The sequence below is a fragment of the Durio zibethinus genome, chromosome 4, assembly GCF_047325235.1.
Source record: "Durio zibethinus cultivar Kanyao isolate XHJ-2024 chromosome 4, ASM4732523v1, whole genome shotgun sequence".
Classification (NCBI taxonomy): domain Eukaryota; kingdom Viridiplantae; phylum Streptophyta; class Magnoliopsida; order Malvales; family Malvaceae; genus Durio; species Durio zibethinus.
In genome coordinates this window covers 13,836,976-13,900,361 of record NC_143165.1, presented here as the reverse complement: position 1 = coordinate 13,900,361, position 63,386 = coordinate 13,836,976, and the positions used below count along the sequence as shown (strand labels likewise).

At 30.5% G+C, this 63,386-nt stretch overlaps 4 pseudogenes across 2 annotated transcripts; 1 reads left to right on the top strand and 3 right to left on the bottom strand.

Moving 5' to 3' along the window:
- The first annotated feature begins 27,154 nt into the window (after positions 1-27,154).
- LOC149519217 (putative ubiquitin-conjugating enzyme E2 26) lies at positions 27,155-30,803 on the top strand (annotated as a pseudogene).
- A 1,499-nt stretch (positions 30,804-32,302) lies between these two features.
- Positions 32,303-43,582, bottom strand: LOC149519216 (disease resistance protein RPV1-like; annotated as a pseudogene). Its single transcript, XR_016341882.1, has 5 exons — positions 42,819-43,582; positions 39,790-40,892; positions 39,388-39,428; positions 37,852-38,230; positions 32,303-33,058 (listed from the first exon to the last, which is right to left on the bottom strand). The product of XR_016341882.1 is annotated as a disease resistance protein RPV1-like (transcript).
- A 1,128-nt stretch (positions 43,583-44,710) lies between these two features.
- LOC111288379 (disease resistance protein RPV1-like) lies at positions 44,711-49,959 on the bottom strand (annotated as a pseudogene). Its single transcript, XR_016341881.1, has 5 exons — positions 49,179-49,959; positions 47,304-48,403; positions 46,462-46,503; positions 45,457-45,998; positions 44,711-45,375 (listed from the first exon to the last, which is right to left on the bottom strand). The product of XR_016341881.1 is annotated as a disease resistance protein RPV1-like (transcript).
- A 6,996-nt stretch (positions 49,960-56,955) lies between these two features.
- On the bottom strand, positions 56,956-57,864 carry LOC111288307 (acidic endochitinase-like; annotated as a pseudogene).
- Positions 57,865-63,386: the final 5,522 nt, after the last annotated feature.

Genomic DNA, 63,386 nt, shown 5'->3' with positions numbered 1-63,386 from the left:
TATTTCTCCTAAGAAGTTTTCATGGATCCCGTAGAACTATAAATTGCTCATCCTCAGTCAGTGTGCCATGTGAGCTGTATGATGAAGTACATGTTTGGTCGAAAGAAGCTCAATAAAAGAATGGAGATTGTTTGCCTACCGATTATGTGTATGAATTACCCGAGAAAGTGCATTTAGATCTCACACAGAATGATTTAAAAGAGTTAGCTGCTGTCTGGGGTTAGTTAAGTGAAGAAAGAAAAGAAAGCTTTTGCAAAAAGTATGGGCAGATTGCATCCCTCATTTTAGTAGTGATCGATGAACAGCTGGTCAAGGCAGCTATACAATTTTGAGATCCATTCTATAGATGCTTTACTTTTAATCAGAAAGATTTGGTGCCCACTATCAAGGAGTATTCGATTTTGCTCGGGATAGAACTATAATGTCCAGATAAAGTATTTACCCGAAAGCCAAAATCAAGTTATCGTAAAAAGTTAGCCAAGCTTATGGGTGTTAAAGTAGAAACCATCAATTCCTTTGTGAAGTTTAAAGGTGAACATCTCAGCATTCGTTGGGATTTTCTTTGAAACTTCATTTAGGAGCATTTAAATGATGATCAAGGTATGGCTGTGTTTGCTTTAGCATTGTATAGCATGGTAATTTGTCCGAAGACTTTAGGTTACATTAAGATAACTGTGGTAGATTTTTTTGAGCAAATTGAAACTCAAGCAATTAATCTCGCTCCAGTAGTCCTAGCCAAAACCATCAGGTCATTGAATTTCTGTCGAAGAAATAGAAAAGGATAATTCATAGGATATGCATCTCTATTATATGTATGGCTTAGAAGTCATTTCAAGTGTGGGAATAGTGCATTTTCGAAAGCATATCTTCAAAATAAGGCATCAATTGAAGAGTTTTGTAAAAGTCAATGGTCAACATTGAAGACTAAAGAAGAGTGAGTCTTTTTCTTGCGAAGGCTTACTGGAGATGAAATTGAATGGATGGCACCTTAGATGCCTCGAGTGCCTTTGTTGTATCATAGAGAAAATGAGTCATGGATACCGTTGCTAGGATTATAGGGTATTGTAAGTTATGCTCCATTGATGGTACTTAGGCAATTTGGTGCAAAGCAATTTGTTCCGACCACTCATGGTTTGGCCCTAATAGAATTCATTTACAGAGAATCAAATCCACCAAGAACCTCAGAGCAGTTGATTCAAGCATAGAAGAGAACACAAAGAATGAGGTTAGGGCCTCTCATCGATAAAGTCACTTTTGATTACCAGATTTGGAAAGCAAAGCGGCCTAGAGACATAGTACCCCTCCTAATGACAGCTCATATCAATTGGTTAATCTTTCGAAAGAGGTGCAATTATCAGAAGTTGAGCTTATCAAGAAAGAATTAGAAGCTGAAAAAGAAAAAATAAGAAGAAAAAATTTGAGACTTCGTGAGAAAGTAGGGCAATTGAAATATGAAGCAAAGATACAAAAGAACAGATTAGAAAAAGTTATAAAAGAACGGGATCTGGCTAATAGTTATTTGAAAGATCTATACCAAGAAAATAGGAGGTTACGAGTTCAATTCAAAACTAGAAAAGTCACCAAGTCTTACCTTAGTCAACAACATGAAATGGATGAGCTCCAAAAGAGAATGAACTAATGGAAGAGCAAAGCTCAAGAAAAGCAAGAAGAGACCACCAAAATTTCTCAAGAATGTTAGAATTGGAAGGGATTATACTCTATAACCTTAGCAAGATTGGTGGAATGCTAAAATGAAAAGAAAAAGTTGAAAGTCATGCTCACAAAAAAGAGAAGAAAGCACTTCGAAGTATTGAATGAAAAAGAATCACTTCACCAGGTGATCCAAGGGTTAGAGATACAACTACAAGATCACAAGAGCCATATTTCAGCAATAATAGATGAGTGACATAAAAGGGAAAAAGATTGGATCTTCACATATGATTCAGAAAGGGATGCTCACATGAGATGGATTGCAAAAAGCTTAGGGAGGCAACAGTACATAGAACACTTGACTAATCAAGTTTGCAAGGCAGTGAAGAAAGCATGGGAGATGGTTGAAAAGGTAAAAACATTAAGAAGAGAAGTCAATCTCATAAGGGAATATAGACAGCACCTAGTGAACTTTTTAGATGAGACGAATGACCATTATGAACAAGTTAAATGCTTTTATGGATATAACTCTAGGATGGTAAATCTCATGTAATAAAAGTTGTATGGAATCAATAAAATTTTCTAATGTTGAAATTCATCCAAGAGCAAATATCTCCCACTTGCATTCATGCATCATGTACATCACTTTTCATAAAATAAGTAAAAAATAAAATTTTCAACACATAGCATTCTAATTTTTTTTCTTTTTTTCTTCTTTTTCAAAATAAAAAAAAAATTTGTGGTAATAAAGGTTCAAGAATAGTTCACCTATAAAAAATTGTAACCCAACCTACTCATCATTCATACAATACCAAGACTCAGACAAGAATCATGGAGAAAGAATAGGCCAGTTGATTTGATAGAATTGAGAAAGCTTAAGAAAAACTAAGAAGGGATCTCAGTACAATACTGGATATGCTCAGAAAACTTTACAAGGGAAAAGCAATGGAAGAAAATCTTAGCTTTCAAGAGCAATCACCAGATATGGTAGATCCTGTTTACCCTTCAAGGTTTAAGCCACGACCGACCCAACCTTCTCAAGGAACTAGAGTGTCAATTCTTACTCCCAATGGATATCCCAATCCTTATCTAGGAATGACATCCACACCTACTCCAAGACAATTTCAAAATTTTTTTAATCCTGTCATGATGGAAAAACCACCTGAGCCAATTTAGTTTCTAATTTGGATGATCCCAAGGAAAGAGAAAAGTTAAGGATACAGACACCTGAGAAAGTGAAAGATACCAGTGCCCTAGAAAAGATGAAGTTATTGGAAAAAAGGCTTAGGGTTGTAGAGGGAATAAATTTTTATGGCTCCACAGATACGGCTGACCTTTGTTTAGTTTCAAATGTGGTCATTCTGCCTAAATTTAAGGTCCCTGAATTTGAAAAATATGATGGCATAAAATGCTCGATGACCCATATCACCATGTATTGTCGAAAGATGACAGCATATGCTCATGATAAGAAGTTTTTAATGCACATATTTCAAGATAGTCTTATGAGTTTTACAGCTAGATGGTATGTTCAATTAGATAGGACTCATATTCATTCTTGGCAAGAGCTTACAAAGGCATTCCTTACACAATATCAGCATGTCACAGATCTGGTTCCAGACCGTCTATCTCTACAAAGTATGGAAAAGAAAGCAACTGAAAACTTCAAGGAGTATGCACAAAGATGGAGAGACATGGCTGCACAAGTTTAACCTCTTCTCACTAAGAAAAAAATAACTGTTTTATTTGTGAACACTATGAAAGCACCATACTATAAGAGATTGATAGGCAATGCAACCAAGAACTTTATGGAGATGGTGATATCAGGTGAGATCATTAAAAATGCCATAAAGAATGGTAAGCTCGATGCAGGAGAGACAAGTGGAGTAAGAAAAGGTGAAGCTCCTAAAAAGAAAGAGAATGAAGCTCAAGCAGTGAACTATATGGGGCAACAATTCAAAGGTTTCACACCTTATCCTACACTAGTCTACCAAACCCATTACCCTTCCATAAATCATGTTACATCCATCCCTCATTCATATCAACCATACCAGTCATTACCACAACCAGCTTATCCATCCCGTTTTCAGCCATCCTTTCAGACACCCACTTACAATCGTCCTGCTGCACCTACTAGACCAAAATGGAGACCTAGTCCTAATAGTGATTTGAGAAATACCAAAAAAAATCACTTTCGATCCCATTCCCATGACATACACAGATTTGTATCCTCGACTTATTGAGAAACATCTACTTCTTCCTATTATTGTTGAACCCTTGAAACCTCCGTTTCCTAAATGGTATGACCCCAATGCACATTGTGATTATCACTATAGGAATCCAGGTCATTTCATTGAGAACTGTATTGCTTTGAAGCATAAAGTGCAAGGATTAATTAGTGAAGGGGTATTAAACTTTGATACCAACCAACAAGGGACTCCAAATATTAATGGAAACTTCTACCAAATCATACCAGACCATCAATAAAATACTTTAATTGATGGGCAAATAAGTCACGTGAAGGAAAAAATAAATAAAGTTAAGACTCTGATGGTTAAGGTATTCGAAGTCTTGATCAAAACTAACATGTTGAAGCCAATAGAACCTCAGAATTACTCTGAAATGATTAACTCAACTAAAAGCTACAATTATCACAAAGGTGTTCTAGGGCATTCTATCGAGAATTATCACCAATTCCATCAAGAGGTCCAAAAATTGATGGATATTGGTCGAATAGAGTTTTATCAAGAGAGAGAAGAGGTGATGAAAGCTGAAGTGTCTACCATTAATTCAAAGAATAAGTTTATGCGTAGACTAGTAACTATCTATTATGATGAGAAGCCAACATCGAAGCTAAAAAAGTTCATCTTTCGATCAGTGGTGACAATAAAAGTTCCTGGCCTTTTTTCATATCAGAATGATAAAGTAGTACCTTAAAAATATGATTATGATGTCGTAGTCAACCTAGATACTGCCAACATAACGGGTGTAGGAGGCATAACTCGAAGTGAAAGGTGTTATACCCCAGAGGCTTTAGAAAAAACTAGAAAGAAGAAAGCCAAAGTAGAAGAAAAAAATGAAAGTTAAAGTGGTCTTGAGTCAGAGTGGTCTTGAAGCAGCCTCAAAAAAAGAATGTCAGAAGCCAGTATATGAGAGTAAAGCATATGAATTTCTAAAGTTAATAAAACATAGCGAGTATAGCGTGGTAGAACAGCTTAACAAGATATCAACTAAAATTTCGCTATTGTCATTATTGCTCAGTTCAGAGTCACATCGTAATGCTTTACTTAAGGTGCTAAATCAAGCATATGTGTCTCACAATGCTTTTGTTGAATATGTGAAATAGCTTGTTAGCAATCTAATAATTTTAAATTATATCTCTTTTAGTGATAAAGAGATTCTTTCTGAAGGTAGAGAAAGTACCAAGGCTATTCACATTATCGTAAAATGTAAAGGTCATATACTGGCTAAAGATTTGATTGATAATGGCTCATCTATCAATGTTATACCTGTGACTACTCTGACAAAACTCCCTGTTGATGGATCTTAAATGAAACCTAGTTATATGATAGTGAGAGCCTTTGATAGAACCAGAAAAAAGATGCTGAAAGATATTAAAGTGCCATACAGATTGGCCCATGCATTTTTAAAGTGAAATTTTAAGTTATAGATATCTCTCCTTCATATAGTTATTTATTGGGTAGGCCATGGATCATATGGTAGGTGCTGTTCCATCCTCATTCCATTAAAAAGTTAAATTCATTATTGAAAGAAAGCTAACATATGTGGCAGAAGAAGAAGATTTATTGGTAACTCAATCGATAGACACTCCTTATATGAAATCAACAGATGAAGCTCTGTAATGCTTTTATAGATCTTTCGAGATTGCTAATGCAACATATATAGCTGAAGGATCTAAATTGTATTTGCCTTACTTGTCTACGACAACTAAAATGGTAGTAAACAGCTTACCAAGATAGGATGGCATTCTGAAGTCAGACTTGAAAAGAACCTACAATGAATCACGAAGCTATTAGCCATATATAAAAAGAGAGAGAGATTTAGCTTGGGATATAAACCAACAAGAGGGGACAGAATAAGAATGGTGAATGAGAAAAGAGATAAGAAGATAGCTAATCTTAGGTGATATAAGCCAAAGTTAGAGCTTATGGTTATTCCATACCTCTATGATTTTTTTCACTCAGAAGGATATATTTATTTAGATTTATCAGAAACCCTAAGTGCAGGATTCATGGAAGAATTTTCAGAGCTGACCATTCAAATGGTGGATGATGAAGAAAAGAAAAGTCGAAGTGAAGAGCTGTTCATGTACCCTTGTCCTTTAGATTTTGAGCTGAATAATTGGAAAGTTGTAGAGCTACCTATTATCTTTAAAACTTTGAAAAAGTAATGTACTGTGAAACTTTAAATCCCTAATTACTTTCTACAAGTATTAAGAGATCTTTTGTGGTGTGTTTATGTTTGTCGTTTTAATAAAAGACTTAGAAGATGCATCCGTATTTCTTCTATTATTTTACCCTTTGCAGGGCCCCAAACAATGAACACGAAGATAATTATGGCAATAATCTCGAATTTGATTTTGAAAACTTAATTCATGTTGATGAACTTGATAATGAGAAAGATTCAAATAACTACACACTGCCTCTTGATTTGTTAAAATTAATAGAATATGAAGATAAGCCAATTGAACCCCACTAAAAAATTATCGAATTAATGAATTTGAGAGATGGTGAAAACAGAAAAGAGGTTAAAGTTGGTATATCTTTTTCACCAGCTGAAAGACAGAAGCTAGAAGAGCTGCTCCGAAAATATATAGATGTATTCACGTGAACTTACCAGGATATGCTAGGACTCAGCACTGATATTGTAAAGCACAAGTTACCTTTAAAACCAAGATGTAAGCTGATGCAGCAAAGCTAAGGTGCATGAAACCAGAGATGCTATTGAAAATTAAAGAGGAAGTGAAGAAGAAATTTGATGCTAGATTTTTAGAGGTGGTAAAATATTCTAAATGGGTAGCCAATATAGTGCCAGTTCCTAAGAAGGATGAAAAAGTGAGAATGTGTGTCGATTATAGAGATCTGAATAGGGTAAGCCCTAAAGATAACTTTTCTCTACCTCACATCGATACTTTAGTGGATAATACTGCTAGGCATTCTATGTTTTCCTTTATGGATGGCTTCTAAGGCTATAATCAGATCAAGATGGCTAGAGATGATATGAAAAAAACTACATTTGTGATCATGTGAGGGACATTCTATTACAAAGTCATACCTATTGGGTTAAAAAATACTGGTGTAACTTATCAAAAAGCAATAATGACTCTCTTTCATGACATGATGCATAAAGAAATAGAGGTATATGTGGATGATATGATTGTGAAATCTCGTGAAGGAAAAGATCATGTAGTCAATCTCAAAAAGTTGTTTGATAGGTTGAGAAGATTTCAGCTGAAGTTGAATCCTACTAAATGTACATTTGGTGTTAAATCAAGAAAACTATTGGGCTTTGTGGTCAATGAAAGAGGAATCAAAGTGGACCCAGATAAGATACAAGCCATCCAAAACTTATCTCCTTTTTGTACCCTAAAAAAAATGCGAGGTTTCCTAGGGAGATTAAACTATATTGCTCGTTTCATATCTCAACTCACCTACAAGTGCGATCCTATTTTCAAGCTTCTCAGAAAACATGATCCAAGAGAATGGAATGATGAATGCCAAGAAGCTTTTGATAAGATTAAAGAATACTTGTCAAATCCATTTGTGTTAGTGCCGTCAATCCCTAAAAAACCTTTGATCTTGTACTTAACAGTGCATAAAAATTCAATGAGATGTGTGCTGAGGCAAAAAGATGAAACTGATAAGAAAGAATGAACAATTTACTACTTGAGTAAGAAATTCACTTATTAGAGTCTAAGTATTCACCATTAGAGAAGATGTGTTGCGCATTGGCTTGGACAGCTCGAAGGCTTTGACAATATATGTTTTATCACACTACTTGACTTATAGCAAAGCTGGACCTATTAAGTATATCTTCGAAAAGCCCTCATTGATAGGAAGAATAGCACAGTGGCAAGTTATGCTTTCAAAATATGATATCATTTATGTGACTTAAAAAGCTATAAAAAAAGTGTCATAGCCGAGTTCCTTACTGATCGTGCTACCAAAAATTATGAACTAATAAACTTGGAGTTCCTTGATGAAGATGTGATGGCCATTGAAGAAAATGAACCTGTTGAAGAGTCTTGGAGAATGTATTTTGATGGAGCTACTAATGCTTTAGATCATGGTATTAGGATAATTTTAATATCTTCTGATGGGCATTATTATCCCATTATAGCCAGGTTAAATTTTAATTATACAAATAATGTGGTTGAGTATGAGGCCTGTGTTATGGGTTTGCAAGCAGCAATTGAAAAGAAAATAAAAGTATTAGATGTGTTTAGAGATTCGGCTCTAGTCATCTATCAGTTACGAGGAGAATGGGAAACCAGAGATTTCAAGTTAATATGGTACCATAAGTACACCTATCAGTTGGTCAAACAATTCGAAGAAATCCAATTTGATTATTTGCCTAGAAAAAAAATCAAATTGCTGATGCACTGGCTATTCTAGCTGCAATGATTAAAATATATGCAAATACTGAAATTCAACCCATCAAGCTGGATGTGAAGGATGAACCAGCACATTGTTCAGGTGTTGAAAAAAAATTGATGGAAAGCCATGGTATCATGACATCATGCAATATATTAAAAGCCAGTAATACCCAAAACATGTAACAAAAAATGATAAGAGAACTATTAAAAGGTTGGCTATGAGTTTCTTTCTTGATTGAGATGTTCTCTATAAAAGGGGTTAAGATCAAGTACCCTTAAGGTATGTGAATGTAGCTGAAACAATGAATATTATTAAAGAAGTGCATAATGGAGTTTGTGGGGCACATGCAAATGGTCATATGATAGCTAGACAAATTATGAAGGTTAGATACTATTGGTTGACAATGAAGAGTGATTGTATTGATTATGCCAAAAAATACCATAAGTGTTAAATCTATGCTGACAAGATCCATACCCCTCCAACAGCATTGTATGTTTTAGCTCCTTCATGGCCATTCTCTATGTGAGGTATGGATGTCATCGATCCCATCACTCTAAAAGCTTCAAATGGACATAGATTCATTTTTGTGATGATTGATTACTTCACAAAATGGGTAGAAACTGCATCATACGCTAGTGTGAACTGATCTGTAGTATGCAATTCATAAAAAAAGAGATAATATGCAGATATAGGCTTTCAGAGATGATTATTTTTTATAATGCCAAAAATTTGAACAGCAAGATGATGAATGAAGTTTGCACTCAGTTCAAGATTCATTATCGTAATTCGACACCATATCGTCCAAAGATGAATGGGGCAGTAGAGGTTGTAAATAAGATTATCAAAAGAATCCTGAAAAAAATGACTGATACTTATAAAGATTGGCATGAGAAGTTGTATTTTGCTTTGCATGCTTATAGAACATCAGTCTAAACATCTACTAGGGCCACTCCGTTCTCTTTAGTATATGAAATGAAAGTTGTACTACCGGTCGAAGTAGAAATTCCCTTATTAAGCATCCTGATTGAGGTAGAATTAGAGGAAGCAGAATGGGTTTGAAATTCCTACAAGCAATTGAACCTTATTGAAAAAAAAAGACTTACAGCACTTTGTCATGGTCAATTATATCAAAAAGAGGATGATGAGAGCACATGACAAGAAAATCCTTCCCCGTTGCTTTAGGGAAAAAAATTTAGTGCTAAAAAAGATCCTTTTCAAATCAACATGATAATCGAAGAAAATGGACACCAAATTGGGAAGGCCCGTATGTGATGAAAAAGGCCTTTTCTGGTGGAGCATTGATTTTGGCAGAGATGGACGGAAGTGATTTACCTACTCCGATAAACTCAGATGCTGTGAAGAAATATTTTGCTTGAAAAAAAAAGAAAAAAAATAAATAAAATAAAAAAATAATGACTCATCTAAGTTGAAAACCTGAAAAAGGTGGCTTGGATGAGAAGAAGAAGCATCATTCCACAATACAGGGGCAAATGTAGTTTGATGAACTCTGAAGGATCAAGGAAGTCATCTAATTTAGTTTTAGATAAAGAATCTAGGAATATTTTGTTCATGATTATCTTATGATTATTATTTAAGCAAATTTGTTTCAACTCAAATACTTTGCCATGTGCTTGCTACCAGTCTAATAAAATATGCTATCTTTCTTTTGGAAATAACACCTATCCATTCCTGTATTCTCATTTTTTGTCCACCATACGAATAGAAGAAATGTGTGATTGCATTTTATTAGTCTTGGACTTAAAATGATGAAAAGAAAAAAAAACATGAAAGATCTTCGCATTACTTTTTAAAAGTTGACAAAGGCAAATGAAAAAGGATGAGAAAAGCATGACAAGATATTGATCTTGTAGACTTTTGAAGAAGAAAAATATTATGGTTAGATGTTAAGAACATATTGGTCATATAAGAATTCTGATAAAATAAGCCAAAAAGTGAGAGATTTCGAGAACTTTTTTACTACAATGAATAATTTTGATTACAATACATGTATTGCATTTAAAGCACTCAGTACATGCATCCATGAGCAGTTTTAATAAGGACAGAGACTTTCTATTTCCTAATGAAAAATAACATCAAACAAAAGATTTCAAAAGAGAGAAATTTGCTTATTCAAAGATGAGAACTTGATTTGAAAAACAGATAAGATTTTAAAGTTGTTGAGCCTTTGCTGAGAGGAGCTTTTCAAGATGAATTTTTAAAGTTGTTGAGCCTTTGCTGAGAAGAGCTTTTCAAGATGGATTTTGAAGTTGTTGAGCCTCTGCTGAGAGGAGCCCTTTTCAAGATAGATTTTAAAGTTATTGAGCCTCTGTTGAGAGGAGCTTTTCTAAAAGAGATTTTAAAATTATGGAATCTCTGTTGCGATGAGCCTTTTTCAAGATGAAAGTTTTAAAGTTGTTGAGCCTATGCTAAGAGGAGTTTTTCCAAAAGATGAGAATTTTTAAAGTTGTTGAGCCTCTACTGAAATGAGCCCCTTTTAAGATAGATTTTAAAGTTGTTGAGCCTCTGTTGAGATGAGCTTTTCCAAAAGAGATTTAAAGTTGTGGAGCTTCTGCTAAGAGAAGCCCTTTCCAAGATGAAATTTTTAAAGTTATTAAGCCTTTGCTGAGAGAAGTCTTTTTTAAATTTTAAATTTTCAAAAGTTGTCGAGCCTCAAGTGAAAGGAGCATTTTCGATTAAAAAAAACTTTTTGAGTAGTCTATGTTCAAAAAACAAAGAGAAAAAAAAGAAAAGAAAAATCCATTTGGATTCCGGACAAAATTGTTATCTTTGTCTTTGCCATATTACTGATTATCAGCTATGTGCAAAGAAAGGTAGTTGTGGACATCAAATTTGTGCAAACAAAAAAATACAAAATACAAAATATAAAAAATAATACGAAATACCAAAAAAATAAAAAAAGAACAAAAAAAAATTAAGGATGGTAGTGGTGCCTTCCCCGGCACCATTGCCACCATACCCTACCACCCATCATTCACCATGCCTTACCCCTCACCTCTCTGATCACCTAATCCTACCACTGTCAGATGTTGCCAAAAAAAAATAAAAGAGGCATAGGGGTCGTGCTTTCACCCCTATGCCTAGCCCTATGCCATTCCCTTAGGCACAGGGCACTACTAGAGCTCTATAAATAAAGCTCCTGGTCGATCAAAAATAGAGAAAGAAAAGCTACAAAAAAATGAAAGAGATTCTGCAAAAAAAAACCCAAAAAAAAAATCAACAATCCTCCCTGTAGGGAGGAACCCAATGCCGAAAACCCCTGCACAAAGAAGGTAAAAAAAGTCAATTTAAAAAAAAAAAGGAGTTAGAATACAAAAAAAAAGTTTCATCGAAACTTTGAAAGCAAATCTAGGGAAGTGGGGACTCTTTTTGACGAAAAGGAGGCTGGATCTGTGATTAGGGTGTTGAGTAGAACATTTTAGGTGATTTTGGTTTTTTTCGATCACCGGCGACGGTGACGGTAACAGATCGGCACTTGTGTTTGACTGAAAAAAAAAAAGAAAAGGTTTTTTTTTCTGGAGAGGGAAGGAAATGATCGAAAAAAAAAAATTTTGGGCTTTTATATAAGCTGTCAATAGCCAAAGCGACGTCGTTTCAATAAACGTCCAAAACAATGTTGTTTTAAGCACCTAGGATCCGCGCGTCAACCCGCGACCCAATACGGGATTCACTCACCCGACCCACCACCCACTTCTCTATCAGCCTCTAATTGGTCTGACTGAACTGAAATCGAATCGTTGAACCCAAACCGAACTGGTACCAAACCGCTGAACCAACCAGACCGTGCCTAGACCAAGTTGAACTGCACCCGAACCACTGAACCGAATCACACGTAGATCGGATCGTTTACCAATCCGGTTTAGGTAAAAAAAAAATTTTAGATTTTTTTAAATATTATTTTTGTTATTTTAATTATTATTCTTAATATTTATTCATGTAAAAAATGTTTAAATTTACCAAAATAAAATTTTATTATTTTATAATATTAAATATTAAAAAATAAATAGTAAAATATATGATAAAACTTTTTTATAATTTTATTAACTTTAAAATAAATCTTTTAAAATAATAAAGACTAATAAAAAATGTAGGAAAAGGAAATTTTTAATCCGACGATGAGATTTAAAAGTATTCTGAGTAGTGATGCCTACGAAATCTCTAGGTGAGAAGATTTTTTTTAAAATACTATCAGTGCATTGGAGTATTTATAAAAAAATTTTCAATACAATAAAAGTTTTCCTTTTTTTAAAGTAATAAATAAAAATTGATTAATATATTAAAAATATAAGTAATAAAAATGAGAAGAAAAGAAATTTTATCTGATGATGGGATTCTAAAAGTATTCCAAGTATAGATGCTTTAAGAAATCTCAAAGTGAGAAAATTTTTTGTAAAATATTACCAATGTATTAGAATATTTATAGAAAATCTTTAATATAATAAAATTCCTTTTTCTTCAAAATTTTAATTAAAAATAAATATTAATAAAATAATTAATAAAATTTCTATCAAAGGAGAATAAAATATGTGCATCAACATAGTAACATTCCGCATTGCATGCACAACATAATTTTTTACGAAAAGTAAATTCGAACCTTCAAGGATGAAATTTCTTAGGTATTCCGAGAAGAGATGCCTAAGAAATCTCTATGTGAGAAAAAGTTCTTCTTATGTTACAAACATATTGGAACATTTTAAGAATTTTTTCAATAAAAAGGTTTTAATTTATTTTTATCAAGAATAAAATTTTTTTTCTAATAAATAAAAAATCAAGAATTATTTTTTAAAAAACACCGAAAATGGGACTATTTTTCATCAAAATCAAAGGATAACACGTAGTTAATTGATACCATTTTTAAACGGGCGATGTGGGGGTGCTAATCCTTCCCCACACGTAATCTACTCTTAAACCCAGACTGTTACGCAGACTCTAAAATTATCCTTTTAATAAATTTTAATTAATTTTAAGATTTTATTAAAATGATATGTTTTAATGGGTGGCCAATTGCACCTAACCAAAAAAAGATTGGTGGCGACTCCGTTATTTTTTATTTTGTTTTCAAATTCATCGAGTGGACACAAAACCATTACGACAATGGTGTATTGGGTCAAGATCTGCTATGATGCTCTTTCCACGAAGAAAGAAGCATAAATTGCTATGGGTAAAAATTGATTCAGTGATGACTAAGAGAGACAAATTGCTATGTTTTTTACTAATGCATCTTGACAAAATTGACCAAATTTGATAAGATCATGGCAGCAATGCTATTTAACTTGATTGGATCAAACATCAAGAGCCACTTGATCTCCACTTGCCATAATAACCAAAACTCCAAAACTAGTAGCATAACATTGAAACTTGCCATTTGCTTGATTTTTTTTTCTTCTTTTGTTTGGGAGAATACTTTTATACTGCAGCATGAGTTAAGTTGCCACTGAAGTTTTCAATCTAGGGTAAACACAAGGAAGGTGAGTTTAAGATGCATTTATTAACAGTTTTTTAAACTCATTATCATTAAATTTCCATTTGAGTTATATTAATTGGCTTAAAAATTCACATGAAAGTACAAAAACTAGCTAGTAGAGCATAGGATAGGTAATGAGGCATGGCAAATGAACAAGTTTATTGCTTCACTGAGAAAAAAGACGAGGAACTTGTTGGAAATTTGGAAGGAAAGCCTTGGAAGCATAGTAAGCAATTTTTTTGGTCTTTGGTGGTTAGCCTCGTTTTGATTATATTATTATAGAATTGATTTTGGATAGGTAAGGCCACTCCCCCTTCCGCTTCACAGTGGGGCAGGGAACACGTATGATGGGAAGACAATCGCATCTATGGTGGTGATAGTCATTGAAGCTTGCTTTTTACCTAAAACATTACTGGTCATGACATGAACTCGATGACAAACCATGTAAGTAGTAGTTTTTTTGTTTTTTTAATAAATGATGAGTAAGAGAGACAAGTTGTTTTCTGTTTTGTGGTGTCCATCAAGTCCTATTTTGAACAATAAAATTGTGGGAGAATCTATCAATTGATATGTAGATTTCAAGATGTTGCGTAGTTTGCCATGTTATAATCATTTGTTTTTTTATTTTTTATTAGTGGAGGTCATTAGCTTTTTTTTTTTATTATTTTCAAAAGGTGCAAGAACCACTTTTTTTAGGAGGGATCCACACGTTAAATTTTTTAAAAATGTTTTTTGTAGGGTCTATTACTTTTTAAATTTTTTTTTTAAAGGTGTGAGTTTTTTTTTGGTTAATTTTTGGATGGAACTCATTTATTTTTTTGAATTTTTATAGTTTTATTATATTTTATAATTTTTTAAAAAGAAATTAAAAAATTAAAAAAAAAAATTTTTGTGAGAACCATTTATGTCAAATATCAAGATGGGAGGATGAGGAGCTTGACTTTAGTAATGGTGTGGGTTACCACTTGTGTTGAGGAAGAAGGCAAAGATAGTGTGAATGAAAATTAGAATAGACTAGAAGACATAGGAGGTGTGGTGATGAGTGGGGGAGGTCTGGCCGGCCAATTTTAGAGAAATAGAGAGTTAGAGTGAACAGGAAATTGAGGTGCATTTTGAAACAAAAGTGAGAGAGGTTTGGTGGGTTTTGATTCAACCAAACCAAAAATAGAATTTTTATTTATTTGTTCTTTTTAACTTAAAATTATTTATCAATTAAATTTATGATATTTTATTATAATCGATCAAACTCTAAATTTTTTTATTTAAAATTAATTAAATTTTTAAATATTTATTTTTATTCAATTAAATTTTTAAATATTATTTCCACTTAATTAAATCTTTAAATGGATAAAAACAGTTAATTATTTTTTTTCTAATAAAGACTCAATTGATAAAAATAAATATTTAAGAACTTAATTGATTAAAAAAATAAAAACTTAAATAATTATTGAATTTTAATTCAAGGATATTTTTTACCTTTTGCCTACTTATTAACTTAAAGCAATGTTAACGTGTAATGTGGGGTTTTATAAATATCATACTATAATAAAAATATAAATTCCAAAATATTAAAGGTAGGTGATTAAAATGCTTTAAATAAATTTTATAAAAGATATTTTTAGTAAATCTTTAATTTTAAAAATAATGAAAATAATTTATTAAAATATCTTTAATAAAGTTGTTCATAAATTTAACTTAAATGATATTTTGATAATTAGACCACATAAAATGGACATCGAAACTTGCTTTTTATTTTTGAACTGAAACAAAAATAAGAACTTTAAGGACTTTGAAAATGCTTTTTATTTTTTATTTTTCTTCAAAGGAATCTATATATAATAGTGATGATATTTTGGGTCATTGATGTGCCATGAAGCTCTTTTCAGGAAGATTCGAAGAAGAGGAGGGGAATTGATTGCTGTGTTTACCATTGTTTATGAAGGAAGATAGCTATTGCTCAAAGTTGATGCTGACAACGACCAAAAGAGTCTAGTTTTCAAAGGAAATACGAAAAACAAACATTTCTTGACAATTTCCCTTGACATTAATTCCTAACCCTTTTTTTTTTAACAAGTCTCTATGTGAATTGCTATGGGTAAAATTGATTCAGTGATGACTAAGGGAGACAAGTTTTTTTTTTTCTTTTTCTGTTTTCAAACATTGTTGTTTTGCTTTATTTTTGTGGTGTCTATTAAATCCCATTTTGAACAATATAATAAAATTGTGGCAGGAGAGTAGCATATGAATTTTGGAGCTTTTGGCCCTTGAGACTGAAAACGGTGGAAGCTTCAAAGTATTGTTACCAAACGCTCTGGAACTGAATTACTAATACTATAATTTATTATTTTTTATTCATATTGATAGAATAATCATCATTCTTCCCAAAGAGAAGTACTTGGTGAGGCATTGCCAACTAAAGAGCACTTATTTCATGTTTGAGCACTCTTTGATGAAATCACAGCTATATCATTACTTTTGAATTTAGAATTTTGGAGAGTGCATTTTACTAATGCATCATGGCAAAATTGACCAAATTTGATAAGTTCATGGCAGCAATGATAGGTAACAAATCTTGAATGCAATGTCATCTGGCTTCACAATTATTTACTTTGATTGGATCATACATCAAGAGCCACTTCTCCACTTGCCATAATAACCAAAACCCCAAAACTAGTAGCATAACATTGAAACTTGCCATTTGCTTGATTATTTTTTTCCTTGTTTTGGTTGGGAGAATACTTTTATATTAAAGCATGAGTTAAGTTGCCATTAAAGTTTTCAATTTAGGGTAATCACAAGGGAAGTAACTTTAACATGCGTTTATTAACAATTCTTTAAACTCATTATCATTAAATTTCCCTTTGAGTTATATTATTCCCTCCATCCCTATTTGTTTATCTTGCATTGACTTTTACGGAATTTAAGAAAAATACTTTGATTTTAATGTATTTGATATTAAAATTAAAATTTTTTTATAAAATTAAAATTCCATAATTTTTAATGTCAAAAAATGAAAAAAAATCAAAAAAATAATTTTAAAATATTAAAAAACAAGAATTTTATATGTTAGAAAAAGATAAGACATAATTTTGGGACATCCCAACAAAAAAATGGACAAAAAAAATGAGACAAAGGGAGTAAAATTTTTTTGGCCAGTTTGAGTTATATTAATTGGCTTAAAAATTCGCATGAAAGTCTACGAACTAGCTAATAGAGCATAGGATAGGTAATGCAGCATGGCAAATGAACAAGTTTATTGCTTCACTGAGGAAAAGATGAGGAACTTCTTGGAAATTTGGAAGGAAAGCCTTGGAAGCATAGTAAGCAATTTTTTTGGTCTTAGGTGGTTAACCTCGTTTTGATTATATTATTATAGTATTGATTTGGATGGATAAGGCCACTTCCACTTGCGATTCAAAATGGGGCAGGCAACACGCACGATGGGAAGACAATAGGATCTATGATGGGGACAGTCATTGAAGCTTGCATTTTACATAAAACATTACTGGCCATGACAGACGGAGAGTTCATGTCCATGACAGACCATGTGGTAGTTTTACATAAATAAGTGATGAGTAAGAGAGAAAATTCTTTTCTGTTTTGTGATGTCTATCAAGTCCCATTTTGAATAATAAAATTGTGAAACGAGAATCTATTTATTGCTATGTAAATTTCAAGATGTTGCACTTTTTTTTAGTGGAGATCAGTAGCCTTTTTTCTTTTTTTTTTTCAAAAGGTGTGAGACCCACTTTTTTTTTTTAAAAAAAAAGTGAAATCCAAACATTAAATTTTTTTAAATGTATTTTATAGGGTTCATTACTTTTTATTTTTAAAATTTTTTTTTAAAGGTTTGAGGTTTTTGTATCGTTATTTTTATGGGTGCAACTCACATTTTTTTTCTTTTCGAATTTTTATAAATTTATTATACTTTATAAGTTTTTTAAAAAGAAATCAAACATATTTTTTAAAAAAGATTTTTTCTTTTTTATGAAGCCCATTTATACCAAATGTCAAGATAGGAGGAACAGTTTGGGTTTATTAATAGTGTGGGTAGCCACTTGGGTTGAGGAAGAAGGCAAAGATAGTGTGAGTGGAACTTAGAAGAGATTAGGGAACATAAGAAGTGTGCTGATGAGTGAGAGAGGCCTCGCCATTGATGGATTTTTAAAGAAAGAGAGAGTTAGAGTGAACGATAAACAGACATGAATTTTGAGAGACGTAAGTGGGAAAGGTTTGATAGGTTTTGGTTCAACTGAACCAATAGTAGAATTTTTATTTATTTGTTCTTTTTTATTTTAAAATTTAGGTGAGAGTTTTGAAAGCTTTTGGGAACTGTTCACGTGTGCCACCTAAAACTTAAAATTATATTTTGCTTTCTTTTTTTCTTATTTCAGTGAAAATTTGAGAGGGAAAAGCAAATGATTGATTAGAATTTTAATATTTTAAAATTTTTTTGGATAGTTTAGTTGAAAGTTTGAGAGAAAATGTGAGTTGTTAATTAGTGAATTTATTGTTTTGTATTTTTATGCATGTAATCATGAATAATCATTTTAAAATAATTAGTAATTTTTTTATATAATTTCTATAATGTTGATGTTATTATTAATTGAATTTTTTTATGAGTTGATAAATATTAATTGCTAATTATTATATTATTTTAGTTTAATTAGTTATTTTAATTATTTCACTTATATTTGATTTGATTGTATAAAGTATATTTATCCATGCTCAAAAAGTTAGGTTTTAATCATCTTCCCTTAATAATTATACATTATAAAAAAAATAATTAAAATGTTCATCACTATTTTTCTAATTAAATTAAATTATTATGTTAATTTCATATAAGATATTTTTTCATTATATGTATTTATAGTATGTATGTCAATGAATTTTATAGATATTTTAATGAAAACTATTTTAAATATTCATATTAATTCAAAATTTAACTACGAAATGTGAATAAAGTATTTTGATTTATAAATAAAAAAATTAGAATATAATAAATTATTTTAAAAAATCATAAAATAAGAGTTTTTATAATTATAATTATAACTATTATATTTTAAAATAAGTTGTGCAAAATTAAGTAATTCTATTTTTTTTTTAGTGAGATAAGTGGAGTTAAGACTTAAGGAAAATAATATACAAAAGCCACGTAAATAGGTAGAATTCGGAGCTACCGCTTTAAATTTCTTATTAATTTTTTGAAAATCTTTCTTTTAACCAACGAAATATAAAAAATATATTAATAAAACTCTACTTACATATCTAATAAAAAGATAAAATAATCAATCATAAGATTAGATTTGTTTATGGGTAAGACATCCATCAAGTTGACAAATTGTCAACTCTTCTTCTAGTAATTCTTCTTTTCTTTTTTTATATTTTTTGAGTGCAAAGGGTCGGGTAGGAAGGAGGATCGAAATCTAGACCTCAATGTCCGCTTTTAGCACTCCTTGGTCACTAGGCCAGGAGGCTAGGGACAGTAATTCTTCTTTTCTTATTTTTCTTTGTTTTAGACAAAAATTTATTTGTCCATTATTAAAATTAAGGTTGAGGTAATAGTGATTTGAGTGGTGGTTACAGGAAACATTGCTTTTGGAGTGGGGTTGAGGGCCTTGCTGGATGTGGGGTATTTTCATTTTGTATTTATATAGGCTTCTTTGCAATGAATTACTTTGCTCTTATCCACTTGTTTTATAAAATCTGCAACAAAAAGAGAAAAAGCAGTTTTCCTAGCAAACCTCACGTAAAACTTTTCTAGCAAAATTTATTTCATTCTTATAATTAATGAGAAGAAATATATTATATTACATAAAATAATTTTTTCATTTCATCATACAGGAACTAATTTTTTTCATTATAAATATGATTAAAAATTGGCAACAAATTTTTTATCTCATAAAATATTAAAATTTTGATTAAGCAATGATATTGTAAAGTCGTTGGAAATATAACTAAATATCACAACAAATTTGTTTGTTATTACGAATACAATAGGAATTTACAATGATAAAAATTATTGTTACGTAAAATATTTTTAAAAATTAATAAAGTATCGATTATGAAAAATCATTGCTAATGTTATACCATATTACAACAATAATTTTTTATCGTTACAAATATTAAAAAAATTTCCTTAACAATTATTTTTTCATTTTAGAAAATATTAAAAAAATAAATTAAACAACAACATTGAAAAATTATTGCAAATAAAATAAGTTTTCATAACAATTTTTTTACCATTACGAATATAATAGGAATTCACAACGATCAAATTTATCATTGTATAAAATTTTTAAGAAATAAATTAAGTAACGACAATGAAAAATTGTTGCAAATAAAATATGTTTTCTCAACAATAATTTTTTATCATTATAAATATAATAAAATTTTTTGTAACAATATTTTTGTTGTTGTATAAAATTTTTTAAAAATAAATTAAGTAATGACATTATAAATAAAATAAGTTTTCACAGCAATAATTTTTTATCATTAGAAAGATGATAAAAATTTTTGTAATAACTTTTTCATTGTCATAACAGTTTTGGGACCGTCAGAGGTAAAAGAGTTTTAAAATCGAGAAAAATAAAAGGGGAGTCGCCACCAATCTTTGTTAGGATGTGATTGGCTACCCAAAAATTTATCTTTTTAATAAAACTATAAAAGTGAGTTTAAAGTTTATCAGAAAGATAAATTTCGATATACGAAAAACTAGGTTGGGTCCGAGAGTCGGTTACGTGTGGGGAAGGATTAGCACCCCCATAATGCCCATAAATTGGTATCATTTAATTATGCGCTATTTTCGGTGTTGGATAAAAATAGTTTCAATTTGAATTTAACACTAATTCTCTTCATTTGGAAAAATAAAATTTTGCTAAAGCTCTTTATTTATGAATATTGAGAAAATCTTAAAGTTATAGAATTATTTTAAATTTTTTCAACATCTAGGCAGAATTTTAAAATAACTCTTTTCGTTTAAGATTTAATATGATAATCCTTAAAATGAAATAACAATCTTTATAGAAGATAATTTTTAGTGACTCTCCAACATCTAAGCAGAGTACCAAGAATTATTTCCTTCGGACTATTATTTCTATTTTATTTTATAATATCACAAATTTTTTAAAAAAAGTATTATTCTTTTTTATTATAAAATATTTTATATTCAAACAATAAATTAAAGAGAGAATAATGCATACAATTATCGATGATAACACGCTAACGTATGTATGCTAATGAATGTCATGTAAAATGAAATGCAATTTAAAAGTTAGGTTCTTAAGTATAATGAGACCACCCCGACTCTCTAATATCTAGGCAGAGCTTAGGTGCGACTATTTATATTTAAGATCCCAATTTACTATTATACTTTTTATTTGTTAATCTTATTATTAATGCGAATTAAGAATTCAAGTGAAAAAACTTAACGAAATAAAGTTTCCTAAATACCCCATCATCTAGGCGGCATTCGAGAACAAATTACTTCAAATGAGATTTTCACATGTGTCCTTAAAATTTTCATAATGTTTTGAGTAAGGGCTTGAGTAAAGGTTTTAAAGGTTAAAGTTTCAAGATTTTGAAGATTCAGATTTTAGGGTTTTGGATTTTAGGGGTTTTGAATTTTGGGGTCTGGATTTAAAGGTTGAAATTTTAGGGTTTTGAATTTTATGGGGTTTGGATTTAAGGGTTTAAAGGTTTTAGGGTTTCGGATTTTAAGAGGTTTAGATTTAAGGGATTTTGGATTTTAGGAGTTTTAGAATCCTAGGGTTTTGGTTTTAAAAATTGAGGTTTCGTTTTTAAGAAAATGCGAACATCTCTAAAAATCTCCAACATCTAGGTGGATTTTTGAAGCAAGTTCGATTTTAGTGATTTTTGAAACTTAATCAATAATTTGTCATATATTTATTTTTTTATGAAAATTTATTAATAATAATTCTCCAACATTTAGGCAAAATTATTTTTAGGAAAATGTTTTTATTCCCTCCAACATCTAGGCATGAAAAATAATAAAAATTATTTTTTTGAGCATTTTTAATATATATTTTTAATTATTATCTTACTTATTTTTATTTTTATTATTATTAAAACAATTAAATATTTATTCTAATAAATTTAAGAATTTATCATGCATCAATATAAAAAAAATACTTAAAATAATAAAAATAATAATATATAAAAAATTAGAAAATTCAAAAAAAAATTTTTTTTACCTAAACCGGACCGGTCAACAGTCCGATCAACGCTGGTCTAAATCGGTCTGACCGGTTTGACGGTTCAATCAGCGGTTCGGGTAGTCCAGTGGTTCAGACCGGTTCGATCGGTTCACTAGCGGTTCGTCTGGATCGGTTCAAGGCTGACTGAAACGGGTTAGTGGGTCGGTTTGCATGGATCTCGGGTTAGATTCGGGTTCACGCGCGGATCCTCCTTGGCTAAAACGACGTCATTTTGGGTCTTTCCCTAAACGACGTCATTTTGAGTCTCAGCCCTCTATATAAGATCAATTTTTGTTTCATTCATTCTGCCCTTTTTTTGCCCAAAAAAAAAAATTGTAGAGCTCTTAAGGGAGCTCTGTGGCCTATTCGGCGTTTGACTTTCGACGTCTGTGCTGCCGTGCCGACCATTGGTGGGCCGTCGCCGGTGGTCGAAAAACATAAAACTTTCTTAAATGTTCACCTTATCGTGATCTTTTCAGATCTGGTGCCCGTTTTACCATAAATTGCCCTGATCGACATAGATTAGAGCTCAAAGCTTTCAGTCTTCTCTTTTTTTTTTTTTTTGTAAAACCAAAACTGATGTTATTTTTTGTTGCAAGTACCTTTTTTGGTGTTGGGTTCCTCCCTACGGGGAGGACTGTTTGTCTTTGTTTTTTTGTTTCTATTTTTCTATTTGTTTTTTTTTTGTGGTTGGTATGAGTTCTATTTGGGGTTGTTGAAGGGAGAGGTTTAGCTTAGTGTTTGGGCTCGAAACGAGAGGGTGCTGAGGGCAGTATGTCTGGAGGTTTCGAAGATCTACTCGTAGGTTTTTGAGAGCGGGTGTCCGATGGAGAGTCTGAAGGGGAAGAGGCTGAGGGTTTTAAAGAGCTTCAAATAGGGGGATAGATGGTGGTTATAGGCGTGGTAGGGTGGCTATCCAGTTTGGTGGCTGGACAGGGGGCTGGATAGGGGTGGCACCGGCACCATACCAACCCTCTGGTTTTTGTCTCTTTTTCCCTTTTTTTATTATTATATATATATTTTTTAAATATAATTTATTATTATTATTATTAAAATTATTAATATTAAACTGAAATAAAACAATATACCCAGATAAAATCGGTGTCTACATTCATCATTGTATAAAATATTAAAAAAAATTAGGCAACAACATCAAAAAATTATTGCAAATAAAATAATTTTTGCAACAATAATTTTCAATCATTACAAATATGATAAAAATTTTCATAAAATTTTTTTTCGTCATTGTATAAAATATTAAAAAATAAATTAAGCAACGACATTGAAAAATTATTGCAAATAAAATAAGTTTTCCCAACATTAAATTTTTATCATTATAAATATGATAAAAGTTTTCATAATAACAATTTTTGTTATTGTATAAAATATTAAAAACTAACTTAAGTAACAACATTGAAAAATGGTTGCACATAAAATAAGTTTTTACAACAACTTATTATTATCGTTACAAATACAATAAAATTTTTTGGAACAACTTTTTGTCATTGTATAAAATATTAAATAATAACTTAAGTAATGATTTTGAAATATTGTTACAAATAAAAAAATGTTTTCACAGCAACTTTTTGTTGTCGCTACAAATACAATAAAATTTTTCATAACAAATTTTTTTGTCATTATATAAAATATTAAAAAATAACCTAACTAACGACAATGAAAATCGTTACAAATAAAAAATGTCTTTGCAACAATCTTTTGTTGTCGTTACAATAGTAGAGGAATTCACAACGATAAAAGTTATCATTGTATACAATATTAAAAAATTCAATTAAGCAACTACTATAAATAGCATGTTTCAATATTTCGGAATGATATTTTCACTCATTATAAAATAGAGTGTCTAAATATCCATTTTCTTGTAATTTCTTTTGTCAATTTTATTTTTCTTTATCAAAAAAGAGAGATGATATATATATATATATATATATTAAAAAGAAGATGTTATTATCTTTCTCATTTTAGGATTCTTCTAGGAGAATTTCTTTTCAAGATTGATTTGAAATTTCGTAGATGCTTGAAACATGATTTGGTAAACTAAAGTTAGGAAAATCTTAAAGAAAAAGTTTCAACCATAACAGTTTAAAATTTTATTTTAAATGTTTTAAGTTTGAATTATGAATTTAACGAGATAAAATTTATAAAATGAGAAAAAATTATCTTCTTTGTATGATTTTATATCACATGCATAATAGTAAATATATTTTAATAAATTTTACTTTTTCAAAGTATTTTTTGTATTTATATCCAAATGCACTTAGGCATAAATACATTAAATAGTGACCATCCAAATGTTAGGCATCTCCCTTTGAAAGATTGATGGGGAATTTCTCTAGTTTGGTTCGTATACTTAAAAAATATAAATTCATTTATTCTTGATTGATCAAAAGCTTGGTGAAAGCAATTGAAAAAGGTAAAAAAAAAAAAGTTTTACTTAAAAATTAATTAATTTTACATTAAATTGAAAACTCAACTAAGTTTGAATATATTAAATTATTATTTTAAATATACATCGATGGATTGAATTAAAAAAATTGACATTTCTTTACTTAATAATTAATTAATTTTCAAAATATCCTTTAATAAGACATTTATCAACATTATTTGTCCAGTTTAAAAATTCTATGCCTGATTTAGTTTGATATCTAATGTTATTTAATTGACTTTTATGATTAATTTTGACCTAATATGATATCATGTTTTTCCCTTTAAGAAAGAATAATTCATTTTTTTCCCGAATGAGGGAAGCTTAATTTGAGTTTATTTCTATTTGTTGCAAAAATAAATGGAAGAAAATGTGAATACAATCAAAGACGAAAGAAAGAGCTTGAATGAAAACTCCAATTTCTCTTCATAGTTTTCTTTTGAGGTGGATTGCTAATACTTGCAAGCAAAAGCCTTCTTGGTGGTGGTGCTGGTTTTTTTTTTCGTATAGCAATTGCTTTTTCGATTAGCCAACTTTATTTTGAAATCTCTTTTGTTGACAAACAGAGCATAGCCTTACATACATGTTTTCAAGCTTTTTGTCCACAAGTAGCATAGAGAAAATCATGGTTGTCCTCTGCACTACTGTCTTTTCCTTTTCTTTCTTCACCTTACATGCCTATGTCAATTTTTCTATAGGATTGTATAAAAAATAAATCCATTTTAAATTTTGATGAATAATATCTTGGTTTGCAATCTATTTATATTTTTGGTCAAAAATAAAAGTTTATCTATGTGTACGCCGATATAATCATGTGATTTGTTGATAAAATGTTAGATTCTTTAGTTCTAGAAACCAAAAATCAATATCTGACAACCAAATTTAAAAATGGTTTACATTAGTATATATAAAATTGAAAAATAATTAATCAATTACAAAATGAAGTGAAATTTAATTTAAACTATATATGAAAAATAAATTAAAAAATTGTCAAAATTAGGTTCTTGGTACAGATAAGTAACCCATCAACAAAATAGGCAATGGTGTGATGGCTATGGTAAAGGAAAACTTGCCAACAATGAAGTGGTAAAATTGAGGGTTCACTTTCCTTCACCCTTTGAAAGGTAACTTGCACATTAAAGCATATATTTTATGACAATGATTGGTCTTTAATAAATGGAAGAAGAACACATAACAAAACCAAAAGACCAAACCAGCTCACGTTGATATGATCTTCAGAACTTTATTATTGGTTTGAAACAAAACTCGAGTTAGCTTTCCTAAATCTCTGTTTTTTTTTTTTTGGTTACACATGATTTTTTTTAAGTTTTATGTTTTTTTTCAAGAAATTTTATTTTAATACAAAAGATGTCGTAAGACAGGATAAGAGATTGCAATTGTAGGAATTTAAATTTTAAACTTATTGGATGTTATGTTGACAAAAAAATCTACTTAATGCTATTTTTTAAAGATATTTATATGAATCAATTAGGCTAAGCTTTGTATTCAAAGTAATTTTATTTTAAAAATAAATTAAACTCCCTAATCTAGACTTAATAATTCATATATTTGTATCATATAAAATACTAACAAAATCATGTATTCGAATTGTGTTTTACAAAAAATTACGTGCCACAATTTTTGTCAACACAAAAATATAAATAAATATATTTTTTGATTTTATTAAACTCATATATGATTTTGATTAAAATTTTATATTATATCATTTTTGTATTTTTTATTTGTTTCATTTTCATATAATATCGTATTTTAGATTGTTGACCTACCCAACTGCTCCTTCCATCTCCTAATTATCTATTAGGCCATTGATAATTGTTCAATTTTATTGAGCCAAAATCTAATCTTAGTTTTCTTTTTGGAGAATTCAGCCCAAAAGATATTAAGTCTAGGTCTATTATCCCTTTTGTAGGCCCAAAGACTGCCACAGCCCACTGGTCTACCATTGCTTAAAAGGTTTTTATTTTTTATTGTTTTATTTTTTCATTCTTATTTATGCAGAACATATTTTCTTTCGACTTAAAAAGAATTCTTTTTATGCATTGAAAAATGACAACAGAAAAGATATCAATTATTTTTGAGATATTTGTATTTGAATTCATTTAATATTTATAATATTTGAATTTATTTAAATTTAATATCACTGTCCAAATCTAAATTAATTTAAATAAATATTATCTTTTTAAATATTTGAATTTATTAAAATATTCATTTATTTAAATTTTTTCTTTAAATATAAAATAAACAAAATTTTAATTTAAAATTCAAATTCATTCTTAATTAATAATAAATAAATTTTATTTTTTAAGATCTCAAACCTTTATAAGCATAAAATTTTTATATTTTATATATGTAAATAAATAACGAATTCATATATAGATTTAGATATTTATTACCATTTATTAAGAGTTAAAACGAATTTGGATATTGGATATCAAAGGATATTATTTATATCTAAATCCGGATAATAAATTTTTTATTTAAATTCATTAATTATATATTTATAACTATATGAATTTGATATAAATGAAAAATTATTTAAATTTAATATAAATAAATAAAATAATGATACACATCTATTTGTTTATTATCCACTCCCATTAAAACTATCATTAAGAAGTAAAGAAAAGATTTGACCTCTTTTGGGGTTCTTTGATGACATTTCTTAAATTCTCACTGTCCAATCAGGGAACCAGTGTTTTCTTCTTCTTCTTCGAATTATAGTTCCTTCATGGACCCCGAAGTGATCGAGATTCCTCGCTCTTTTAAGTCAAAACAAAAACAGATCATCCCCCAGAAAACTCATTTCTTTTCTTTTTCAAAAATTTCCTCCCTCCTCCTTTTGTTCATTTAACTTCATTTTTATAGAAATATCATTTCTTTGAATGTTGAGTTCTAATAAATAAAGTGATCGCTTTGGCTATTACTTTTGTTATTGGAATTTGATTGATCGTTCCATTTTGGAGTTGTATTGATTTTATTTTTGCTTGGATAATTATTAGTATTGCTTTATTACGGCTTAAAGGACTTAAATTTGATTTTCATATTGAAAACTTTGGAGTTCACTTATCTCTGTGGGTTGGGACTTGTTGTTGGCGTAAAGTTGCCAATTTTATTCTATATTTAGGTTTTTTTTTTTTTTTCACTTTGAAATTTGGTTGTTGAAATTTGGTCTTTGAACTAATAATAGAAGGGAGTAGTTGTTGGGGCAACTGTGATGACTGTTATGTTCCTTCTGCCCTTATTTGTTAGGGGACAATTGCTTGGAGGTGCCCTAATGAACAGTTTGCGAAAATGGGTCCTTCTTTGGCCCCTGAAGGGGTTTAAAACAACCATACTATTTGTCCATGCAGTTGGCGTGCTTGGTAAAGAAGTCGGTGATTAATGAGCATGTGTTATCACTTGAACTCATATTTATCCATGAACCAAAACCCACTTTCAGATACTATTTTTCCATGCAATAGGCGTGCCTTGTTAAAAATAGAGACAAACATGGTTTTAGCAAAGCCTCACATTCTTTAAATGATTCTTTATCAAGTTTTGTTTTGTTAACTGGTTTCCTATATCACTCTTTTTGCTCTGAGAAAAATCATCCTTATCTCATGCGTTACTAGGAAATTTATGTTTCATGTATTGGCAGGTTGTTATTCATGAAGTAATTGATGTTGATAAAGATGAAGATTTGACTGATATAATGGTCCTTCACGAGAGAGTTGATGTAAGGGACAAAGGGAAGTCTGTTAAAAGTAGCTCTGGTGTTTATGGTACTGTTCAATCTGAGGTATCTGAGAGATTAGAGTGTTTTTGTAGTGATTTCTGTTTATTGTGCCTAGGCATCAAATTTAATGCACATTTGGCCCGATAATTTGGTTGTTTACTTTTCCCCATTTTCTATACAGGACTTTGTGGCTAAATCTCTTGGTCCAATAAATAAGGTTGAACCTTCTAAGAATTCTACCCAAGGATCACATAATATATTTAACCTAGATTGTGATTTGGCTTACAATGATGAGTTTTTTTTATAACTATTACCTCGCCATGTTGCAAGGACATTTTGATAATGTTGATATTCCTGCTGGAGTAGAGGCATCCATCCCTTGGTTTGCAGATTTTTCGGAGAGTAAAAAGAAAACTTCTTATGGAAACATTTCATCGACTGTTGATGCAAATGACCAATCTCTTTCGTTATAGTTATCAGAGACTGTTCTTATCAACAAGAAGGCAGCTTCAGTTAGTCATTCAAGTTTCCAGACCCCAACGGGTCTTTTGAGTCATTCTCCTGGAGAAGCAAGGATGTCTTCACCTTTGTTATTTCCACAGGTTTATCTAAGTCAGCTACTTTGCAACATAGATGGAATAGTCAAAATCTTCCATTTTGGAATTTGTTTTAGGCTCTCCAGACTGGTGGTTAACTAATGGTAGTAATGTGAGTCACTCTGATGCAATGATGCTCCATCATGCAGTAACTCCAGCTTTTTGTGATCATTTTAATTCTGCTATACAGAAGCAAATTGGTGCTAGTAGTTTGTTGCATTCAAATTTTCCTAAGACTGTAGATGCACTAAATCACACTGTGGATGAGCAACCATCCATGTCTTGGTGGCCACCACTAATGAAACCGAAATATAGTTTCTATAAGCATAATATCTATTAAGTTTTCCTGATCCAGTTGATGCCGCATACATAACTCTGCAAGAAAGTGGTAGATATCAGAAATAAGAGAAATGTAAATGAAGAAGATATCCTTAGTAAGATTTAACTATTTAGACAGTTTGATACTGTTGAAGATTTTTCAGACCATTGCTATGCTTCCACTGATGCTTCAACAAAGCAGGTGACTAACATTCTGGATATATTAAGCTCTTCCTTTTCTTTGTTGTGATATTCCTATGTTTCAACCAATGAAATTGGTCTTTAGTAATTCTATTTGTGACAGCCACCAAAGAAGATACAGGAGGAGTGGAAAATATTGAGAAAGATTTACTGGGTGAGTTTTAATCATTATATCCTTCTCCGAGAAAATTTTCATTTGATAACTTGTTCTTTCTTTTATCAATCACATTTCAATAAATCTGTTGTTTAGCGAATGCTGCAAACTTGAATTGTAGCTCAAAATGCACATTAAGTTTTGGATGCAATATTAACAGCTGAGATCTTCCACTGTGATTGTAACAATTTCCTCTTTGGCCAATGAAATGTGCAAATAATATTGTTTCTTACTTTATCTCATTTTGTTTTTGTTTCAACAGATACTATTTTTGTTAGGTTTTACGAATCAAGAATGAATCTCTTAAGGGCCGTAATTATAGGAGCAGAGGGCACTCCCTACCATGATGGTCTCTTCTTCTTTGATGTTTTCTTCCGTGCTAGCTATCCTAAAGTACCACCAGTATGTAAATGAGGGTTATGAATTTGAAGTATTATCTTGCATCTTGTATGATAACATCTTCTGGTATACATGTTTGGTTTGATGACTAGGAAACCACCTGTTTTAGCATGTTTACTATCATTCTGGTGGAGTTCGACTCAATCCAAATTTGTATAGTTGTAGGAAAGTATGTCTTAGTCTTCTTAACACCTGCTCTGGTAATGAGAATGAGAATTGGATACCTGGTATGTCAACCATGCTCCAAGTTCTGTATCTATTCAGGCTCTAATCTTGAATCAGAAGCCTTACTTTAATGAACCTGGTTTGGCACATCATAGTGACACATCAAAAGGTGAATTATTGTCCCTGCAATACAATGAGGATACATTTATCTTGTCATTGAAGAAAATGATCTACTCAATGAGGAGACCTCCAAAGGTAAGTTGAAAGAACTAATTTTTTTTATCTTTCCAACAACAACAACGACAAACTAAGCCTTATATATCATAATTTTGGGGTCGGCCGTACGAAAGGTCAAAAAAAGAAATCATTGATCTTCCATTAACTTTTAAGCTGGAGTGTGGCACTAATCACTTGCATTAAGTTACTGATATTGATGATAATATAGGGAAATTTTTGTTCCACAATTCGAGTTAGAATGTATAATTACCATTTCTTCTCTTTGGCTTAAAATTCTAAAAAAATCATGTTTGCAGCAGCATTTTGAAGACTTTATTTTGGGGCATTTCTACAGGCGTTGTCATGATATTCTTGTGGCATGTAAAGCATACATGGATGGTGCTCAGGTAGGTTGCATGGTAAAAGGTGGTGTTCAAGATGTCGATGAAGGTGAGAAGAGCTTTTCACAGAAGTTTAAGGATTGTGTGGCTGGATATGTAAATATGCTTATGAAAGAATTTATGTTACTTGGAGTCAGTGATTGTGAGAAATTCCTACTCTCCCTAAATGTCAAAATAATCAAATCGATAATATGCCGAAGTCTGCAATATGAACTCATTTTTTAAATTAAAAGTTGAAACTTGACTAGAATGGTTTAATTCATAAATATTCAAAGTAGTTTGTTTTTCTTATCAAGTAGTTTAGAATCGAGTTGAGTGTCATATGCTTTTGTTCATAGGATGCTTACATATAGTTTCAATATTGTAAATTGGAAAATTTTGCAACTTTCTCCATTGTCCTTTTTTTTTTTGGCTTTTTTTAATAATCTTCTTGATTACTAAAAGGATTAACTGAAAATATCAGGCATTTGCTTCTCTAGAATGTCTTCTCTGACGGTTGTAATGTGAGCGTTTGCTTTCATTCATATGTTTGGTGAATGAGGGACAAAAAAAGTTTATTTCCCTTAATCAAGTTCAGAGTAAATTGTGGTTTATATACACTGAAAGCATGGAGAACAGCTTCACTTATCTAAAAATAAATGATTGGCTCTAGTTTAAGCCTAGCAAGTAGTATAAGCAATCCTCTGGTCTTGGTCTTGGGTGGTTCACCTTGGTTTGATTATTATAGCATTGATTTTGAATGGGGAAGGGAAATTGCAATGCGAAGTGGGGGTGGGAAAAAGCATGATGGAAAGATAACAGTGTGTGGTGGATATTGAAGCTTGCTTTTTACCTGAAACATTACAGGCCTGAGTTCATGAATTCTGTCACAATCTAATCTTAATCCAACTTCTACGTTGATTGCCATCAATAAGAAGCTTTAATAAGATTTATTAGAATTTAGTAGCCAATAGTGAAATTTGGTTCATCTGTGGTAAGCTCCTTACAAGGACGATGGGAATAAGAATTCAAAATTTAACTTAATTTATTTAATTAAATAGTTATTCTTAAAATGTGGTATCTGATGAATCTGAATTTTAAATATCAACATATATAATTCTTTCTTTTACTTCTAAGTTACAAGATTTTTTGTAAAAAAAAAAAAAAAAAAACACAAAGAATAATTTGTTCAAGCTTGAAAGCAAATCCTGGTTGGTTTATATTTAAATTATATTTTAATATCTATTGTTGCATTTATTAATTTATACCTTTGTTCTACTTTATCTCATTTTTTCTTTATTAGCAAGCAGCACAGTTTATAATTCGTTTGCCTACTTGATTTTTGGGAAATGAAATTTCTATATAATCCTTGGGAAAAAATCATCACATATGATTTTGTTTTGAAAAATACTAATAAAAAGCAAGATTCGAATCTTCTTTCTCCAAATTTAAAAAAAAAAAAAACATTTTATTTTGTTGAAACACTCTTTAAAGTAAAGATAAGATGATTATGCACCAAACGATGTCAAAAAATTTCAACTGCTCACCTTTCTCGCTTTTTTATGGAGTTTGTCCCAATTACTTTATTTCACCTGATAATTATTATCGTTCAACTGGAACAAAAAAACATATAGATATAATGCAAATTAGATTTTTAAGAAATTATAGAAAATAGTGCAATCCTCTTATTTCATTAAATAGCATGCAAATAAATGAAAGGATTCATTCAAGTCTAATGATTAGTAGTTAGAAGTTTACCAAAATGTTTCTTCCCCATTATAAAGTTTAAAATTTTTTCCAGGCGTTTGGGGTGTGGTCTTTCTTCAGGGCTGTCACACTGATCACTAGGTCCTGCTGCCTCCCCATAGATGTTACGTTTTCGTTTTACAAGCACACCACCGTTTCCTGTTGACCCTTCATCACCACCAATGTCTTGATGGATGTCGTCGAGATCTGCACAATTTGTTGGAATGCTGTGTTGCTCTTGTATTTCTTCCACCTCTTCCAAATCTTTCTCATACGCTATTCGAACCCCACACTTCACTTTGAAATCTTGAGTGGTTTTGATTGAGAACTCAATTTCATTGCATTCTTGATTTGCCCAATCTGTGGTTGATGAATTCTCGGTTTCACCACAAAACTCAAGTATCTGGCCACGGGAACAATAATGTAGCCAAAGGTGCTCCTTCATGTACCAAGGCCGATTATATTCTCTTCCCGAGAAAAAACAAGTAGGATAGACTTTTTGAATACCTCTACCATGGATAAATACTTTACACTTTATACGATCCTTCCAATAAACATCCTCATTAGTGAAGGCAGAGACAAAAACACAACAGAAAGCAACTCCCATCCACTGACTATCATTCGTAATATTAGGAGGCAGTGGTATCTTTATTGAAGATTCATCCCTCTGATGGAGGAAGCATTCTGGGATTTCACTTCCAGGTATAACAATGTCGAATGATCTTCTTGAATTTGCAAATACCTGTAAAAAAAAAATCTCCCGTTATTTGGTAACTAATACAATAAATTCTAGAAAGTTGTTAGAAAAATAGGGTTAATCTCATGTAAGTGGTTTTGGACCAAGTAAAGGCCATGGGCCTTGATCTTTCATTTTACACAGAGCCCTAGCTACTTAATAAAAAAGAGGTAGGGTTGTTTTAAGTGGGTGTCGAAAACTAAGTAGAGAAAAAAGAAAAGTCAAAAAAAGCAGAGAGAAAAATAAGAAGGGAGAGTTGGTTGAACGGAAGTCGATCCGTGGTCCGATTGAGTTAGAACCTTGTCAGGAGGTTTATGATTCAGAGTTCTACATTCTGAACGGTGAAGATCAGATTTGAAGCTCTCTAGGAACAAATCCATGGTGTATTTGCAGAGTCACTTATTTGGTGAGATTTCTCCAATTGTTTCTCTAGTTGTTGATTAGCTCTAGTTTTAGCTAGAGAAGAACTTTGTATACTTATTATTTGATAGTGAAGATTTTTCTGGTGGTCCGTGGTTTTTTCCCTCTCCATTGGAGGGTTTTTCATGTAAATCTTGGTGTGCTTTATTTTTCCTGCATTTTTTATTATTGATTGTTGTCTATTGCTTCTGTATTGTTGTGATTATTGCTTCAAGCGCAACAAGTGGTATCAGAGCGAGGGTTATTTTGAGACATCGATACAAAAGCAACCTAGGATAGAAGTAAATTTTGTTTGAGATCATGGAGGGTGATACAGGTTCCATCATAAAATTGATAATATCGAATTATTCAATTTGGAAGCCTATGATGGAGGATCATTTATACTACAAAGATTTGTGTGAGCCAGTATTGGGTGATTCGGCTAAACCAGCAGATATGAAATATGAAAGCTGGAAGAAGCTAGGTAGAAAGACGTTGGCTACAATCAAAAAATGAGTTGATATCAGCGTGTTCCCTCGTGTAACGCAGGAGTCAGATGCTCACATTGTTTGAGAAAAATTGGCAGCATTATATGAGAGAAAAACAAGTATGAATAAAGTTATACTTATTAAAAAGCTTGCAACTTTACAGTACAGGGATGGACGATCTGTTACATAGCACTTGAGTGATTTTCAAGATATATTTAATCGGATGACTACTATAGAGCTTAAGATGAATGATGAAATGAAGGCGTTATTTCTTTTGGGTTCATTGCCAGACAGTTAGAATACTCTAGTTATGACTGTTCTTAATTCAACTCCTGATTATAAGGTGACATTGAAGATGGTAAAGGACAGTATGCTTAATGAAGAAACAAGGCGAAAAGATGTAGACTCTGAGAATCAAGCTCTGGTCATAGAGAACAAGGGTAAAAACATCGACAGAGATCAGGACTCAAAAGGCCTTGGTAAGTCTAAACATAGATCTAAGTCTAGAGGTAAAGTGAAGTGTTTCTATTGTGGTAAAGCAAGTCATATAAAATGAAACTGTAAAATCTTAAAGCAAGAGTGAAAAGATGAGAAAGACAAGAGTTCAGATGATGGTAATGTTACAGCAGTGAATTTAGATAGTGACTCAGTTACTTTGATTTGTACACATGGTGATTGTAATCATGTTAGTGATCCCGGCATTGAGTGGATAGTTGATACAAAAGCGGCATATCATTGTGTTCCTAAAAGAGAGTTGTTTACAACTTACAAAGTAAAAGACTTTGGTTGTACCAAAATGGAAAACAAAAGTGTGTCGCAGATTATTGAGATTGGTGATATTGTTGTACAAACTAGTACAGGCTGCATGTTGACTTGAGGGATGTCAGACACATTTCAAATATGAGAATGAATTTGCTTGCTATTAATGTCCTTGATAAGGAGGGATATGAAAGACGACAAGAATGGACAGTGGAAACTTCTCAAAAGATCTATGATAGTTGCAAGGGAAAAACTATACTGCATAATGTATAAGACATGGATGCAATTGAATGGTAACCAGGTAAATGCCATTGAAAATTATGCTTCAGCAAACTTGTGGCATAGGAGGCTAGCACACATGAGTGAAAAGCGGTTATAGGTTTTGGCAAGGCAATCTCTTATTTCCTTGACCAAAGGTATGTCTTTCGATTCATGTGATTATTGTTTGTTTGGTAAGCATCATAGAGTTTTTTTTTTGTAAAAGTTCTTAGAAAAAAAAAATAGATTAGAATTAATTTATTCTGACGTATGTGGTCCCATTGAGGTTGAGTCATTAGGTGGTAGCAGATATTTTGTTATTTTTATTGATGATGCTTCACGTAAGACTTGGGTGTATATGTTGAAATACAAAAGTCTGGTACTACAGTATTTTAAAAAATTTCATGCCATAGTTGAAAGGATGACAGGGTTACCCTTAAAGTGTATTCGAACTGATAATGGTGAGAAATATACATCTAAATGCTTTGAAGAGTATTGTTCAAAGCATGGGATCAGGGATGAGATGACAGAACCTGGAACACCGCAACATAATGGTATAGCTGAAAGAATGAATCTCACCATTGTGAAAAAAGTTAGATGTATGTTGAGGATGATAAAATTACCAAAGCCATTCTGGGGTGAAGCAGTCAACACAGCTTATTATTTACTTAACAAGTCACTATCAGTTCCTTTGGGCTTTGACATTCCAAAAAAAATGTGGACAGAAAAAGATACTTCATACTTTCATTTGAAAGTTTTTAGGTGTAAAGCATTCATGCATGTGCTGAAAGAGCAGAGATCAAAGCTTGACAGTAAAGCCACACAGTATGTGTTTGTAAGATATGGTGATGAGGAATTTCACTATAGGATATGGGATCCAGTAAAGAGAAAGACAGTCAGAAGCAGAGATGTGGTCTTTCATGAAAAAGAAACCATAGCAAACTTTGAAAAAAATGAGAAGACTACATGGGTTACTGTTGAGTGCGATGTTTCAACACCAATAAAAATTCCACAAGAAAGAGCCACAGATAGTGAAAATGAGCAAGAAATAAAACTTGGGGATATGAATGAGCCAGCCACAATTTGTAATGAGCCAGATGCAATTAGTTTTGAACAGAGGGAGCAATCCTCTCTACCTGAGAGTGTTGAGTAGGAGGAGCTACCTTTGACACCAAGTGATGTAGAGTCTCAGCCCAAGAGATCTATTAGAGAGCGCAGGTCATCTACCAGGTATCGAAGTTTATATTTTATTTTAGTTACCAGTAAAAAGGAGCTAGAAAGCTTCCAAGATGTGCAGGCTACTATGGATAAAAAGCACTGGTTAAAAGCAATGAAAGAAAAGATGCAGTCATTGTGAAAGAATGGTACTTATGATCTTGTCAAACTTTCAACAGGGAAGAGGCCATTAAAGAATAAATGGGTGTTCAAGTTGAAAAAGGATGGTGATAAACTAGTGAGGTATAAAGCTCGATTGGTAGTAAAAGGTTTTTCTCAGAAATCAGGCATCGATTTTGATGAGATTTTTGCTCCAGTTGTAAAGATGAGTTCTATTTGAGTGGTATTGAGATTAGCAGCTAGTTTGAATCTTGAGTTTGAGCAACTTGATGTTAAAACTACATTTTTGCATGATGATTTGCAGGAGGACATTTGTATGAATCAGCTTGAGGGTTTTACAGTGAAAGGAAAAGAGCACTTAGTTTGTAAATTGAAAAAAAACTTGTATGGCTTGAAACAAGCTTCATAACAGTGGTACAAGAAGTTTGATTGTTTTATGGTGAGTCATAGCTATAAAAGAACAACAATGGATTCTTGTGTGTATGTTAAATAATTTCCTAATGGTAACTTTATTATCCTATTATTATATATTAATGATATGTTGAATGTAGGACAAGATGCTAGTATGGTTTGCAGGTTGAAAAAAGAATTGTCTAAGTCCTTTGATATGAAGGATTTAAGTCCAGCAAAGTAGATTCTTGGTATGGACATTATCCGGGATAGGAGAGTTGAAAAGCTGTGGTTGTCACAGGGAGAGTATGTTGAATGAGTGCTTGGTAGATTCAACATGCCACATGCTAAATCAGTTAGCAGTCTATTTGCCAACCATTTTCATCTAAGTAAGAAATCTTGTCCAGTGTCTAAGGAAGAGACTAGCTATGTCTAGTATTCCTTATTCTTCTGCAGTCGATTTTTTAATGTATCTTATGGTTTGTACTAGGCTTGACATTACTCATGCAGTTGGTGTAGAGAGCAGATTTCTTTTTAATCTGGGAAAGGTTCAATGGGAAGCATTGAAATGGATTTTTAGATATTTGAGGGGTACCTAAAAAATGTGCTTGACTTATGGAGTTTCACAACCAATTCTAGAAGGGTTTACGGATGCTGACATGACAGGCGATCTTGATAGTAGGAAATCTACTTCAGGGTATTTGTTCACTTTTGCATGAGGAGCTGTATCTTAGCAATCTAAGTTGTAAAAGTGTGTTGCTTTGTCAACTACAGAGACTGAGTATATTGTAGCAACTGAAGCATGTAAAGAAATGCTTTGGATGAAACGTTTTCTTCTTGAATTGAGGTTGAATCAAAAAGAGTATGTGGTATTTTGTGATAGCCAGAGTGCTTTAGATTTGAGTAAGAATACCATGTACCATGTTAGAACAAAGCACATTGATGTTAAATATCATTGGTTATGTTCAATGATCAAGTTTTTGGAGCCTTTAAGATCGACGAATTTCAATTTAGATAAAGGCTGTTGAAAACAATAATAAATTAGAGAGAAAAGATAAAACAATAGAAAACTCTTCGTTTTATTGTTATTTTCATATCTTATTCAAACATTTTATAATTAATCTCAAATAAGCTAAAAGACAAACATCAAATTAATGAAGTGTTTCTTACGTTGGTTTCCTTCCATGGTCGTTCAATGCGGCTATAAGGTAGGAGCAGTGCAACAAGATTGTCTGGTTGGAAGCTTGGAGGCAATGATCTGAAAAGATATCCACTCCAATCTAAAAGCTGTAATTTTTCAGAAAGATAATTGAGATCTTGAGAATTTGGTCGATGAAAGACTTTGAATAATCTTAATGCAAGGTTGTCTTGTTGGAAGCTTGAAGATGAGGATCTGGAAGGATATCCACTCCTATTTGAAAGCCTTGACTGATCATCCAAAAGAAATTCAAAATCATGAGAATTTGGTAGATAAAAGACTTTAAGCAATCTTAATTTTGTCATCTTCGAGAAGGCATCAACACTCAAAGTGAACCTCCTTTTCTGTTCCCTGAAAAATAAGGGTAAAACAAAAATGGGTTTCAAATAAACAAAACCTTCAACACCTATAGAAAGCAAGAATCAATATTCAGGTGTACCTATCATTTTTTTTCTTTTTTTGGAAACATTAAACATTTTTAGTTAATACAATCAAAATTTTTAAGACACTCTTTCTATTGGCACAATTGCCACATGATTTTAATTTCTTATTGTTTATGCTTTAGTTTTGAGTAGTTTACCTATGACTTTTCATTATTTTAAAAAATTATTTCAAGGGATTAAAAAATTTAATTATATTGTTGATGATCAAATGATAAACTTGTAAAGTAAACAATAAAATCTTTAACACACAGATATATTTAGTAAATCAATTAAAACAAAAATAAAAAGAAAAAATAAAAAGATACTTCAGTGATTTAATTATGATTATCTTTAATAAAATTATTTATCAATAGAAACTACATGTGCAATTGTTTTTACAACAATTAAAAACATAAATTCCATATAAGAATCTTTGATCTAATTCTATTTGTATTATTTGTATCTTATATGAAAAATCATTTTTCTGTCTTAATATAAGTTTAGTTATAAAAAAAGCTAACAATAAAAAATGAAAATCCATTGAAATTAAATTTTATAAAAAATTTATTAATAGTATTTCAATCAATCACTTTTAACATTTTAATCAATCACATTTAGCTCTTTTTGAGTTGAATTATAAAAAGGTCTAATAATAAAAAGAAAGTTCATTTAAATTAAAACTTAAGAAAAATTTACTATGGATATTTTAATCAATTATTTTTAACACTTTGGAATTAAAGTTTTAAAATTTTAAGCTGTTTAATTTCATAGAAATTTTATTTTTAATTTTAATTAATTTAAATTAAACTTAAATAAATTAATAAAAACTATATATTTAAGGATAAATTTATTAATTTAAAAATTCACAAAAATATTAATTTTAATTAATTACTTTTAATATTTTTAAAATTTACACTTTTATATATAAATAGATGATAAATGATATAATTTTGACTTTATTAAAAAACTACGACAAGAAAAGGGTGTAACCTAAGACAAAATATTAATAATACATATGATCTAGCAACCACGGCTCAATTTAATAAGTCAAGAATACATAGATAAATGTGTATGAGTTTTTTTTACCCTTCATCGTCGATGATCATGACTTCAATTGCTTCCGTGGCCTGAAAATCAAAAGTGAAGGATAAGACACAAAATGAATGGTGTAAAAAAATTAATAGCTAAATTATAAGAGGAACGAAGTAAAAGGAGACAATGCTAAAAATTTCTGGCATTAGATTTAAATGGTTAGGCTAATTCTCAATAACATTTTAAACTAAATTAAATTAGTTTGATTTTATTTAAATTAACACAATAAATTTAAATAGATAAAATTCATAATTTATCTAAAAAACTATCTAAAAAAATTTTAACATCATACTAATGACTTATCTAGCTAATAATTTTTCTTGGTATATAATTTACCATGTAGAGTCGAGATTCTAAATAAATTAATAAATATGCAACATTTATGGAATGACTTACCGTGTTTCTTGTTAGCACATGATAGACATCATTTTTCTCCCACAATCTACAACGTTTTCCAGGTTCATCAAGAGAATTTTGTCGAACAAATTTTCTTCCCATCTCTTGTAGCAAGTCGTGCATCCAAAAATATTTGTAGTATTCGTCAACCTTTATAAGAGATTTCTTAATGAGATCATCGATTCCAATATGTGGGAAAAAGTCACAACCATCTAGTACTTTTATTACAAAATCTTTCTCCATCCCTTTGAAGAAGCATGCTAAATCTAAAAAAATATTCTTTTCTGATTCTGTTAATCCATCAAAGCTTATTCGAAGTCTATCATGAATTTCTTCGTTACTCTCTCTTTTAAGTCTTTCAATTGCACTTCTCCATTGAGTTGCATCTCTACCGTACACAAAAGAACCAAAAACTTCAAGAGCTAAGGGAAGACCATCGGCATATTCCACAACAGATTTAGAAAGCTCTACCAAATCATATTTCGGCACTGTATCACTATCGAAAGCTTTCAAATAGAAAAGATGAAGTGCTTCATCAACATCCAATGTTGTAGGCTTATACACATCATCCACTCTGTAGGATTGAAGCAAATGTTCATCTCTTGTTGTTACAATAATTCTGCTCTCTAAACCGAACCAATCACGCCTTCCAACCAAGCTTTTTAAGTGTTGAAAGTTATCAACATTGTCAATAACAACAAGAACCTTCTTGTGAGACAGCCTATGACTAATCATGGCATTCCCTTCATGAACATTGAATAAATTGAAATCTTCTTCCGACAAAATTTGAGAAAGAAGTTGTTTCTGTAAAGAAACAAGTTCACATTTTTCTGAAAACTTCTCGAACATCAACTAGAAAGCTTTTACCTTCAAAATGAGGTGACATTTGAGAATAAACAACTTTTGCAAGAGTAGTTTTACCAATGCCGCCCTTACCACAAATTCCAATAATGCGAACATCGTCTTCACCAATGTCTATTTTTGAATGCAACTCTTCCAAACGCGAATTAATTCCAATCAACTCTTCATGAACAACTGGATATGTTTGACATAATTTTGCTGATATCTTTTTAACAATCTCTCCAATAAATTCTGATTCATGTCTTCAAACACAGAAAGAGAAATTAAATTTAGTTTTAACTTAAGAAATTAAATGCTAATGGAAATGATTATGACAATAAATGAGCTTAGAAATTAAAGAATAAAAAAATATGAGCACAATAATCTTTTATCAAAAAAATTTAGGATACCTTTAAAATAGACTTGGTCATATATTGAGCCATCTACTTTACTTGCGGGTTGGGCTTATATCAAATTGAGCTTTGATAATAAATTTTTATATTCGAGTTTGACTCGATTCACTGTTTAATAAATAAGAATTTTTTTATTTAAATTTAATTTTAAAAAATATAAAAATATTAATACAAAGATAATTTTTGCAATATTTTTAAATTTTTTGAACAATAACAAGGCTTGCCTTGGGTAAGAGATTTTAAACAATAATTAAACTTAAACTCGACTCATGGATAAAACTATTTAAAAACCTCTAGGCTATTGTTGTACTTATAGCTTTAGTAACTGAAATCATCACCAAATGTGTTTCAAGTTTATAAGAAATTAATTATGATTTTATTTTTCAAAAATGCTTGAGGCTAAAATATGAAAAAAAAAATCCTTGAAGTATTCAAAATGATTTAATTAAGCCCTTATACTATTACGACATTTAAATAAACTCTCCAACTCTTACTTTCTAATATTAAAACCCATTTACCCTTATATTAATGATATATTGACATAGACAATGACATCGTAAAAAAAGTACACATGTTTAAAAATAAAAAAATTTCAAAACAGATGATCTAACAATAAATTATATTAATTGATACCTTAATTAAAAATAATTATAAAAAATTAATAAAATTAATAAAACTAATAATTTTATAATTATAATTATTATTTTTATTAATTTTATAATAAAAATTAATAATTTTAATAATATTTTAATAAATATAATAAATAATAAACATGATATATATAATATATAATAATTAAAATAAAAATAACATTTACATTTTAATAAATAATTATTATTTATTAATAAATAATTATGATTTATTAATAAATAATATTTATATTTTAATAAATATGATAAATATTTATTAATAAATAATAATAATAATTTATTATGTTCATTAAAATATAAATATTATTTATTAATAAATAATTATTATCATTTAGTAATAAAAAAGAAATATCTATATAGAAATTTAATAAAAATGAAATATTATATTTATATGAAAATTAATAAAAAAGAAATTAAAATCATTTTTATTCTTTTATGAATGTGGATCTTTTTATTAATTTTACATATATACATTTTTTATTAATTATTTTAGGCCATGATCAAATAATTAATCATTTTTATTCATTTTCACATGAATTTAGATATTTTAGTTTTATTAATTTTATATATTTTTATAATTATTTTTAATTATGATATCAATTAATAAAATTTTTTATTCGATCATTTTTTTTTTAAATCTTTTTATTTTTACACAAGTGTACGTTCTTTTGCTATATCATTGTCCACATATGTTCAAATATGTCAACATGTCATAGATTTTGATAATAGAAAATAAAAGTTGATGGACTTATTTAGATGATATAATAGTATAAGGGTTTGATTAAAGTATTTTGAGTACTTCAAGGTTTAATATATAAGTAAATTATAACCCGCAATCTCATAAAAGGAACTTTTTTAATACATATATATTTTTTATTATTTCAAACAAAACATGAAACGTGGTGGTCACTTTATTACTTTATTTTTAAGAGACAAGATTTTGTTCCAATACAATTTGGGATAAAAACAGAGCAGGAATAAGAATGAAGTCCATGTTTTTTTAAATGAAATTCAACAATAAAACACAATATTGAAAATGTTTTTTGAAGTATATAACATGTAATCCAAAAAAAAAAATTTTTGCGGTGATTAAAAATAAAAACTAGACAAGGAAAGAACGAGTTACCTGTTATTTAAATGCCATCCTTTGATATTAGCCACTTCAGTTAGAGCAGTTCGCCACCTTTGGATCTTGTCTTTAGTTCCCTTGTATCTCTCTTCATGTTTGGCAAAGGCTTCAGCAACTCTTCCTGTTTGTTTTCCCAAATCAGATGGTTCCACATCATAAAAAATTGGGAAAATTTTATGCCTCATTTTTTTTCTCTGTTGAAAAATCTCGGCAAGCTCATCCAAGCACCAGCCTGAAAAGGCATATGTTTCTGAGAAAACGATTAGTGAACACCATGATTCTTGAATTGCTTTCAAGAGTTCTGGTGCGATTTCTTCTCCAGCCTCAACCTTTGGATTATCCTTGAAAGTGATGATTCCATTCCTTTTTAAAGCAGCAAATAGATGATCAGTGAAATTTTTGCGGGTATCTTCACCTCTAAAACTCAAGAAAACATCATATTTCTGTCTAAGAGAAGAAGAAGAAGGAGAAGAAGATGATGATGATGATGATGATGATGTCAACGACGACATTAAGGAGGAGGTGGAAGAGGAAGATATCTTAATCTGGTGTTTGAGACAGTTCCTTTTGCTTCTATTTATCAGAAAAACAGCCCAATATCCGCAATAACAGATCAATCTCAAAGGGAAGAAACAAACATCTCTCAACAGTCAACGTTTTCTCTTTACATTTCCCAACCTTTTATTTTCAAATGAATCTCTATAATACGTATGAAAGCACGCCGTTTGGGTTACAGGAAGAATCTGCTATGAGCTCTTTCCAGGAAGAATCCAAGAAGGTGAGAACAGAGTAGGCTGCCGTGTTGACTATTTTTTTAAGGAAGATAGCTATTGTCTATTGCCTATGGGGTAAAGTACTAAAGTTGACAAAGTGGTGAGTGGTGACCAATGAGAGGCTAGTTTAATAAAAAAAAAATAAAGAAAGAGAAAAAAAAAGGGTGGGCGGTTGGGTTTTGTCCAAAGAAATGAAGAATTTTAGTAGGCTGTGTACAGTGTAATGTCATTTTTTTAACATAGTTGTTTTTGCTTTCTTTTAATTTATTGAAACTGAATTACGTAAGGGTTTCAAGAACATTATGGGGGGACTTCAGCAACACATGCTTGTCAAAAAAATTAAAGAATAAATTGTTTGAGCTTGAATAGAAATCCTAAACTTGGGTGGTTTATATTTAAATGATATTTCAATAACAATTGTTGTGTTTATTAATTTATACCTTTAAAGAATAAATTGTTTGAGCTTGAATAGAAATCCTAAACTTGGGTGGTTTATATTTAAATGATATTTCAATAACAATTGTTGTGTTTATTAATTTATACCTTTCTTCTACTTTATCTCATGTTTTCTTTATTAGCGGGTAGCACAATTTAAAATTCTTTCGCCTATTTGATTTTTGGGAAATGAAATTTCTATATAACCTTTGGGAAAAAAAAAAAAACATTATATGTGATCTTGTTTTTTAAAATACCAAATCAAAAAGCATGATTCAAATCTTCTTTCTCCCAATTAAAAAAAATATTATGAAACACTCTTTAAAACGAAGTTAAGATGATTACGCTCCAAACGACATCAAAAGATTTCACCTTCTCACCTTTCTTGCCTTTTTATGAAATTTATCCCAACTATTTTATTTCACTTGATAATTATTATCCTTCAACCTGAAGAAAAAACACATAGATATAATACAAATTAGATTTATAAGAAATTATTGGAAATAGTGCAATCGTCTTATTTTATTGAATACCATGCAAATAAATGAAAGGATTCATTCAAGTCTGGTGATTAGCATTTAGAAGTTTACCAAAATGTTTCTTCCCCATTATAATGTTTAAAATTTTTTCCAGGCGTTTGGGGTGTGGTCTTTCTTCAGGGCTATCAGTCTCATCACTTGTTCATGCTGCCTCCTCGTAGACGTTACGTTTTCGTTTTACAAGGACACCATCATTCCCTGTTGACCCTTCATCAGCACCAATGTCTTGATGGATATCTTCAAGATCTGCAAAATTTGTTGGAATGCTGTGTTGCTCTTGCATTTCTTCCATATCTTCCAAATCTTTCTTATACACTATTCGAACACCACACTTCTTCACTTTGACAGATGAGACACCTGAAGGGGATTGGATTGAGAACTCAATTTCATGGCATTCTTGATTTGCCCAATCTTTGCTCAATGAATTCTCAATTTTACCACATTTTTCCTCCAACTCAAATGGAAATATATTGTCACGAGAATAATAACGTAGCCAAAGGTGCTCCTTAACGACCCCAGGCCGCCAAAATTTTCCTCCCAAAAGAAAGCCACTCAAATCTACTTGTTGAATATTCCTACCGTGGATAACTGCTTTACATATTAATTTGTCCTCCCTATAAACATCATCATCAATGAAGGGAAAGACGAAAATCCAGCAGAAAGCAACTCCCATCCACTGACTATCATTCTGATGTTAGGAGGCAGTGATATCTTTATTGAAGATTCATCCCTCTGATGGGGGAACCATTCTGGGATTTCATTTCCAAGTATAACAATGTCGAATAATCGTCTTGCATTAACAAATACCTGTAAACAAAATCTTTTGTTTTTTGGCAACTAATACAATAAATCCTAGAGAGTGAGATTCAGAGAGAGAGCGGTACCAACCTTACGATGTTTTTTTAGCATTGTTAATGCATTGTTTTTCTCAGCCAATTTGTAGCAGTTAAAACAAGTAATAGATCCCCATTTTGTTGAATTGCATACTGTTGTTGGATCTGCAACTACTTCCAGTGAAGCACAACCATCTATGGTCACATGTCCTATACTTCTTGGGAGCTCTGGCAACGATTTAAGCTCCCTGCAATCTGATAATCGAAGAAAATCAAGCTTGGAAAGTTGAAATGTCTTAAAACTCTTAATCTCTCTGGCTGTTCTAAAGGCAAACATCAAATGAAGTAATTCTTACTCTGTTTCCCTTCCATATTTGTTCAATGTGGCTATAAGGTAGGAGAAGTGCAACAAGATTGTCTGGTTGGAAGCTTGAAGGCAAGGATCTTAAAGGATATCCACTCCATTCTAAAAGCCGTAACTCATTTGAAAGAAATTTGAGGTCTTGAGAGTTTAGGAGATTGAAGACTTTGAGCAATCTTAATTTTTTCATCTTCAAGAAGGCATCAGCGTTCAAAGTGAACGTCTTGTTCTGCTCCCTGACAACCAAGGGTAAGACAAAAATGAGCTTCAAAATATTAAAGCTTTCAACTCATACAAAAGGCAAGAATCAACATTCACATGTATCTATCATTTTTTTCTTCTTTCTAAAACACAACTTTTTTAGTTAATACAATCAATTTTCCTACCACGTGTTTTCCATTTCTTATTGGTTATGTTTTAATTTTGAGTAGTTATTAGGTGATTATCTATGACCTTTTACTTTTTTTTTTATTAGTTTCATGTTCAAATCTAAAGAATTGCAGGATGAGAGAATGTAATGGATAAGAATGTTGGTACTTCAAGTTCGACTAAAAAACTACAATAAAAGCGAAAAGAATGCAACCTAGGACAAAATATCGATAATATATATGTTCTAGCAATAATAATTCAATTAAATGAGACAAGATCAAGTATAATATATAATATAGGCATGATACATGTGTATGTTTGCTTTTGTACCCTTCATTGTTGATGACCATGCCTTCAGTTGCGTTCGTAGCCAAGAAATCAAGAATAAGGCATAAGACAACGAAAAGTAAATGGTTTAAAATATTAATAGCTAAATTATAAGAAGATGAAATAAAAGAGACCATAATACTTAATATTTTCTTGAGTTAGAGTTAATGGTCACGCTAATTCTCCACAAAGCTTTTAACTAAAAGAAACTTTCCTTAAACTAACAAGATAATTTTAAATAGAAAAAATCCATAATTTAGTTTCAAAAATATAATGCGAACGAAACATTGTCTCAATAGTAAGAAAGATGCTTTTTTGAACTTTCATGTTTAAGGTTTATCATACATGAGTTTAATCCAATTTTATATTGGATTTGGTAGCTATATATGCAGGTTCATTTATTCGTCTAATTATCAATTTTTATTTTATTCTTATATGAAATTTAATACTTAATTATGATTATAACTTTAATAAAAAAAATTATAAAGCTATAATAAGACATACACTTAAGTAGTCTTACTTTTATTATTTGCAATTATTTAGTCTTACTCTTTCATATATTCAAGAAAATTCGTATGCAATCTCAAATTTTTGGTGTTATCTTAATTACAAAATCTTAACGTCATACTAGTAACTTACCTAGCTAATAATTTTTCTTGGTATATAATTTAGCATGTTGGGTAGAGTCAAGATTCTAAATAAATAAATATGCAATATTTATGAAATAACTTACCGTGTTTTTTATTAGCATGTGATAAACATCATTTTCCTCCCACAGTCTATGACGTTTTCTAGGTTCATCAGGTGATTTTTGTCGAACAATTTTTCTTCTCATCTAACCTACCGTGTTTTTCATTAGCACGTGATAAACATCATTTTCCTTCCACAGTCAATCAGGTTTTCTAGGTTCATCAGGTGATTTTTGTTGAACAATTTTTTTTCCCATCTCTTGTAGCAAATCATGCATCCACAAATATTTGTTGTTTTTATCAACTTTTATCAGAGATTTCTTGATGAGAACATCGATTCCAATATGTGGAAAAAAGTTACAACCATCCAGTACTTTTGTTACAAAATCTTTCTCCTCCCCTTTGAAGAAGCATGCTATATCTAGAAAAATATTCTTCTCCCTTTCTTCTAATCCATCAAAGCTTATTTGAAGTCTTTCAATAATTTCTTTGTTACAAGCTCTTTAAGTCTTTTGATTGCATCTCTCCATTGAACTGCATCTCTACCACCCAAAAAAGAACCAAAAACTTCAAGAGCTAAGCGAAGACCATCAGCTTATTTCACTACACGTTTAGAAAGCTCAATCAAATCATTTTCGGGCATTGTTTCACTATCGAAAGCTTTCAAATTGAAAAGATGAAGTGCTTCATTCTCATTCAGTGTTGTAGGCTTATACACATCATCCACTCTATAAGATCGGAGCAAATGTTCATCTCTTGTTATTACGATGATTCTACTCCCTAAACCGAACCACTCACGCTTTCCAACCAAGCATTTTAGGTGTTGTATATTATCAACTTCATCAATAACAACAAAAACCTTCTTGTGAGATAGCCTGTGACTAATCATGGCATTCCCTTCATGAACATTGCATAAATTGAAACCTTCGTCCAACCAGAGTTGCGAAAGAAGTTGTTTCTGTAAAGAAACGAGTCCACATTTTTCTGAAACTTCTCGAACATCAGCAAGAAAGGTTTTACTTTCAAAATGAAGTGACATTTGCAAATAAACAACTATTGCAAGAGTAGTTTTACTACTGCCACCCATGCCACAAATTCCAATAATGCGGACATCTTTTTCATCAATGTCTATTTTCGAATGCAACTCTTCCAAACGTGAATTAATTCCAATTAACTCATCGTGAACTATCGGATATGTTTGACATAATTTTGCTGATATCTTTTTAACAATGTTTCCAATAAATTCTGGTTCATGTCTTCAAACATAGAAAGAGAAATTAAATTTAGTTTCTTCTTAAGAAATTAAATGCTAATGAAAATGATTATAATGATAAATGAGCCTAGAAATCAAAGAGTCAAAAAATAAAAGCACAATAATCTTTTATCAAATAAATTTAGGATACCTTTAAAGTAGACTTGGTCATACATTGAGTTATATGCTTGATCTGCAGTTCAAGTCTATCTCAAATTGAGCCTTGATCATGAATTTTTAAGTTTGAGTTTGACCCGAATCATTATTTAAGGAATAAGAATTATTTTTATTTAAATTTAATTTTAAAACATATAAAATATTATGATAAAGATGATTTTTTTCCAAACTCATGGATAGGTCTAGTTAAAAGCCCCTAGCCTATCGTTGTACTTATAGCCTTAGTAACTAAAATTATTACCAAATGTATTTTAAGTTTATAAGAAATTATTTATGATTTTATTTTTCGTAAATGGTTAATATATGAGTAAATTATAACTCGCAATCTCATCAAAAAGAAATTTCTTAATGCATATTTTTTCTTTTTATTAGTTCAAACAAAACATGAAACATGGTGGTCATTTTATTTTTAAGAGACAAGATTCTATTCCTAATACAGTTTGAGATGAAAAACAGAGCAGGAGTAAGAATGAAGTCTATGTTTTTTAAATGAAATTTTTTAAAAATGTTTTTTGAAGTATATAACATGTAATGCAAAAAAGAAGAAAAATCAAATTTGTGGAGATTGAAAACGAAAACTAGACAAGAAAAGAATGATTTACCTGTTTTTTAAATGCCATCCTTTGATATTAGCCACTTCAGTTAAAGCAATTCGCCTCTTTTGGATCTTGTCTTTAGTTTCCTTGTATGTCTCTTCATGTTTGGCAAAGGCTTCAGCAACTTTTCCTGTTTGTTTTCTCAAATCAGATGGATCCACATCAAAAAAAAAGATTGGAAAAATTTTATGCCCCCTCTTTTTTTTTTTTTTTTGTTCAACAATCTCAACAACCTCTTCCAAGCAAAAACTTGAAAAAGCATATGTTTTTGAGAAAACGATTAGTGAACACTATGATTCTTGAATTGCTTCCAAGAGTTCTTGTAAGATTTCTTCCCTAGGCTCAAGCCTTGGATCATCCATGAAAGTGACTATTCCCTTCTTTGTTAAAGCATCATGTAGATGATAAGTGATATTTGTGCGGGTATCTTCACCTCTAAAACTCAAGAAAAAATCATATTTATGTGCAGAAGAAGAAGAAGAAGAAGGAGGAGGAGAAGAGGAAGATGGTAACGATAACATGAGGAGGAGGCGGAAGGGGAAGATATCTCAAGTTGGTGTTTGAGACTGTTCCTTTTGCCTCTATTTGTGAAGAAGTATTTTAGATCACGGATATGCTATGAATCTTTCCAGGAAGAATCGAGGAAAATGAGTGGAGTTTACTACTGTTTATGAAGAAGTAGACAGTGCAGTGACCAACAAAGTCTTCTCTAAAGAAAAAGAAAAAGACTCAAGCAACACATTTTTACAGCAATTCAAAATGATTTCAAGGACATTAGAACTTCAGCAGCACGACTTGGGATGGTCGAGTACCATGTTAGGTAAACCCAAGAAAAAGAAAAAGACAAGTGCTTGCTTCAAAATACTTCAGAAATTTCTTGATTGTAACGAGGTTGAAACATGCTTCAAGATATTCAAAACATTGAAACTGCCATTGCTTTATAATTTTTTTCTTCTTTTGGTTGGGATAATTTATTTTGGATATTATTATAGTATTGATTTTGGTTAACCTCGTTTTGATTATGTTATTATTGATTTTGGATGGGTAAGGCCACTTCCACTTGCGTTTCAAATTGGGGCAGTCATTGAAGCTTGCTTTTTACCTAAAACATTACTGGCCATGACAGACGATGGAGAGTTCATAGCTATGACAGACCATGTAATTAGTAGTTTGTTTTTTCACTAAAGTGATGACTAAGTGAGATAAGTTCGTTTCTGCTTTGTGGTGTTCATTAAGTCTCATTTTGAACAATAAAATTGTGAAAGAAGAATCCTATTTATTGATATGCAGATTTCAACAACAAGAGACGGCCATGTGTTACCCATTTAATTAACCATTTTATAATCCCTTGATTTATATATATATATATATATATATATATTGTTTATTACTAGTGGAATCCATTAGCTTTTTTTTTTTCTTTTATCTTTTCAAAAAGTTTGACCCTTTTTTTTTTAAAGTGAGATCCATACATTAATCTTTTTAAATTTTTTTAGGACTCATATTTTTTATTTTTTAAAATTTTTTAAAAAGTGTGAGGCTTTTTTTTTAATAAATTTTTTGTGTGGGACTCACATTTTTTTATTTTTATAATTTTGAAAAGAAATCAATATATTTTTTAAAAGATTTTTTCTCTTTGTGAGACCTATTTATTCATTTTTTTTCTATTTCTTCCTTTTTCAATTTTTTTAAAAATTAAAAATTTTTTGTTTTAATATTTTTTAAACTCACTTGTTATTAAGAGTACTACACTATATGTTCTTTTTTTTCTCTCTTTTTTTTTTCTTTTTTTCTTTTTCTTTTTTCTTTTTATTATTTTATGTAATTGATAAATCATTTTTTATCTATATATTTTTATGAGACTTGATTCATATAAAGGGTATACAACATATCAAGTCATTTGATTTTTTTTTCATTTTTTTATTTTTTGTTAACTTTATATATTTAATAAATATTTTTTAATATGGACTCATCAATTATTATTAAAAATATATGTTTTTATCCTTTCTAATTTTTTCTTTTTCTTTGGTTTGATAATTAAAAAAAAAATTATACTAGGGGATGTGTTGGCATCACATCTGAATTTTTTTTTCCTTTTTTGGTCCTTTCTCTATTTTTTTTTTATTTTTTTTTTTAATTCATTATATAAAGTTTTTGATAAAAGTTCGTCATTGTTGATGTCAACTAGAAACTTAATTTTCTTCCTTTTTTTTCTTTTTTTAAAGTTTTTTTCTTCTTTTTTTTTTTTAAATCAGATCTTGTGTATTGAAAACAATGAATGCATATACATGATGTCTAATTTCTTTTTTTTTTTGTTTTTAATTTTTTTAATTAGAAACATTTCTCAGCAAAAGAAAATGGTAAAAAATTCTTTAGAAAATGTCAATATAGGTATATATAAGAAAACACTTGTATTTGATAAATTTCAGTTTGTTTGGATTTAATAGATATATTTTTTGAAAAAAATTGAGATTGAATCGAATTTTTTTTTTCAAAATTCAAATCAAGGCAAATACTAGTTTATAGTGTTTCATCTTGTTCAAATATATATAAATATATGTTTTATTATTTCATTTAATTATATATTTATATTTATATATTAATAAAATTATTATTTAATGCCTCAAGTTAATGATCCACATGTCATTCAATTTATCTTTTTTTTTTATTATTTGTCATTTCCTTTATCTTTTGTTAAAAATTTTAGCTTTTTTAATTTATATTAATTTAAAAAAAATCAATGAATGTAGAAACGACAAAATAATTTATATCTCATGGATTTCAATTCAGCTTGATCTAATATGTGCCTTTTATTTCAAAATTTTGGTCTCAAATCGATAGTTTTCTATTTTTAAAATCACGATTAGATCGAATGAAAGTTAAAAATCTTCTATCATGTTTCAAGTTATATATATATAATTATATTTTTAATTATTGATTTCATTTTAAATTTATATATTATTATATTAATAATTTAATACTTTTATTAAATAAAATATTATATTATGAAAGCTCGTCGTGATTTATTTTTTATTTTTAATCTTTTTTAAAAAAAATTATTTACATAATCTTATTTTCATTATTTCATTTAATTTTATACTTATATGTATATTATGTTAGTAAAATCATTATTTAATACCTTAATTTAATATTTTTATTTTTTATTTTTTTATTTTTTTATTAAATTAATTTTATTAGAAAAGGGAGGCCAATTGAGATATCTACCTCACAACTCTACTTAGCTTTTTTTTTTTTTAAATGGATAAATTTTACAACAAATGGTATGGATTGATAGAGATGTCAAAGCAATTTATATCGACAAATTTGATCCATCCCAATTGGATAATAGGGTGAATTTTGTTAGATTGAGGTTAAGTAGGAACATGTCATTTTTTTTAAAGTGTTTTGTCCTCATCAATTTTGAGATATATATAAAAGTATCTATCTTATTATTAATTTTGTTATATATATTATATTAATAAAGTGATTATTTGATACTTTAATTTAATTTATGAGCCTTTTTATTTCTTTATTCTTTTTTTTTTTGCCTTTTCACCTTTTCTTTAATTGAGATAATTTTCATGAGAAAAATAAGAGCAGGCAAAATTGTCATATTCATCCCCATTTGTTTTTTTCTTACCTCTAGCTTTTTTTTTATTTTTTTAATCAGATGAATTTGTAATAAAAAATATTGATAAAGAAGAGATATTAAAGTAAAAAAATTTTAACCCGCGATATCGTGCAGGTATATTGCTTGTAGTATATAAATTTTGGAGCTTTTAATTGGCCCTTGAGCGTACATGAAAACAGTGGAAGCTTCAGAACAATGTTACCAAAATCTTTAGAACTGAAGTACTAATATTATTATGATTTGTATTCATATTGATAGAATAATCATCATTCTTTGCTAGGAGAAAGATTAGGTGAAACATTGCTAACAAAAGAGTACTCATTCCATATTTGAGAACTCTTTGATAAAATCACAGTTGTATCATTACTTTTGAATTTAGAATTTTTTAGAGTTCATTTGACTAATGCATCATGGCAAAATTGACCAAATTTGATAAGTTCATGGCAGCGATGCTAGGTGTCAAAGCCAGACTTGAATGCAATGTCATATTGCTTTACAATTATTCACCTTGATTGGATCAAACATCAAGAGCCACTTCTCCACTTGCAATAATAACCAAAATTCCAAAACTAGTGCCATAATATTGGAACTTGCCATTTGCTTGATTATTTTTTTCTTCATTTGGTTGGGAGAATACTTTTATTCCGCAGCATGAGTTAAGTTGCCATTACAGTTTTCAATTTAGGGTTATCACAAGGCAGATGACTTTAAGGTGCATTTATAAACAGTTTTTTAAACTCACTGATCATTAAATTTCCATTGGAGTTATATTAATTGGCTTAAAAATTCAAATAAAAGTGCACGAGCTTGTAGAGCATGGGATAGGTAATGTGGCATGCCAAATGAACAAGTTTTTTAATTGCATCACTGTGTGAGGAAAAGATGAGGAAGTTCTTGGAAATTTGGAAGGAAATTAAAGCTCTGTTTTATTAATAGTAAGCCTTGGAAGCACAGTAAGAAATCTTTTGGTCTTAGGTGATTAACCACAATTTGATTACTATAGTATTGATTTTGGATGGGGGAATAAGGCCAATTGCGATTCAAAGTGGGGCAGGGAACGAGCATGATGGGAAGATAATGGTCTATGGTGGAGCAGAAGAAGGAAGTGCAGACGGCAGACATTGAAGCTTGCAGGCCATGACAGATGATGGAGAGTTCATGGATACTGTCATCAACTCACCTTAGGTTGATCAAATCTTTTGATTACTGTATCGAATTGTCTTTCATGAAATCAACAGTCACTTATTCTCAAATCAAAATTAATATTAAGAAAAAGTATGATTAGTTCATTCCTAAATCTTTGTAAGTAACAACGGTAGTTATTCATTTCCCAAATCAAAAAGCTAAAATATTGCGAATGAGCACCAACAAACTCTTCTCTCTTCGAGCACTCTTATTTCTTTGGTGTATGTATGCAACAAGAATCTTAACCAATACAGGGATCATCTTCAAGTATATGTCAATTTGCTTTGATTTTCTCCTCATGCTTATCACTTCTAACAATTTAAAATAAACTACTGATGATAAAACAAAAGAAAGCTGCCATTTTTAGAATGGAATTACCAAACCTATATTAGCCACTGATCCAACATCCCCTAGTTGTTATATCAATGGTTTAACGATTAATGGTAAACCTAGGCAATATGCACCTTTCAGTGACAAAATGGTACCATGTTAAATATTAACCTGTCTAGGACAGAAGTGGTACTGAACTTAAATTAGCTAATAAGTGGTTGGGACTTTATAAGGTACTGAACTTTTTATTTGCACTGTTAAATGGTTTCGGACTCGGTTGGAATCACAACTTCCTTTCAAACACTTTCAGAGAAAAGAACGAAGAAAGAAGGAAAGGATGGAAATTAAGTTGATCGCGATGGCTCTATTTTTGTTATGACTTATAGCATCTAATGCTAAAACACAGTCCAGTAATGGTGTTTTGTTGTAATGAAATACGGAGCAAAGGTCAATGTAGATATCTAGCACTGTTGAGTGCTTGGAAAGAGGCTTGTGCATTGGCAACTCCAAGTAAGGCTGTGATTCCTGAAGGGATATATACGTTAATCCTGGGGACCCTTGAAGGTCCATGTAAAGCTCCTGTTGAAGTTCAAGTTAGAGGGAACTTGAAGGCCACCCGGTAGATCCTAACAAATTCAACGAGCCTAGCTGGGTTACTTTCCGATTTATAGATCAGTTCACTTTATCTGGTGCTGGAAGCCTTGATGGCCATGGAAAGGTTGCTTGGGAAAAATGACTGCAAGGAAAAAGATAGGTGCAATAAAGTTCCTATTGTAAGTTCATTAAGCTCCTAGCTTTTAAAACTTAAATTTTTTAATGCAGATATGAATTAAGAATAACAGCACTAACAAAGTTGTCGGTCGAAAATTTAACAGAACTTCATCACAAATGGCATGGTTAGGGACATAACCTCCTTGGACATCACATTATCCTTCTAGGGTGAAAAAAACCTTACTTTTGCAAATATTACAGACTAAAGCCCCAACGTTGATGGAATTCATTTGGACATTCAAGTGGGATCAACATTACCAATTCGACAATTTCTACTGGTGACAATTGTATCACTCTTAGTGGTGGAGGCAAACAGATTACTATTTCAAGAGTTACATGCGGACCTGGCCGTGGCATCAGTGTTGGAAGTCTTGGAAACTCTAAGGATGAACCTGTTGTTGGAATCACTATTGTGAACTGCACTCTCATCAATACAATGAATGGAGAAGTGTGAAAACTTGGCCAGCTTCTTTGGAAGGCATTGCAGCTGATATGCATTTCGAGGACACTATCATGGTCAATGACAGCATCCTGTTATCATTCATCAAGGATACCGCCCACATAATAAGTGCAACTCAGTGCTAAAATACGTTCACTCTCGTCCTACATTTTTTTCAAAAAAATTATATTAACTAGAATAGTAATGTGCCTATGCTAATTAATTAATATTTTCACATTCTTCAGGCTCCATCACATGTTAAGATCAGTGATGTTAGCTTCAGCAACATTCGAGGGTCTTGAGCAACCCAACTAGCTGTCAAACATGCATGTAGCAGCAGAGTCCCATGTGAAAATGTGGTGATCGGTGACATTGATCTTTCTTACATTGGAACTGAGCCCTGCTACATCTGAGTGTTCTAATGTGAAGCCTACTGTTGCCGGCAAACAAAATCCATCTGCATGTGGCATTGCTGCTCAAGGATCCATGCCCTAATTCAAACCAAATGACATGGTGCTTCTTCCCTAATTGGACAGAAAAATTGCTTGTCCTAGCAAGGAAACATTGCCATCTCTGTATGCTTAGTTTCTGTTCTCTCTTGTTAGAAAAATTGAGCACTCTTCTGTTTGTGTTTGTAATTAACAGAAAGATTGTATTGTAATGATGAACTCTTATGACTGTCCAAAAAGTGTTTTTACTCATTCATGCAATGAATATTTATTATTCCAAGCCTTGAACTGATGATTTCTCATCAAACACGAATTTTTGTTAGTAGCTTTTACATAAACTTAATATCAAAATGCTGATTACTGTCCTGTAATTCAAGATCTGTTCTGATTTTTTGAAGGAATTACTGTGAATTAGTTTCTTTATATTGTAGAAAATTTCTTTTATCGATCTAGCAAGAATTTAGAATGGAAGGAGAGAATGTGTTATATATGTTTATATTAAGCTATATACAAATTATGCGTAAGTATGTAGCATAAATTTTGCCTCTTTTTCTGTTATTTTCTGTTTGACTTAATTTATTGAATCAATAATGATCTGTGACAAGAAGATGAAATCATGCTCTTACAGTCATACATATGCTACTGTACTAAAAATTTAAAAGGGAAACATTTCACCATTTGGAACATGATGATCCAACATGGCTTGTTATGCATATATTGGCAGTTTGCAATTTCATGTAACTTTTCTTGGATTGATGAAAGGTCCAAGCACACATAGTGAAGAGTTCAAGCTGTAGGCTGAGATATTTTAATTATTTCATAGCCATGTTCGCGTTGTTGTTTAGAACCTAATTATTTTATGAATTCACAACTCTGATAAGAGATGAAGAGGTTTAAACATGGAATACATACTTCCATTACATTAAAACACGGTTAAACATAGACATTAATACAAATAGAACAGAGAGAAAAACTCTTCTAGACATCATTCTTAATGGCAGAACTGTATCCATTTTGATCATCATAGTACTTAGACCACAGCATCACCCCTCCATACCAGGCAGAACCTTTGATGGCAGGAAGTACTTGAGAAGTAAGATCTGATACAAGGATGAAGCCACTACCAGCTGCCTCAGGTGATGCAGGAAGTCCTAAGAAAATTTTGGCAGCAGGAACATCTGTAGTCCATCGTTTCCATGCATCTTCTAGATTTGCAATATCACCGGCTGTGTATTAGCATTGAGTGTTGTTATATAGTTGTACCCAAACATAGTAAAAAAGGACTGTCTTAAGGGGCCCCCCAACCCAAGCATCAGGGAATAGACACTGAGGAGCTGTTGCCAGGTATATCTGGAGAGGTACCTTGAAAGATCATCCCAATGGTGGTTTCTTCCACCTTCAATATCAAAATCAATTCCATCCAAGACTGCATCACCTAATGGCAGAGAGGACGATTGTCCCCCCAAGAAATTGTTCCACAAATAGGTCGAAAGTCGCAAACTGTCTAGCATCCATGGATGAGCCAAGGTAGTAGCTCCCTGCTCCTCCTCCAAGAGAAAGTATTACTTTAATGCCTTTTACTTGACATGATTTGATGTCAGAGATTAAACTAGCTAGTACATCCATTGCTGTAAGGATCAAAATGACCATCAAGGTTGATCGTGGGAGTCTGACCATTTCCGAATGTTGGAAGGAATGCTATGTCCACAAAGTCATAGATGCCTGTGGCACACGTCTTTGCCAATATGCCTTCATTTCCATTCTGACCTCAGTAGATTGCAATGCCACCGGCTTCTACACCCACAACTAGCGTCAGAATCACTGAGCTGATGAATGTAAGTGAGACTACATACTTAATTGCCATCTTTCTTTGCTGATTTGCAAGTGTTTGAATTGTTTTTGGTGCTTAAAATGTTAACAGATGCATACCTTTTATAAGTTATGAGGGCTACATTCTGTCTTCATGGGGAATAGATACAGATGCTTTGTTCCTATAGTTTCTGGACTAAATTTGATGGATGTACATTAAGGCAGATGGCTTTTCAGGAACTAAACAATTTTTCTAATCTTTGAATGACTGCTCAAAAATGCATGACATGATAATTTTTTAGGCATTGTTTGTATTCTGGTAGCATATTATTGTTTCTTTTTGCTTGAAATGCTTGTTTCTGATGAGTGATGCTGATGACCATTGTACATGACACATTACGGAAAAAATGACAAAAGCAAGAAATACAAGAGCCTAAGAATCTGTAAATCATAACATATTAGATTAGGTTAACTTATGCCAAAGGTTCCTATACTTTGTGAAAATTTAAAATTTAATCATTGTACTATAATTCAAATTAATTTAATTATCATATTATTTTGATTTGATAATATTAGTCAAATTATTAATTCTATCAATTTTTTGCCATTAAAAATATTGATGTGATCGTTGACTTTGTTAACATGGTATTGGCTTTAATGACAAGATATTGATTTGCTGATGTGTCAATTATGATTAATAAAATCAGTTGTTAAATTATGCAAATGATTTTGTACTCATATGAAATTTGAGATTTAATCCCTATACTTACACGGATTTAAAATTTAATCCTTATACTCCCACAAAATTTAAAATTTAATCTATCTAATACAAAAAATATTTTGAATTTTTATAAATTTTTTAATTTTTTAAAATATTCAATTTTAAAAATTACCACAATATTCTCTCATAATATTCTATCACAATATTGAAAAACCTATCACAATATTCTATCATAACTTTTTTTTATCCATGTGAAATATTGTTAATAGTTTTGTCACTATTTCTTGTTATATTCCATCATAAAATATAAATCTTTTATTAATTTTGTCACACTTTTCTATCTTAATTGTAATATATTGTCCCCATATGAAAAAAAAAATCTCACACCAATCTATTTAAAATCTATTACAAATTTGTCAATAAATAATACAAATATGTCACTATCTAATTTTAATAACATTATTATTTTTTATTAATTTATTAAAATGAATTTGAATTATAATTATATCCCATAAAGACAAAATTATCTATCAAACAATATTTCTATTCTTTTAAATTAAATCCTATTTAAATGATTTTTATACTCAAATCTAGTTCAAGATTTTAAATACATTAAAATAATTTATTAAACTTAATGTGTATTGGTTTTAAATTTTGTCTTTTTATTTAATTTAACATAATAATTTAGATACTTTTTTTCTTTTTTGTGAAAACCAAAAAAATCGAAAGTTTTTATTATGATATATGTTATTGATGTTTTAGTTTATAAAATAAATCATTTTTTCCTTTTATTTTGTTCAGATTCAAAGTTCATCTTTCAAATAAATAAGAGTTTGTCCCTAGTAAGAATCTAAATTTGAATATTTTATTTTATTTGGTTGGGTGGAATACTCATCTCATTCATAGTCTATTCTATAGTTTAGTTCATTACAAATTTTAGTATATGATGTATTTAAATTAATTAAAATAATATTAACTTTGATATATGAATTTAAATTATTAATATTATAATTGATTAATATAAATGATAATAATATTATTATTAATATGATATTATTAATAATTAATTGTATATAATAAAAACTAATATATTTCAAAAAAAATATTTTTATATTAAAGGAACCGAAATTTTTTAAAATTTAATATGTTTTAAAAATTAAAAAATTTAAAAAAAGTTAAAATATTTTTATATTAAAAGAATTAAATTTCAAATTTCGTGCGAATGTATCGATTTAATTTCAAATTTTATATGAGTACAGGAACAAATTTTCAAATTTCGTATGAATACATGAATTATTTACATAATTTAACAATTACTTTCATTCATTCAAATTATTATATCAATAAGTCAACATCATATCAATAAAGTCAACATTTACATTATCCAGTCAACGACTTCGTTAATATTTTTAATTGTAAAAAGTTAACAGAGTTAGTGATTGAACTAAAATTATCAAATCAAAATAATATGCGAACTATATTTATATAAATTATAATATAGGGATTAAACTCTGCATTTTCATAAAATATAAGGACCTCTAGCAAAATTTAACCATTAGATAATGATTGTTAAATCAGCCGATATATATCGGATCTTTACTGTTGATTGGTATTGCCAGTTTGTCAGATTAGGCAGAAACACAAATTACTTTTTAGAATTTGGCATTTAAAATGATAAAATTTAAGGGTTTCTTTTCATGTGATTGAATTTTATAACTGACTCTTGTTTTGGTAAGTTTACAGAGCAATGTATACAGTAATCCATTGTCTGTATACAACTCAAAATTATCAGATATGACAAAAAGAAATATTAAGGTGTAAGAATAGGAATCATTGTAAAAACATAAATATATAATTAATTAAATTTAATAATTTTAAATATGATATGATAATATAATAAAATAAATAAAAATTATATAATTTAAAATTTTTATAAAAATTATATTAAAATTTATTAAAATTAAAATATATTTTTAATGTTAATGCGATGAGATAAATTAATTTTTGCCTTTAACTCTCCATTTCTTGATGGATATAAAAAATAATATAATCATTTTCTCATTTTATTGTCTAAACTTTATCAATGTAAATTAGGACAGAAACATAATTAGAGTTGACAGTTCTATCTGAAATCGATGGATTTTGATTCGATTTGATTTTATAAGATTGATTTTTTTTAAAAAAAAAAAATCGAATTTCGGGTTCGGATCAAATTTAAGTTTTAGATAAATTCGATCCGATCCGATCCGATATTATATAAAAAATTATTTTTTAAAATTTTTTTATATATTATATATTTATATTTAAAAAATAATATTTTATATTTTAAAAAATAATATTTTATTAATTTCAGGTCGAATTAGATTGGATACGATTTATACAATATCAAATTCGGATTCAGATAAAAAAATTAAAAAAATTTCAAATCGATTTTATGATTATAAATCAGGTCGGATCTGGGTAAGAAAAACCCGCCCGACCCGACCCGTTGCCATCGTGAACATAACTGTCTGCGGCTTAGATCTGTCAGGGGAGAACACTTGAGTGAGTTCAAAATAGAAATCTACCAAGAACATTGTTCGATAAGTAAGCGCCGCCGAGTTACTCTCTTTCTATTGATTTCAAGAATTCTTGGTCCTAACCATGTGGCCACGTGTCACAAAGCTACTTCTTCTCAAAAACCCTAAACCCTTCAGCCACTCTATATCAAACCCCAGGCCAAAACCCTGCAAAGATCAGCCTCCAATTTCCATCTCCCAAAACCTCCAAATAAGTCTTCTTTGCATCAATGGCAACAACAGCAGCTGTTGCAAGAAATCTGCTGAAAAGCAGCAAGTCCTTGCCCCAGATTCTCCGTGGCCAAATCCTTGGTCGGCCCAATGTTATTGATAATCTTAATAACATTGCTAAAGATCATCAAATTGTTCAATCTTTGTTTGTTTCTGACCAAAAGATACATGCCCAAATACCCATCTTTCATTTTGCTGATATGGGTTCTCTTCTTGGGTCTTCTGGAGGGCTGAGCCTGGTGGAGAAAAGAATTGGCCATGGGATGCAAGGTGTCGTCGTCGAGGCTCGTGGGACACGCATGGTGAAGGATGATGATGATGCTTATGATGATGAGTTTGATGTGGATGATGATTATTATGATGACGATGACGATGACGACGACGACGACGACGACGACGATGATGATGGTGAGTTTGATGATGAGTTTGATGATGGCATATACAAGAAGAAATTTTGATGATTTTGATGGTGATGACAAATTTTATAAGAGAAAAAATTCTATTAATTGTCAAAATGCTAGCTTTTCTGTTTCACTTTGTTATTTCTCGTTGTTATTGTGGTTAAAACTGTGACCTTGTTTCTTAATGCACTTTTTCAATTTTATATACAATAGTTTCTCCTCTGTCTCTAATTAAGTGATTTTGATGTTTGGAGCCTATCGCTAGCTTTCTGTTTCACTCTGTTATTTCTCCTTGTTATTGTGGTTCAAACTGTGACCTTGTTTCTTAATGCACTTTTCCAATTTTATGTACAATAGTTTCTCCTCTTTGTCTCTAATTATGTGATTTTGATGTTTGGAGCCTATTTGAAATAATGAAGCTTAACAGTGTAACAAAAATGTATCTGTTATCTACCTTCAAAATCTGATTTTTGGTTATGCAAATAAGTCATTTATGTCAATCATTGTTATGTTTGAAAAGTTTGTAATTTGATCTCAAGGATACTTCACTGTTCCTTAATGGCTTGAAGAAATTGGTGTTGGAAACCTGTAATCAGGGAATTATTTGTTTATACAATCTGAATTCTAGTAAAGGGTGCAAAAGCAAAATAAGATCTCTCTTATTGTCACTTTGGAACCCATTGAACAAAACTGAAGAGAATCGAGTTGAGTAAAATCAATTTGGATCAAAATCATACGTTGAGTCTCTAAAAACTGCAATAGGAAAAGGAAATGGAGGAGCAGAGGGCTGAGAAACCACCATAATACTCTGTTCTCATCTAAATTGGTTGGATTACTCAAATAGTTAAATTAGAGGCCTGAGGAAACATAATAACAAGGCCTAAACTAAATTGGTTTGGAGGAAAATTTCCAATTAAATCTTGAGAAATATGGGTTTTGGGTTCCATTGCCCCTGCTTTATGGATTTTCTAATGGCTTTGGTCCACAAATGTTGGTCCATTCTGTATGATATAAGATTTTAAACTAGCAAATTACTGTAAATATGCCTAGCTGATAACAAATAAGTTCAGTATTTAAAACATTGATTTGAGCTCCAATTTTAGGAATTATTGGTTCCAAATTGAGAGGTTTATTTGGACCCTGTCAAATCATTTTCATCCATAATCCTGAAACAGGAGCTGTAAAACCAAATTCTTTACCCAAAGATGTTTGCTGATATATTTACCAGCGCTGCCATCAGCTTTTTTGAGTTCTAGTATTGATGTTGACATCTTTGAACCCCTCTTTTAACTAAAATTTTCTTGCAACAAATTGAGAAAATATGGCAGTAACATAATGATAAACTGACAATACATGAAAGAATGCAAGAATTCAAGCAATTTCAGTTAACATATAAGCTTAAATTCAACTCCAGATGGTACATTTTCGTATCTTTCTAGAACAGAGTCCCTTTGGTCCTCAATTATTCTTCATTAAACTTTTTCAATCATTCATGGAAAGGGGATGAGTATTTGATGCCTCCGTCATTAGAGACTTTGATGGACTTAAGAATTGGTCTATAAGGAACTGCCTGATGAAGATTCTGCAACTTTTTCATGAAAAGAAAGAACCTCTGTAGAACAAAAAAGAACAGTCTGAAACTAGATGTTTAGTATATATTTATTAGATTGCCATACATCTGCTGCACAA